The 70,991-nt window shown below is 36.6% G+C and overlaps 2 protein-coding genes across 3 annotated transcripts; both read right to left on the reverse strand.

Moving 5' to 3' along the window:
* Positions 1–8,352: 8,352 nt before the first annotated feature.
* Positions 8,353–25,341, reverse strand: LOC100378775 (excitatory amino acid transporter). Of its 2 annotated transcripts, none has more exons than XM_002737513.4 (11): positions 24,881–25,341; positions 18,236–18,408; positions 16,543–16,654; positions 15,416–15,614; positions 15,041–15,083; positions 13,863–13,980; positions 11,770–11,896; positions 10,779–11,012; positions 10,411–10,602; positions 9,841–9,975; positions 8,353–9,540 (listed from the first exon to the last, which is right to left on the reverse strand). In XM_002737513.4, the coding sequence occupies exons 2-11, from the start codon at positions 18,350–18,352 to the stop codon at positions 9,309–9,311; spliced, it is 1,509 nt and encodes a 502-aa protein (XP_002737559.1). In that variant the 5' UTR covers positions 18,353–18,408; positions 24,881–25,341; the 3' UTR covers positions 8,353–9,308. The 2 variants fall into 2 exon arrangements, with proteins under 2 accessions (XP_002737559.1, XP_085350944.1); XM_085494818.1 differs by lacking the exon at positions 24,881–25,341 and adding an exon at positions 24,467–24,644.
* Positions 25,342–26,814: 1,473 nt separating this feature from the next.
* On the reverse strand, positions 26,815–30,094 carry LOC102804860 (uncharacterized). The gene is made up of 2 exons (XM_006819883.3): positions 30,003–30,094; positions 26,815–27,557 (listed from the first exon to the last, which is right to left on the reverse strand). The coding sequence occupies exon 2, from the start codon at positions 27,538–27,540 to the stop codon at positions 26,857–26,859; it is 684 nt and encodes a 227-aa protein (XP_006819946.2). The 5' UTR covers positions 27,541–27,557; positions 30,003–30,094; the 3' UTR covers positions 26,815–26,856.
* Positions 30,095–70,991: the final 40,897 nt, after the last annotated feature.

Raw genomic sequence — 70,991 nt, forward strand, 5'->3', positions numbered from 1 at the left:
TATTTGTTTGGTGTTTGCGAACCTCGGACATTCTCTATTTCGTAGTCACAAGCGTGGGACTGACATACATTTCCACTTTACAAATAACACGATCGCAGCGAGAAATCCCATATCCACGCTTGACTTTTGACCTGAACCTTTCAACTCGCTCGACACTCCAACAGTTTTTGATGGTATGAAGAGAATCCCACTGAGAAAATATCTCACCACTAAAAACAATTGATTTTGTTTTCCCCAGCACGAAATTTTACATTTGATACGGCTTTCTCTCTAGCATGTCCTTCGGGGAAAGAAGGGTACGGGGGACAAGGTTGTCAAATAACTCGTTCGGTTTATGTAGGCAGAAACAGAGCTATTCCGAAACTCGCTATCGTGAAGCTGCAAAACTGAAAAATGTTTCATAACGTCCTTCTTCGTTCTAGGAAGTAATAAACACAATCAATCAAATCAAAAAAATAATCCATCCTAAAATGACTTGACGCATACATTGAGCAATTTTTAGCAAAGCCTCGTTTTAGTCGTATCCGATGTGGTGACACGTGTTTTGGCTGACTGGGTGTTTATTTTTATTCACATATTCGGAATTTAATACGCAGGATGTCATTTATTAATAACAGTCGCGTTAACAATGGAATAACCTTTAAACGTCTACATTACTGTCAACAAAAATGAAGTAACTCATGAAACAGTTTTGGGTTATTTTTAAGAATTGAAAATCGATATCTACGAAGTTGAATCGTACTTTCTTGACCACAATGGGCAAGTTAAACAGACAGCATTTTTTTTTCTTGACGCGCCATTCTTTCGGGTTATATAGCGCTCAAAGTCACGATCAACATGCCCAATTAATGAAAGCAAATTGCAAATTAGGAGAGGAATGCTCGAATATAACTCACCTTGTCACTTTCGATTGTGTCAAGCTACCAACATCAGAACTACAGGCGGTGTTATATTGGGGGTTACCTAGACTGGCGCAGTCGGGGCGATTAATTTGTTTTTGTAGTTTAAATAAAATAAAAAAATTCGCCAAATGGAGGTGTTAGCGCCGAATGGAGTTGATTTCGCAGTTACAGGGGATTTCGCGCTAACACCTCCATTTCGCGAATTTTTTTATTTTATTTAAACTACAAAAACAAATTAATCGCCCCGACTGCGCCAGTCTAGGGGTTACCTAGTAACTGCGAATTATTTGTCAGTCCCAACAAACTTTGTGTAACTTTGTTTTTACTTTCCTCGTTGGGGGCGCCATTTACTAAACAGTGGACGTCGTATACAGTATATGATGGCTAGGATGTATGTTTACTGATTTCGTTGATAGTGCAAGATATACATCAGATCTGCTAATATTAAACCAAGTATCGCGGTGCTATTTGTTGTTGTAACCTGGAGCTTCAAATACCCGATAGTTATATTGTTTGTTAAATATCTTAAAACATTTAATAAAACGATTAGGTTTATTAATTGCCTGTCAGCTCATTACTGAGAATTGAATGTGTGTTTGTGTTTGTGTATGTGCACCCAGTTACATAGAGGGTATATATACGGTTTTAACGATGTTTCAACAAAGCTGTCTCGATTTTCGTAACAAAATCTAATTTTATGGAAAATCAAAATAAAGCCACAATATAATAAAACTATTTAAAAACAATTACAAAAACGATCTCGCATTTGAAAAAAACTCAGACAGATGCTAATGAAATTCGAGATCTCGTTTAAAGCAAACAAAGCCACGTGACTTATTTCGCACTTTCTGAAAGGAAAAAAAACGTGGTCTTCTCGCATTCATCGAGATGCCATTGCTTCTAAGTTCTATGAGGGCAATTGTGGTGACTGATTTTTCTCTCGTCCAGCCCTCCCGATTCTATGCCTGTAATTGTGTGTTTGCTTGTTAATATCAGTAATTATAAGAAGTACTTCTGTCACAACTCGTCCGACCCGACCGTATATAAGGTTTTAAGGAAGCCCAATAATATCGCATTTGTTGATTAGATTATTAAAGGTACGATATGAACGAAAAATGTATTTTTAATATTAATGTTAAATGTGACATTTTGATATGATTTATTGTAAACTAACAATTTTGCTTCTGAAGCGCATTGTATAGTATATGTTATATATTAAAACACCTAATACGCATGCGCGGAGATTTTTATTATTGTACGTCCCAAAACATTTACTGCACGTTTTTGAGTTCTCAGGCCCGCTCCAGAAAGTAGGATCGATTTTACAACCGGTCACCCGTTTGTCCGTTTGCACCCTTAAGTATGGGTGTTGTATATTGTCCCCAAGAAATATTTCACAAAAGCACATTCCGTAGTACGGACACCATGGAGATATACTATAAACGATATTTCATTTATTCATTTTGAGTGTATGAATGTGAAACACGTTTTCTAAATTTTCTGAACAGTTTGTGAACTGTCAACGGCAATGCTCGATGTCTACAATACGGAATCAATAAGTGTGGTACAAAACTGAAGCTGGTAGTAAAATAACTGCCTAAAACTGCGTAATCCCACTGACCGGAAGTGAATACAAGTCGACTTTCCGAATGCATGGTAGTTTAGCAACCAGGGAACTTCGGGAACCCCAAACAGGTGTATTATGAAGTATTCAAAACAAAATTACCATGGGACACAGAAACCCGAAACTTATTTAACTTCCAGGCTAGCACCAGCATTCCCCGGTCGACATTTCACGCCCTGTAGACCTCCTATAACTTTCAGCTAATACACTAAATGAGAACCAGACACCGCTGGTATGTCATCTTCAAACAAGTCATCAGTGTTAACATAAACAAGGCAAACGTCGTAAAGTTTTATGTCTAGTTCAATTTGCTCGTTAATGTTCGGTCAGTAATAACCACGTGTAGCTGAAGTGGTCGCCGATTTTAGTAAGTTGCCCTCCACCGTATACATTGATCAAGTCAACTATAACCGGCATGTGTGCGAATACAGACCAGACATCTATAAACATACCTTGTATACGTGTTTTATAGGTCTCATACCACTAATTGAAACTCCATAGACGACAATGTTAACATATGACGAGATTGCTATATGAAAATGATAAACATAAAAATAAATGGGAAATCAACATTCCAGTAATCAACCACATGAAAAAACTGTTGGCCTGCTCAAACTCTTGCAAATCTCAGGTAAACAAGACATACCTACTGTATTAGAAATCACTGGAAACACAACAAGATTAGAACATCTAAATACACACAGAATAAGTAAACCCACAGGTACACAGCCGCTAAGTAATAAACAAAAGACCACATATAAGTCTCACCTTTGACGCAGGTGACGCACGCCCTCAAACAGGGCGCCCCTGACAAACATTTAAAAAAAAAAAATCATTGGATTTTGCAAGGCATTAAAATTCAAGGTCATAGGTCAGCTGCTCGGAAGGGACGGTGTCGTTACATTAAACTGGGTACTAATATCTAACGTTGTCAACTCTTATATGTGCCCTGAAATCCCATCAACACATTTGGAATTAGTGAGGGGTGATGGTCTCAGTTTCAACCCAGGGATGTGATATACAGTTAATTTATATATTTTTAACACCATAAAAGACGCGGATCGCACAAGGCGACCATCTCCATTTTGGAAATAAACTTGTGTAAGGCATGGTATGCTTGTATTTCAAATTGTACAGTAGAATTGTCTTCATATATGCCACTATGTTGGTTACTAATGTCATATAACTGTGGCATTTTCGTTGTGTTCCAAACACAATCTGGGCACGTACTCGGCGATTTTCCGTTCACTACCCTTCCTCGCGTATGGCGTGTAATGAGTGAACGGAACACCTGCAACACGAAACGAATGTTTTGATTTTGAACTAGAATATCTATTTTTTTAAGCTTAATGTCGAAATGCCAATTTTCTGATGGGAATATGGCATTGAGACACCCTTATTCCATCAAAATTGGTCACCATCAAATGTGTATAGCACATTATTAGGCGTGGAAATACCCTAAAAACACTTTAGTTTTTTTTTTATTCTCGCGCGATGTTTCGACGCCAGCACGACCGAACTTCGCACAGTTAGATGCGCGTTACTTATCAAACCACTGCACAAAAGTTCGGAAAATCATAATAACGCATGATCCCGCAGTGAACGGAAAATGGTTTATTAGTGAGATGCACCATGGAAATACCGTCATTTTGTAGGGCTTCCTTTATAAAGTATACATGGAACTGAAGATGTACATATAATTTTACCATGATCCCCTGCATCACACATTTTCTATAAGTCACGCCCTCTAGCGGCTGTGATGCGCTTCCATGAAATCAAAATGACATACACGAATGTAAATAAATGTAGCTCAAAACGACAGACGCACAAAATTTGTGTTATAGTTGTTCGTAACTTTGTATGTAGTGAATTACAAAGAACGACGTTTTTTATTGGCGGATGATTACCGGCTAACACAATGTTGACACTGGAAAGAGCGGTCCATAGACATACTAGTACTTCGTCGCTAGGTGGCGCATTATGCTGGGAACGGCGCATTATTATATACTGTAAAAAAGGGTTAATTATTCACTGGGTTTTAATTTTGCTGATTTTCGCTGACTGGGAAATGCGTTAAATAAAACACAGTGAATATGTAAAATTGAGCATGGAACACATTATCTAAATTATAAAACCGTGAATTTAAAAAAAAAACCGGTGCCTGAAATGTTAATTCAGTGAAATTAGTCATTTCACAGTATTTAAGGTGCAATGACCTACACATACAGTGACGTCACTGCATTGATGACGTACATTGTACTTACAATGTATCAGTATAATAAATCAGTATCTCCAAGCACAAACAATTTGTTTTGATTTTTGTGTGCCAGCCAGCTTCACGATCAATAAAACAAGTTTATTTATTTCCATGACTTTTCCACTGATATCTAAACAACCAATCATTGGATTTTGATGAAACTTGGTATATAGATGCTCTGAACTAATGCGCAGATGTGATTAGTTTTGGGTAAAAATCTGTGCATATTAATTACCTAATTTGCATGATTAGTATTTTTTTCACTGATATCTCAAGTACTAAACATCACATTTCAATGAAGCTTGGTACATAGATGTCATAGGACACTGCACAGACCTGATAGTTTTTAGGGTAATATCTGTACATATTAATTACCTAATTTGCATAATTAACCATTTTCCAACTTTCACACTCATATCTCAAGTACTAATCATCACATTCAAATGAAACGTTGTACATGGATTAGTTGTGGGTTAAAATCTGTTAATATTAATTCCCTAATTAGTATTATAATTCATAATTTTGTGGTTCTAATCACGTTTCAATAAAATTTAGTACACAGATGATTTGTAACATTGCGCAGACCTCATTAGTTTTACACTCAAATCTGTTTATATTAATTTTCTGATTTGCATAATTAGTTTTCAGCTTTTCCATCGAATTATTTTGAATGTGTTTCTAATACTCTCAGCACATGGGCGTTCTTTCTAAGCTTTCTTTGATCTGATTTGCGTTCTGTGATCCCATATTGTAGCGATATAATATATGCTCGAGGTCCCGTGTTAATCGGTCCGACCCTAATACAATCCGTGTGTCATAATTGTGGTATAACCACATCTATCCCATAATACACCAATTTATATATATATAATGTGTGTCTATATATACATAATATGTTACGTAACCATACAAATCCCGGCAATCTGATTGGTCTATGTAAGCAAATTGAACTTTTGAGATCATGGCTGAGCACCACAAATACATCGCTGATATAGGTGCTGGTGGTTTTACACGATATTTCATTAATAATTATTGTTAATAATTATATTAATTCGAACATTTCTTGTAGTTTTATACTGAACCTGCCACTATGTTCTTATGTAGTTCTGTGTTTTATGCTGTGTTTGGTGCATTCGTATAGTTACCATAGTTACCACATTACTCCTAAGAGTGATTCACTCTATATTCAGTCTTTGTGAGTGCAAATATGAAGATTAATGAACGTATAGTGTTTACATAAACACGAAAATATAGACTATATAGCAAATTATCTTTTTTTCTGTAATATTCTTGTGTAATCAGTAATTATGAAAATTATTTATGGATGCATAGGTGCATTTCGTAATGAATTATTCTTAATATAAATTTGTGAATTATCATGTCAAAATCATTTTTTCGGAGTTTTCTCCCCAAAAAAGGAAAGAATTTCACAATGTCAAAAACGGAATGTCTTTATCGCAGTGTTTTAACCTCAATTCACGATACTTGAATACTCTTTATAATTCACCTGAAATTACATTTTATTTGAAGATTTCGATATTTATTCGATTATTTTATTTTCCTACAGGTATTCAGTAAATAACAAATGTGTATAGGTTCGGGAAAATCGGCAATTACGGTGATTTTGGAAGAGTCTTAAAATACCATGGCGGTGCAAGCCAGAGCGAAAAGTACATGGGACAATTTTAAAATATTCGGAAATTTAAAAAAATTAGTTTTTTTGTGTCAAATCTCAATAATATACTATGGGCATACCGGCACGTAAGCATAGTCTGGAGCCATATAGTTTTAAAGTGCCTGTGAAATGGCTGCTATTTTCACGCCTAAAATTATCCATTGATACATAAATATTATTATTTTTTATGTTTCTAAGCATAAATATTTTTTTTAAGTGAAAAAATGTGTTTTCAACTCAGTCTACGGAAACTTTATTTTTGTGTATTTTAAAACGAGGCTCCTCATTAGCTTCTCATTTGCATACAGGAATTCCCCTTGTGACGTCAGAAGGGGAAGTCGCTGGGCAGCTTGCATTGCCGATACGTGTAAATAAGGCAAATTTCTTGTGCTGTTTTCTCGTCTTTGACTAAATTGCCACTTATGTACTTGTTCGTCCGAGGAAGAATGGACCATAATGAACACATAGTATCAAGTTTGTTGCATGGGGTTGAGTCAGATGCGAAATATGTCCGGTCTGGTGTAGCTAGTCACCGTGGTCGTCACCGTCACCGGAGCACGTTTGTACACTGTCGCTGGACTCCGGCATTGGACAAAATCAAATTTGACGGCTGAATCGTCTTGTTATTTAGCAGGTTACGAGACACTATTAATTTATAAAATAGAGAAATAATTTAAAAAAAAAAACGACAAAACACAGTTACTAAATAAATGACTGCCGCGTTGTAATGGGTGATTGCGTCGGGTCATGAGGGGGACAAGTGCGTGAATGGCGGCGTTTAATTGGATAACAAAAATAATTGAGAACGACTCACATACAGACAAATTCAGAGTGGATTTAGCGTGATTTTCATGATTATGACATCATATTAAAAAAATACATTGACAGCTCAAGCTCTGATTCTTATTCCGTAAATTATTACGCCGATCAAGCTGCAAGTAAAGGCAACACTTTTAGCCTGCGAAAATGAAAACAGCCTGAGGGCTGCGTAATTTCCTGTTTGTCCGACGCTTCGTTTTCGAGTCATTATCAAAATTACTGCTACCTTTTACATAACACGGGTGGTCTCTATAAAGCGATAATCAGGATCGCAAATAAAATCAAATCATTTGAAACACGTACTCTACGTCTCTCTCCCTTCTAAAATTCGTCTCAGTGATCATGGGCTGGTACGGAATCTATTTTTTCGAAAACGTTTTGTATTGTCGGCGTTTCTCGTTAAAACCTAGCTGTTTTGTCATGGACAAGGACAGTTTTTCAAAAAAAAAAAGAATCTGAGATGAAGTGGACACTGCATATGACGCTGTTAGTCCACCCAACCTTTTCCCGTTATTTTCACGGCTTTCGTCCACCGATTTCGCACCTTCGGATCGATTGGAAACGTGGAAATACTAGTACTTACACTATGACTACACGCATTACTGCAACCGCCCACAACACAAAAAGTTTGTTGTGAAAACAATTTCTAAAAATTCGCTCTCTCAAAAATAAAATAAAATAGACAAAAGAAACGCCGATTAAAAAATGTATATCGTTTAAAAGTACAGTTGTACATTGAATGACACAGTGATATAAAAGTACGGCCCAGAGGTATGGCTTCCTCTCATATTTTTGCATTTGGTGGCGCACTTTCGGCGAGAGTCGGAAATCCGGAAACAGTCGACCGTTTCAGGATAGGTGGGCGTGGCTACAGCACGGGAAATATCTCAAATTTACTTGGATACGAGTAATCATTTTCAGCAAAAAAATCAATAATTGCCTATTTCAGTGGGACACAGATCTAAAATGGGAAGCGTGTGGGTGGGCATTGCACAGGCACAACTTGTGTGAAGGGCATCGGTTCAACTGTGTTCTTAAACATCAGTTCAGTGCAACGACACAGCGAAACAAGACAAGCAATGACAACTCAATTTTAATTAACAAGAAACAAAAACGAATATTTTTACAAAAAAATAACTTCGTTCGACTTATACACACACATTTAGATTGATTTGTACGTACACAAAAGGACACAGTTGTGGTTATTTATGTCAATGGTTACTTCTTAGAAGTATATCCAGATGTTAAAAACAAAAAAACTATTCCCGAAAATATTTATTTCGTTATTCACTGGTTTAATATCTGATGAAAATAGATTGTCTACAGCGGAAACACGTAGTACATGGCATCCGATAGAGGGCGCCACAAATACACAATTTGTGGACGCCGGAACATTTTACATTATTAGCGAACACCACGGCTTGTGTACAGTTGTTAAATCATATTTCAGCGGTTCCTAACTCTATTTGTCTCATAAATAATGTGTTTGGCCGAAGAAAGTTACTACCAAACCTTTTATCTTTCAACTATTAATTGTTTTGTGTGTTGCCATATTCTATAATTAGAGTACATATCATCAGCTATGTTTTCATTGAATGAAGGAAAGTCGAATTCAACTTTTCAGAATTGTTTTTTCCTGAGAAAAGATTTACCAACAATATAGGATTATTACATCAACAACAAAAAAACCGTAACCTAAAATCATTGAATAATCAAGAAATTTATTTTGAGGATTTTAAGTTTAGATAAATAAATCAGCGTTTCCACAGGCATTTACGAAGGAACCTGCAATGGCTACCCGTACACTGCTCCTTGACGGCTAAGGTGCCGTATAGTGATACAAAAACTTCGCAACAAATGTTGAATCTACGTTTACTGTGACCATGTTTTCTAGTGGTGGAGCTATATCAGTCGCGATGTCAAAATAGGGTTAATTAATTAATATTTAAAAACTATAAAATATCGCTTCATGAAATATTTTTTTTTAAAGTCAGTACTTTGTTGATCAACATCCCCAATGTCACATGATGTTTATCCGTCTGTTTGTCCGTTCTGATCTACCAACTTGTACAACTCTGGTCTTTGGACATCATCTGAATTCGGTTGCACTACTTTCACTGTGTATTCCCCGGATTCAGCTGATATGTTGTCATTGTCATTGTCATCGTCATCGTCTCCAAAGGAAGAATTACGCATGAAGTGATTGACGATTCCTGTGCAGATGCCATGACTAGAGACGTTCACACAGGTCCGTAAAGCATCCCTGGAACAATAAGAATCAACATTCACATACACATTCCATTTTACGAATTTTTATAAATTAGCATAAATAATTAGAAATAATTTGCATATTAGTTACAATGTACATTTGTACTCAAAATGCAATATGGACCATGACAAATGTGTGCTTGTATACACGCATTAATAGTACGTACCAATAATTCAAAACACATGCGCATTCCTGCAGTTCGTTGTTTTAAGAAACCATATTGCCACGAAAGTGCTATGCTGATATAGTAGCAAACTAAAATTACGCAATAGTGATAAAGGAATATTTACTCACAAAAGCCACTCCATGGATATTAGAAGACCGACTTCCTCTGACGGAATGCCAGTAGAATTACATATAAGAACAATACCAACCAAGCTAGCACTCGGCACAGCAGGTAAACAGAATGTCAAAATCACAGTCAGTATGCTAGAAAAATATAGAGAGAAAATTGAAGTGCGCCCTCATAGAAAATCATTCTACCAACTAACCTTTCCTTTTTATGAACGGCATTGGCGGACGTTTCAATGTAATGCTTATATGCTCGTGTGCGGCAATTCGGCTATTTTTTGGTCATATTTGTGGCATAAAATCGTTGTTGTAATATTCATAGACATATGTAACCAATTTAGGCTATGTAACTCCCAAAAGCTGATTAAACAAACTTGATGGAAACTGTTCTGCCACTTTTGTTCTAGTTCGTTTGTAGTATGACGACATATGCTGATAGGTAAGATGAAGAAGGTTTGTGTCATCAGCATAACTAAAGAGTGGTGATGACGATTGCCGCTATATACTTCAAATGGCACAGACAATTTTATATTTCTCGAAAACGACATTAAGTGGGATTTCAATAAAACTCACCCTGCAAGTGCAATCTGATCAGCCCCCATATCCATTCCAGCTCGTTGGCCTAACCACAGTACACTGCATATTATAAACAGTGCCGAACCATCTCCTTTGAACATAGTAATCGGCAACGCAAAGCTGCAGACTTTGTTATGAAATTTAAGGCCATACTCGCAACATTTGAACAGCACTGGTAAAGTGGCAGCACTGAAAGAGGAGCAGACGATAGTTACTACGAATCACGTGGATTTGTTGTCGGGATTTCGCGAGAAATTTTGTTTGCCCAAATTAAATACAAATTTGCGATAAAAAGGTTGACTTGAACTAAACAACTTTCTCCAAACATCAACTTTTTTATATATATAAAAAAAAGATAGGCATACCTGCTTTTTGAGACCAGTGCCGTGAATAAAGCCCGACCAATGCGATAGTATACAATAAATGGGTTCTTTCTCGTGCTGGCAAAATAGCCCAACGGCATCCATATAAACTCGTATATTGCCAAGGAAACGATCACAGCGGCGGCGAATTTACCCAAACTTTGCCAGATTCCGTACATATCATCAACTCTCAACAAAGACGAGGCGATGAGACTTGCAGTCCCTACAGGTAACGTCCTGACAGAAAACAAATAAACTACTAGTATATTACAACATTTTCGTGCATAAACGCATTGTCAAGTTGATTTCGCCATATCGTCAATCCTCGTTCAAGCTAGCCGAGTTATAAGCACCGAAATACTATAGTCCTCACAATATCTACTAAACTTGCAGCTTGGCAGGTGAATGTTTGATTTACCACATAATCCTGAAAATTGCGACATCATTCTGTCTGCCTGTGACGTCAGCATCTCGTTCGACACGCGCGGTAACTTTTATACGAGTAAGTCAAAGGAAGATATTTGTTGTTGGATTTTGTGCTGTTTCAAATCACACTCGTCATGCAGTATGGCTGCGAAAGAGACAACTAGGAAATTTGTATGACATAGTCTGACAAAAATACCACATGATATTTAAACTCAGAATGTCACGTGCACGAAAATCCTTTATTATCACATTATTATTATTTTGCATTATTTATTTTCACTGAGTGTGTGATTGTGAAAGATGAGTTCTTGTGTATGTTTAAATTTACATGTATTTTAGGATTTAGGTAGTTTCACAGATCATCGACTAAACCAAAACAACTTCGTTGGCCTACTGTGCCGAAATTCATTGTTGATTGCGACACCGCAATTATACAGGTTGTTTTTGATATTTCTGGATTGTTAAGGATGTAACACGTAAAAATGCCAATTTTCAATTATAAATAGTATTTGAACAATACAATTTGAAAGATATTTGATGTCTACGGTGGGGATGTTGGCAAACTTACCAAATGTAAACATTGAACATTTTGAAGACCCCTACTCTTAACGCCATCATAAGATCCAATAAAGGCTTGGTAGATGTTCTGTCGGTACTCATAGCTAGACCCAACGATATGCAAAAAACCACTAAACCTGAAGTGAGAAATATTGAAAATAACATGATTACTGGTGTTATTTCCGTATGATCGATATTACAAGAGGTAATAAAATAAATAAAAAAACATAGGTAGATATTTAAAGCGGAGGAGTCGTCACCTGCGCATGCGTCAGATGGTCCGAGCGTATCATTGTACAAACAAGCGTCTACCTTTGCGTTTTTTGGGTGTGTTGTTATCGTCGCTTGGGACGGGTGTGCAGATGGCGACCCTTCCGCTTTAAAAATGATATTAGTTTCAAAGCATTTTACGTACTCTTGTGGAAAAATATGTCTTTCAGTTAAAAGGTAGTTTCTATTGTGCATTTGTGGACTATGAGAAGGCCTTCGATAGGGTACATCATTGCTCATTGTTTTACAAATTATCGAAGACCGGTCTCAAAGGCAAATTATTTAATTCCTTATATTCAATGTACCAGCATGTAAAGGCAGCTGTGAAAACTCCCTGGGGGGTAACTAACTACTTTAATATTAGTATGGGTTTGCAACAGGGCTCTGTGATTTCACCTCTTTTATTTTGTTTCTACATTAATGATCTTCATGGGGCTTTTCAACGAGGTCATGAAACTGTAGTTTACCTATGTGCTTTGAAATTGTGTTACCTATTGTATGCAGATGACCTGGCTCTGTTTAGTAGTATACCTGTTCGTTTACAACGATTATTGAATAATTTGGCAGACTATTGTTCAAAGTGGAGACTTACAGTGAACCTTAAGAAAACTAAAATTATTGTTTTTCGGAAAGGGGGTCGTTTAAAAAACAGTGAAAAATGGTTTTGGAAGGGTAAAAGCATTGAAACTGTTTCAAAATATAATTATTTGGGGGTTATACTTTCCAGTTCTGGAAAGTGGTACCAGGCACAAAAATATGTTTCTCAACAGGCTAGTAAAGCACTTTTTTGTTTGGAAAAAAAAGTTACAGAATCTGGGTGGTGTGCCGCCTGATGTTGCTTTTCGTATATTTGATTGTAAAATCCTCCCAATTCTCCTCTACGGTAGTCCTATTTGGGGCACACATTCTGATATTAATGATGTGGAGAGAGTACACAATAAATTTTGCAAATTTTTACTAAGTGTTAGTTTGGTTGCCACTAATTCCGCTGTTAGGGGAGAATTGGGTCGGCATTATCTTAGAGTGTATGTAAATGTTGAAATTATTCGTTTTTGGTTAAAACTATTACGTGATGTTTCTCCACATATTTTAAAAGAATCGTATAAATTTCAACTTAATATGGCAGGAGCAGGTACTATCTGCTGGGCTTTGACAGTTAAAAATCTTCTCTATAAATATGGTTTTGGACATATTTGGATTGTATTCCTGGAACTATTTAAACAGAGGTGCTTTGATATTTCCAGACAAGATTGGAGCTCTGAAATTAATAGAAGTCTCAAACTAGTAACTTATTGTAAGGTGAAACATGAATTAACATGTGAGAAATATCTTACAAATATTGGTCAGTCTTATGCAATATACAGAAATGCTTTATGTAGATTAAGGATCTCGTCCCATGTACTACAAATTGAAAAGGGTAGGGCCAGTGGTACTCCACGTAACCAGAGGTTGTGTCCTTTTGGCTGTAATGTAATTGAGGACGAATATCACTTTACATTAGTTTGTCCCAAATATAACTCCCTAAGGTTGAAGTTTATTGCACAGTATTACTACTCCCCACCTACAGAGATAAAGTTTATTTCATTATTTCAGAATCAAACCCCATATATACAGTTAAACCTTGGTAAATTTATATTTTATAGTTTTCTTTACTTGTTTCAGCGACCATTCCAATCTAATTTATTATGTATTTATTTGTATCTGTACATAAGGCCAATGGCCACAGTACGAAATAAAGATATTAGTTTCAAAGCATTTTACACTATGCCTTCACTGGCAATAATTTATTTCCATATCTCTAAATTTTGTACAGAGACATAAAGTTAACGTTACCTAACATGTTGGTGCCGCTAGTCATACCGACAGACTTTCCAACGACGACAGTTTTTGTTACATTTGTACCGTTGACACCTGATACAATCACGTCATCAGTCTCGTACTCTGTGTAAGCCTGCAATGAGAAATATTTATATTTTCGTTTAGCTAGGGGAGCCATAAATCTGCCTCGTTCAACAAAAGTTAAAGTTGCACTCTTTGATTATTCGGCTTAATGGTGTCTGGGGGCAATTATGTGAAATATTTAATGGCATATGTGCTAATTATCAAAAGTATCTACGGATTCGCTACCACTGGCCATAGATCACAGTAATTCGGAACGGATGCGAATCTTCGTGAATTAAGACCCATTGGAATCAATACAAATTAAATGTGCAATACGTGTTAACCAGAATTCGCGCACATTTAGATCATTAAATAGTTATACATGACCCTAAGGGATCTAGGAATATTCTCAACTGACTGCATATTTAATGTGTGTTTCAATAATAACAGGGTATATTTAATCACATTCAATTCATTCTTATTTCGGGTTATCTAATCTTAGCACATCCTGTCATCCTGGGTGTGATCTCTTCAATTCGAAGAATAGCAGACAAATGTGATTTACACTTAAGGTAGAAGCCTAGTCTAAATTGGCCATAAATTGCATGACAATGTTCATTCGTTTATTATGTACAATCATGAAGCTAATGTTCCATGGTATAATGAAATAGCATTATGTTTTGTGTTACAGTTATGCTTTTTGAGAAACGTGTTCCAATATTTCTTAAAAATTGCTATTTTTAGAACTATTGCATAGGACATGATGTTAAAGAAAAAATGGATTTTTTGACACTTTTTAAAACCCCGATTTTTTTAATAATTCAGAACAACAGAAGGTACTCCATCATTAACAATATATGATTTTTATGATGTCATCAGGCTAGATTTTGAGATATTGCATAATATTTCTGCCATAAGAACCTGTGGTAAAAGTGTTATAATAGTGTCAAAATGGCGACTTTCCACTAAAATACAACGATCAATTTCTCGAAGGTCAATACCTTTATATTTCCTTGGAGTACAATTTATTGCAAAATGAATAAATTCTGGGTTTTTAAATTTATGAGTTTAACCGTTCAATTCTGGGATTGCACCGAGTGCTCATGGGTAAAGTAAAGTAGAATAATTACCGTTTGAATACATGCGGCGACGATGTTGTCCGGGACGAGGTTCCTGCCAAAAACGAAAAATAAAAATTGATACCAAAAGAAGAAATACATTTATATGATTTCAAAACCAACACCGATATTACACTAAGTTGTTTACGACTTAATTATAACAATTCAACACAAAGTTCTGAGGTTCAGCCTGAATTGAAGATATGCGATGGGAACCGAAAATGAAAGTGTTCCTTGTCATGGAAATCCTAATACTGTTATAGCATTTAAAAATGACATAATATGAGTGTTTCCAGTTTGTTAATAGTTTTCATTACATACAATAGGTTCCACCTTAACCAGTGAAATAAAAGTTTCGTGAGCAGCAAACAATTATATGTGTTTTACCTTAACAGATCGGCAAATGTATCCTGCGTTTGGTACTTGGCAACTTCTATATCAGAAGTACCACCTTCTGTCTTTCCCGGTTGAATGATAACGGTCATTATCAATCCTGTTGCCACGGCAACCACCATGGCGGCAAATATGTATGTAAAGGTGACAGCACACATTCTTCCACTGGTACCAAGGTTAATAGAACCAACGGCTGAAATGTAACGATGAGGATGTCATGAAATAAAGCACTCCTTTCTCGGGGCGTTTTCTGAAAGTTTTTGGCCTTTTTTCACAGGTGATGACTGACAGGCGGACATTTTTACCGAGAATAGTAAATAGCGACAAACGTGTTTCAAGAGCCTTGGTTTCTATGGCACTGCACTGAAATGTGGTCGATTTTTAGTGCGAGGTATAAATGCGTGTAAACAAACATTTTGATGGAAAGGCCATTTATGTTAAATTTCCCTTGACGCAATCGTGCAATGATGCGTGCATAATCGATGAAATGAAGTTGATTGGTGATTACATCATGGATGCGATGATGTCTTTATGTTCACCAGAAGCAGATCACTCGTTGGCTTCTTTGAGATTCACAACTCTATATGGAAATGGGTTTTAGTGAAGACATGCATTGAAAAGGGAAATACACTTTGTATTAAAGCGAGAGGGTGGTCACCTGCGCACGCACTTAAATTGAGTCCCAAGCGATGATAACAACACACGCTGAGAACGCAAAGGCTCATGGGTAGACGCTTGTTTGTAAAACAATGACACGCTATGGCCCGCTATGGCCATCTGACGCACGCGGAGGTGATGACTCCCCGTGTTTTCCATTATTAGTCATTCAAAAAAGTGTGAGCGACAATCCAATAAGATACATGCCTCGTTAGTTAAAATGAATGAATCGTAGTCTATTGATTTGAATTCATGTATGGATCATGGTAAATGACGTATACAAAATTCAACATGTGTATAATTGATTGAAGGCGATCCAGCCATTAATTGTTCTAAATTATCTGGATTGTAATTAAAATATATGCAAACTAACTGCTTGGATGAATGAAAATTTTGAGTGACACGGATCGAGTCACACGAATAAAACACGACAACCAATATATATAGTAAATTAAGCAAATTACCTGTTATTACACTGGAAACAATTAACGGAATGATTAAAAGTTGTAGACCTCGTAGAAACAGCTCACCAGCCATACCTATCCATATAATAGCATCAAGAGATGGATTCAAAGGCTATAAAGGAAAGGGTAATTTTAGTAACTTTAGCTCAGTATATGCAGTCTATGTTTAGTGTTTATTCTGATGCCACGATTCAGAAAATGCATTCTGTAAATATGACCAAAGAGAACACGTTCTACCAATTAAAGGATTGGATCGATGCAATAAAGTTATAATTATTCAGCATTAATCAAAGTATACTCGTAAAAAATAATTAATTCATAACGGCAGTACGTTGTAACGTCTCGGCGTAAATTCAATATTTTTTTATTAAAAAAAAGAATCCACGTTTACATTTAAAAGTTTGGATCATATATATTATGCCAAAAAGGTCCGTGAATAATGACGGCCAAGTGAATTTCTAATTTTTTGGATTCTAACATTTTGGTTTTTGGCGTAATTTCATTATCACGAATTGGTAAGTAATCACAATTTAGATTTTAGCTGTGATTCTTTAAGTTATTTCCTACGGTGGTGACATTTAGTTTTCCACAATAGAATTTTGACATGAACGACGAAAATCAAAATCATATTTTCAGTTTTGAGACTGTTCAAATTTTATTGGCGCGCTAGGAGATACTGTCAGTTATTTGCACATCGAGTAATGCTATATATATATAAACACGTGTATTACCTAAAGCACGTCGTACATAACAACGTTATTCTAGGGAGTTCACTATGTCAGTAATTAGTGATATTATAATGTAATTTCTTAACTATTTCATTCAAATTAATTAAATTTGATTGTATCCCACCTAGATAAATTTGAAATTTAATTTCATTCTAATAATTGGTTTTTACTTTTATAATGGACATGCTCATAAACGGTGGTGCATGACTCTTCGTTGACAAAAAAATCAATAAAACTCGAAATTAATAGGTTTGGTCGGAGAAGGCCTGCTAATATGTCTCTTCCTGCCTTTAGATCAAAGAAATTCTCATTATTTTACAATTCTAAATTCTTATGACATTAAAGGGTGACTTTCAACGAAATGTTCTCTCTTAATCTTTGGCTTGGCTTCACGATGTGCGATGTGCGCAGAATCTTTTGAGCTCATAGTTGCCCTCTTAGATGGACTGCCTGCCACAGCTCTCGAGCGGAGCCCAATCTACCCAAGACATGTGCTTGTGACTGTGCAAAACAGTCGTCTCCCAAACCTAATACCGCGTGTTTGGAAGGTTGGGTAGGATGTACACGGATTTAAACTACCGAGTAAGCAGTAAGCTCCAGGAAATGATTTCAACCTCCCTTGTCCGTCTCATCTCTTTTCTGTACTAAAATACTACTTTTAGCTTTTTAATTTTCACTGAAATTTTTTTAAAAGATGTTTTGTATGGAATTTATTTTCACTGATTGTTGAAAATTTGAATGTAAAATACAGGAAAAAAGGCACATTTCACTGGATTTTATTTTCAATGAAACATCCACTGGCATTCTGCAAAAATAGCGAAAAAAACATTCCAGCTTTTTTTTTTACAGTATTCCGAATAATCCTGTCGCCTTTTTAGCATGCATTGGAAAGAGATATATAATTAAGTGTTGTACACAGTTTGTCCCGTAAGAGTCACAGTAATACCGAAAAAAAAAACACTTACCGCGACCGTGAAAGCTAATATGAAGCCCACGGCGACGCCGATCATAGTCAGTATGAGCAACAAGTTATTGATCGCCCACTCGGCCCAACAGCTCTTCGAACACTCTACCTTGACCATCTTGTTATTGCTAGTGTGGTGACGACGTCGTTGATTCTCAGGTAATTTGAATGTATCTGTAGAAACGAATGTGTTTATAGTTAGTCTCGACCGGAACTGAGGACGCATATAATATATACAGGTAATATTGCTCGACTCCAATTGGTCGACAGACGACTCGTGATAATGACACAACTTAACGCTCTACTGGTAGCAGCCAATCAGGAAGCTGTTGGTATACGAGTATGCACATTTTGATGTTCATTCATTAAATAAAAAAAAATGACATTATAATTTAAAGCGTGAGTAGAGTACAAACACCGGACATTATTATATATTCTTTTGAAATGAAGAACGCTTACGGATTTGATGTTGTAGATACAGTCAAACCTCGATTATCCGAATTACGGATTATCCGAACATGTTTCCAAAGTCCCATATCATGGAAGGTACTAACCTTCCATGCCCATATGAAATTTATTTACAGAACAGGTCCGCATTTTTTATCTCCGTTGTTTGTTAACAAAAGAGTTGAAGAATGGGGTTCTTGTCACCTCTTTGTTTTGACGTACTTGCTAAGTTACGTCTTTGTTTACCATGAAAGTGGTGTTACCGACGCACGCTCGATCATCGCGTATTTAGCACGTCCGTGTCGGACAGTCATTTGATCACAGTCGGTTCCTTTGCTCAGCGTGAATAAAATAATTCACAGGTAAAAATGATTGACGTACACAATGATTTAAAACGAGAACATTTTCTGGAATATCATCATTCACTCAACGACTTTGTCACGAGTACGATCTACGCTTATACCTACGCTATTCTACGCTATTTTACCATGTCATCTATGATAAGAAAACGTACACCACTAACCATCGAGCAGAAGAAGGAGATTCTACAACGACTAGATAAAGGAGAGAAAGCAGCAAAGCTGGCACAAGAATACAACATCGGACGAGCAACTGTTTCGGACATTAAAAAAGCACGGCCAATGATCGAGAAATTTATAAGCCACAGTGATACAGCGAGTGCTCTAAAATGAAAGTCTATGTAACCGGCAAGAGACGAACAACTCGACCAAGCTGTGTTTTTGTGGTTTTCACAACAGCGTGAGAAGAGAATTCCGATCTCTGGTCAGATGCTACAAGAAAAAGCTACAAGTTTGCACGAGCGAATCCATGCCGATGAAACGCTACCCCCGTCAGATCACACCGTATCAAGTGGATGGTTGCAACGATTCAAAGATCGGCATGGCATTAGACAACTCAGTGTCCAAGGTGAAACGATGTCTGTAGATGACGGTGTTGTCGAAGAATATCGTCAGAAACTGCAGGTCATAATACAAGAAGGAAATTATGAACTCGAACAATTGTACAACGCCGATGAGAGTGTTTTTTTTCGGCGTGCTTTGCCAGACAAAACATTAGCAGCACACAAAGAAAAACAGGCAGCCGGCCACAAAGTTCAAAAAGACCGCATCACAATTTTTCCATGCGTCAATGCTACCGGGACTCACAAATTGCCACTTGTTTGCATCGGGCGTTATGCTAATCCACGCTGTTTTAAAAACTGTGACAAGAATTCATTTCCAGTGAAATATAAATCACAAAATAAGGCTTGGATGACTTATGATTTATTTTCATCGTGGTTTCTGAACGAATTTGTACCGGCGGTGCGACCACACTTAGCCAGGATATCGACGTAATACAAATGAGTGAATAATCATTACTATTATTAGCTTGTTACAGTCTGCAGTAAGTCTACAAGTGACAGTGGGATGTGTTACTCGTCACTGGAAGACAATTGTGTCATTGATATGTAATGCTCTAAAAATAAGTCATTCTACAACTGGCGAGTTAATGTCAACTCCCGGATGAGAGCGACCATTGGGGAATTAGTAAGAACACAAATGCACGAAAGCGTCGAAAATAACCCCCGCGAAATTCCCAAAAGAATTTGTCATTGTTCAAAATAATAATAGGTATGATTAATTAGTATGAAGTTATTGTTAATAACTACGTGCGGGGGGTTTCATTTTATCGCATGGATGCGTTTTCAAATTACACAAAACTTCTGAAACTCAATAGTTGCGAATACATCGGAAGTGTTACAATATCCTCCGTCTGAGATGTGATGTGAAAACGGGGAAACTGCTACTAAAGATAACCATGTCTTGTAATATGATACGAGCCCACCTTCACGCAGAACCTCCAAACTGAACACATTTTGTTTTAAAGCGGGAGGGTCGTCCCACACCGAGGTTACGACTCTGTTAGCCTCGCTCAGCTGGTTCGTAACCAGTCTTGTGATTTGTTCTTGACAAATTCTAAACAGGCCACGACTCCAACTGTGTCGTGCATTCGGGCCAACCGTTAATTATTCATAAATGGAGTCAAGTTGTGCAGTTTTCTTGATTTATTCTGCAGATATAGGTAAAATATAGGTAAGACTTTGGCGAAATTTGAAAGAGCAACTAATATTCTTCAACCTGTTTTTTTCCAGTTTAAAAACATGAGCTGACTGGAGCCTTCATCCCTTGTCTATTTCTTACGCTAGATACCAGCCGATACCCACCCCCGCTCATATGGAATGCGTACAGTTGATTATAGTTCCTGGACTCCTTGTGGCTAAATTCACTAAAAAGACATGCTCGCGAAAAAGAATGTTTTACAGCAACTTACACTTAAAACACAACGTACATAACTGTTCTGTACTCCCACATAAACTGTTTTTCCCTTGTTGATTAACGTTCTTAATTCGTTATATAATCATGTAAACACGTCCCAACAACAAACCACGGATACGCATTTGAACTCTGACCGAAACTGAAATGTATTTGTTGTGTCAGTGGGTCGTACATGTGCACATGCACCGGTGTCAATCAACCTCAAAGAGATGCACGGCGTTTAGTAGTTCAGTACAAGTACGCAGGTGAATGATCGAACAAACGCCAGAAAAAAAAAATATTCGCTGGATTTTATTTTCTTTGAACCATCTCATCAGGGAGAATGAAGTGTTTTATTGCTGACCCCACAAAACAAAACAAAAAGTTCGTTCTGGACCCTGACCGGTTAATACGGTTAATAGTCATTATTACATGTAATGACGCCTTTCACAGTTAATATATTTGACATTTGATCAGTTTGTTCCCTTTGAACGTTCAGGGTCAATGGAATTGCAACAATACGACCTTATAAACTGTCAGGAGACTGCCATCACGACCGGGCGTTCATATAAACACTATATAAGCATTACATGAAGAAGAAAATGAAAAAGATTTCCATAAGGAAATATTAGAGAAATTGAAATTAATTAGGAGAAATGAAATAAACAGCAATAATGATGATAATAATAATATCAGACAAATTCACACAATTACAATAAACCAAGATGATGTCACAAATGCGATAAAATTTTGCAAATCTGGAAAAGCGTGTGGCCCGGATGACATAGTCAATGAATTTATCATGAATGGTGGTGAATCGCTTGTTCAGTCTTTGACAATTCTATTTCAATCATGTTTGAATAATAAGAAAATCCCAGACGAATGGAAACAAGGAGTTGTAAAACCAATCCATAAAAAAGGTGATAAAAAAGATCTAAATAATTATAGAGGCATTACTCTGAACTCAACAGTATCAAAAGTTTATGCTAAAATAATTGAAACTAAATTAAAACAATTTGTGGAAGATAATAACATATTAGGTGAGATTCAGGGTGGATTTAGAAAGGACAGACGCTGTGAAGACAATATCTTTACACTCAGGTATTGTGTCTCAGCGAAAATCTTAAAAAAATTCTACATATGTTGCTTTCCTAGATTTTTCTAAAGCTTTTGATCGAGTTTGGAGAGATGGACTTCGGGTTTCACTGTGGAATGCAGGAATTAGAGGAACATTGTGGAATATAATTAATGATATGTATGAAAATGTTTTTAACAAAGTTAACTTTAACGACATAGAAACGGATTATTTTGAAACTACAGAAGGGGTCAAACAAGGATGTGTGTTAAGTCCTTTACTATTTTCAATTTACATAAATGAATTTGCAAAAATGCTGCAGGATTCAAAATTAGGGGTAGAAATAGGTAAAAAGATAATTCCTGGACTATTTTGGGCAGATGATGTTGTCCTCATCGCAAATAATGCAGATGAATTACAAAATATGTTAGACATAGCAGCAAAATTTGCAGAGAATTGGAAATTAAGTTACAACAGCAACAAATCCCAAGTAATGTATTTTGGCAAAAAATTGCATAGAAAAGGCACACTCTGGAAATTAGGAAATCTGTTACTAGAAGAGACTAACACATATAAATACTTGGGAATAGTTATTTCTAAAACTATAAAGGACCATGCACAATTTACTGAAATTTACAAGAAGGGGATGAAATTAATAGCATATTGTAAAGCCATCATCAATCAACACAATAGTTACAATAGGTTTGAGTATGGTGATGTATTGTGGAAGAGTATAATTTTACCATCTATTAGCTATGGGTGTGGTGTATGGTTTTTAGAAAATAACGATGATAGAAAAAAGTTAAAAAGTCTGCAATATCAGTTTGGCAAATTCCTTTTTAAAGTCAACAGAAATGTTGCTTGCTCTGCTGTATTAGGGGATTTAGGATGGGCTGATTTGAGCTACACCCTTGATACTTTTCGAATTAAATATTTGAACAGATTACAAGAAATGAATAACACCAGATGGACCAAAATTGTTTTCACAGAATTGCACAAGTCGTATGTAAACAACCGTAAGCTTACTTGGAATTGGCCAACATATGTGCACAAAGTACTTGAAACTAACGGATTAGACCATGTCTATGGGTTAAACATACCTAACAATATAAACTGGCTCAAAAGCTTTTATAAAATAAGTGAACAAAATGAAGTAAAAACGTTTGCAGATCAAATATCTAATATGAAATCACTGGAACATTACAGTTGGGTTAAAAGAAATAAGGAAAAAGAAAACTATATAAATGATCCCCTCGATCATCATGGCATATCACTGTATTTTAAAGTCAGATCTAACTCACTGGATTTAGAGGGTAATAAAATAACATGGGACAAATATAAAGGGAATGGAATGTGCAAGCTATGTAATGACGACAAAGAAGATATTTATCATTTTCTATTTTTATGCAAAGCAACTTATCATTTAAGACACAAATTTTATGGAGATTTCATGTACAAAGTTCAAAACCTTGAAGTAGACCCAACACTTATTAATAACTTTCTTTCTGGAGGAATTAATTTTAAGTTTAATGTACTTTTTAGCGACATATTGTGGAAAGTCAACAATAATTTGGGGAATATTGTATCCAAGGAAGTTAGAGTATTTATTACTCAATTGTATAAGTATAGAAAAGAAAGTTTGAATTTAATGTGATTTTTCTTCTTTCCTTTTTCAAATATGTATGATTTGGTTGTTTTCTTCTCTTTGTTTGCCGCTCCAAAGGCTAATAAAATATTATTATTATTATTATTATAACACGTGTGGAGTTGTGAAGGCAAACACGCTTCATGCGATATTAGGTCGACGTATTATTATGCAAATTTAAATAAAGTGCGACTGTTTTACACGAGGGGTGGGCTGCGCTACAGAGCAAAGACACATGGTCACTGTTCATTCGTAACATCACAGATAGAGGGACTGTGATACTGTACTAACACAGTCCCTCTAACCACAGTATGAACGTAAAAGCGTCCTTGAAAATGGTAAACAAACACACTGAGATGAATGGTCTGGGCTATACGATTAACCCACGGGGACTGTCTGTGCACGTCTACGCACGTTATTACCGACATACATGCTTCGCCTTTGACGACAACAAATTCCGTAGACTCTGATAAAGAGGCATTCTGCGCCGAAACACAGTGACAGGATACACAGTTTACAGGCGAGTCTTAAACGCACGTTGCCATGTCAACGCAGAGAAATAAATATCAACTATCGTGTCAGTAATTCAGCTGAAATTGAACATGACATTGTCAACAGACCAATAGCCAATGAGTAGACCATGATTACCATGGTGAATATTATGAGGGTTCGGGCTAGGAAATAGATCGTCTCGACATAAATCAACAGTCCGCCATTTTTGTAGCAATGAAAACGGGAGTTTCTACCAACCGTATTTGATTCTTTTCATGGCAATGCATTCGAGTTCCGGGATTAACCTCCCCGGTCGAGTAGACCGCGATACCAAATTCTTCGCCAAACTTCGACTAAGTATTCCAGGTTTCAACGACAGCGTGCTGTACAGTAAACTGTACGTTTTAACATGAACGAATGTAGCGACCGACAATTTCTCACCACCTCTCGTTATTTATAGTTTTTGATTTTTGCTTAGTCATTGTTTACATCACTCGAGGGCTGTGAATAAAGCGGCCTCAAGATAACGTGTATCGCTATAGGCATCCATGTATCCATGGACGTCCACGGCGTATTACAGCGACAACAACCTGCTGTCGATAAACCACTCAGCCAAGCCTCGCATGAAGTATTTGCAAGGTGCTATGATCAGTGCACAACTATTATACTCACGTTGCCTTTACGTAATCGGTTCGCAAGGTTCAGTCCTCAGCAAGCTGTGTCTGGATCAACTCATTTACTCGACAATTCGCTACGACTCCACCATGGAAGGACACAGTCCTGCTTACTCCGTATAAGAGAGACTGGTATAACATACGAAAGTGTGCCCTGCCCAGCCTATAAACAAACCCATATTGTCAAAGGTCAACTACTATGCAAATTTCCATTCATTCTACGCATCGTGTACTCCTTTTTTTAGTTTCTATTATCAGGCACTACTTGTACCCTTGACGAGCGGACTCAGTCACTTACGCTTCACGTGTCAGTTTGAGTTCAACCATTCACGAAAGAAAGCATTGTTTTCCGGGGGGAAGGCATTATTTTCCGAGGGTGAGAAAACTGAATAGACATGGGATCAAGCAGAAAAAAATAAAATGATTCCATACAGCTTAATCATTCATTCTGAGCCAAAATATTGCTTTACAATTATACAAACTTAAAAAAATCGCCCTAATACCAGTAGAATTGTTGATAGATCGGTGTTCGGTAGAAATATCTGAAGGGAGGAATCACGTCAGCATTTCCTGAATGCATTCAATCTTGTCTTATAATTTTCGGTAAAACGCCACCTTTTTGCCAAAATCACTATTAGCGGTTTTCCGCGACAACTTCTCAGATCATTCTGGTGTCCCGGCTATTTGCGCATGCGTCCATTCTGTCAATTCGTAAAAGTAACAATGACACAGCCGAATTAAAATATGTATTTTGACCATAGAAACACCCCTGTCACTTATATAACACAATGTTCAGGATATTTAGGTTGCTAAATGAGAAACAACAGTTCGCCTTCTCTTTGATCTCCCTAGAGGTCTAAATCGGAAAAATATTACCGATATTTATACCTTTTTTGACCAGAAATAAGACCGATACTTATACCTAAAATGCCAAAAACGAGACCGATTTCAGGGGCACCTCCCCATTAGGCAAGTTCTATGTATTGCCCTCCCCCGGGAAAATTACGGCCGCAGGATACACCGCATCTCGAGTGAAAATAACTTCCATATGCAACGGAAGCCACGGGGAGGGTGTTGGGGTCTGTTATTATTACATATGTTCCATATTTGATTATTTCATAATAAAAAAATAACGTGTAACAAACCATGATGGCATTCAGGTCGGGAACCCCATTGCCTATTAATATATTCTAAGATAGAAATCGTGAGTACGAGTTTTGACTTCGGCGCAACGTGCACTAATTACTACTGGTGACTCCTGATACCTCAAGTTCCAACCACTAAAGAAATTACAAAGTTAAAGTTTAGTAACGCCTCAGTTTGTACTCGCTAATCTGCACAACATACAAGGTCGCCATCTTTGTTCATATGAACCCCATATCTTGCGCATGCGTGGCGCGACGACCATCGCCCTTCAAACAATTGACTCATAAACTTTATTTTAAGTTTCATCACTGATTACATATGAAAAAAGACAAATCAAATTGCAATCGGTGTATTGTGATTAAAAAGTAGTGTGTTTGAAGTTATTCAGGTGATAACCACGATTGCAATATTCAAGTTACAGCCACAATGCGGAGCAATGTCTGTGCAGTTGTTGTCTAAAAACATTTATTTCGATAGTCTCGATAGAGTGTTACAGAGTAATTTATCGACCACTTCAGATTAAAATATATGTTTTTAATCTCCACCCTAAACATGCAAGTTGTTGATTCTAAACAATAGAGCAACAACGTGTGAACCGAATTTGCGAACGTGAAGTCGCTATCATAACAATTCCTACTTTCAAACTATGTATGACGTGGAAACGTCAAGTGGTAAAAATCCCTTTAAACAACACTTCCATTATTGAGAGAAAATGCTTAGTAAATTGTTAACACTTGACATATGTACCTACCAATAAGCGATAAAAGAATTCAAACCAACACCATATACAAATTTTTACATTTATTTTTTAAAGATATTTCACCACTTTTATAATTGTTTTACCATTAATTGAACACATTTGGCTACTGGATGATTTGAAAACAGTTTTTTACCTTCAAACTCGAAATTATCAAACTGTATTTCATATACTGAATGAAAACCACACTTTTCGAATGCACGTTGGCTATACGGACTAGTTGCGTCAGCCATGACTATTGACAAGCCTTTCTCTTTGCAAACCTCAAGTTTACGTCTGGTTATCTCTGTTAATATCCCCATTCTGCCATAATCTACATGAGTGGTTACTTTTGCGATTTCTGCAACCAGACTTGATGGAGTTGTTGTTATTCCAGCAATAGGATCACCGTGACCATGAAGTACCCCTAATATTGCTAACATAGGCGTGTATACTTCTCTTCCCTTTAGGTCTTTGGCATAGTATATATATTCTCCTTCCTCCCCTTCAGTGCATATTACACTCGCAGCTACTCCTACCAACTTATTTGTACTTGTATCGATAGCCACAAATGACAGCCCATCACGTATGGCTCTCTGACATAGCTGGTAGTTAGCACTATACTCTACATTGTAGCTAGTATTGTCTAACGATGAAATGAGAGGTTCTCGTTGGAGCATAGCAGAAGTCAGCAACTTAGTAGCATCGTCTAGATGTATTTCCGCCAAGGAACGGTACTCTATATCCTCGATTCGATGGGAAGTCATGTTACTCATCGTCAGGAAGCATAGGCCTATATAAGATTAAACAATAAACAAAATATTCAACAATATATCACGTATTCCTCTTTGTAAGTTATAAAATAAAAAGCTTCCCGGATGGATTTATGTGCAACGCCTTATTGCGCAGCGAATTAAAGTTAATGTTAGCCAGTGATGGCTGTCTGCAGGAATGTTTATACTGTATTAGTTTGTTGAATTGAGGTTTCAAAACGAATAAGTCCACATATCTGCACTGTCATCTAAAAGAAGTCTCATCATTCTTGGAAAGTTTGCCGGGCTATTTGTCAGATCGAATTGAAGAACTTTGTACTGCATAAGACCTAGCATTATTTGACAAAGGGAATTGCCACTATCCTTTTGTATCGGGCAGTATGTAGTTTTGTTTAAAGTTTGAAGGTCATTACAAAGACACACTGTCCCATCCTGTTTCTTCACCAGGACAATCGTGAAGCATATGACACTCAGATCGTTCAATCATATCCAAATCTCACATATCATTTGCCTCGTTAACTATAATTTATTTAGCTGAAATAGAAACCTGATGACTATGAGTTGACTAAACTCCTGTACAAACTTGAATTTGAGGGATTAACAGCACAACCTGTACTGCCTTCCCGCTATGAAGGACTTTAACAGATTTTTCAATTTGAGTAGTTCTTCGAGAGATTTGTCTTGTTGTTGCACGTCAATATTGATAATTATTTTTGGCTTCTTTTTAGTACAAGTTTCTACACCGCATGATAATGTATTTTCCTTTACATATACCGTATACCTATTTTAAAGGTTATTTTAGTGACGTTGTTCAGGCACAGCTGATATTGTGACAGCATTTTCGCCATTTATTTTAGAATGTAGCGCTTTGAATTTAGAAAATATGGCCCAGGACGACCAAGGTGGAACCGGGTGTTGGTAACTGTTTTTATGTTATGAAGACAATTTACTATTCTCGTTTTCTCGTTGGGTAAAACAGTGGTGGTAATGGCAGGGTTTTTTCTCCAACCTTTGGAGTCTTCATGTCATTTCTATAATAATCCCCAATGAAAACAAATTGCGATTTGAAGAAATAATTTACAACCATGTACGTGAATCCACAAGTGTATTTTAAGTAAGCGGTATGTACACAACAGCATACAGACGAAATCATCTATTACCACTGTTCGACACGTTAAGTTCATACACAAATATTTATATTCGTTCAGAAATGTGTTTATGTATGTTTAAAGATATCACACTGACGCCACTATAGTCAATAATTCACTGCATGAATTTGTATACAGCATTAGTTTGTTGGATAGGGGTATCCAAATGAATGAATCCACACAGATTATTGCAATTGTTTTTTTAGCGTAAACACAAGGAACTGATACAGTCATTCGACGGGAGCCGTCTCATAGTAGACACGTTGGAACTTTCACATGCGTGGTGCTACGGGAGGTAAATAAAATGTAACTTAATAAATCGCACAAGATGATATAGAATAAATCGAAAACCGGTGTAATTATTTTCAATAGCATCGGATGGAATAATAGAAAATAACAACCTGAATACCTGAATGTGAAATAATCTAATTAAAATAAATTTAGAATGTTTTTGAAATTTCCAAACAAGAAATACGGTAGAAGAGAGAACTTGCTTAAAATACTCACGTGAGTCACAATAGCCATGCATAAATCAAACAAGCCAAGTATAAACCAGTGTTGTCTCTCAATTTTTTTCTAGAATAGACATTCAGTTACCTGAGAAAGCGAAAATATTGATGTCACCATATCCATTTTTAGCTTGCTTTAATATGACTACTTCAGCAGTGTCCCGCAAAGTTTACACAACAATTAGTAAATTTGTAATTCCAAATTCAGCCAATAACAACTTGTCAGCAATGCGGAGGATTTATGGCAGTGTTTGTGTGGACAGGCAACGTCTGAATGAAAAAAAAGCCTACTCAGACAACGCCGTAGGTTATTGAAAACATATAAACACTCGTGAGTTCAGGTGAAGCGCATAGCCACTCTCTATAGACGTACACTTATAAATAACAGACAAAACTGTTGAACTCACAACAACATAAAAGCGTTACGCCACTGTAGGCAACTCACTAAGAACAGCTCCAAAATGGCGTGCAATTATTGCCGACTTGCCATGACTAAGTGCTCAAAAGTACACCAAACCTACAAATTGTTTCGAATCAATCTTCACAAGAATAAATTATGTATATAATAGGGCTGTACCTTAGAGTGAGCAGGCCTTGATTCGCATCCAATGCCTGAATAAATTTAAAGGGTTCATTGTGTGATATGTTATCACCCCATATCATCTGACCAAGGTTCATTTATTCAACCATTGCCTCTTTTAACTTTACCATATCGTTCTTGTTTATCATTCCAGATATTAGAACTGAATTCATGTTTAAAGAAATCTCTTTTTCTTACAGATCATAACATGTATTGCGATTAACTTACTGGGTTTCCAATGATTTGATTACGAAGTGCTCCTCTTGCAATGCGTTCATATGCCAAGTAGAGTGATCAGCACAAAATTAAGACAGTGCGTACGTGCCAGCTTTATATAACATCTTATATAATGTAACTTAGGGGGCCTGAATGAGTGGTGAATTAACACGTTTTCGAAACGTCACAATCGGCGGTTATTACTTGGAGGAGATTTTAAATTCAGTGTAGACAGGTCCCAGGTTTGTGTATATATATTCACTTCAGGTAAATGTCAACCTTCGAATATAGAATTCAATATTTACACCGCTACACATCAATTCAAAACCTGAGACATCCACAACATATCTGAAGCGTGCAACTAAAAGGAGCTTCATGTCAGACGGCAAGTGGTAGCTTAAATTTGTCGAATGAACGGCTCCCTCTATTGACAACTAGAACTCCGCTGCACATTTAATCATTCATAAAAGTGTGCGACCCACAGTTAGGATATGTAAAAACTAAACATGCAACCGAACAGCTAGCACATGTGACTGATTAGTTAAAGTTGTTTTGACAATGTGCACACACTGTATCAATAATGCAATATATTCATTTCCGAAGCTGTTAATAAACCTATTATTATTATTATAGTACATTACGCGGTCGGAATACAACCCAAAATAGCTTTAAACAACACTTCCAACATTGAAACAAATTGCCTACTCGTCGAATGTTCAAGTAAATTTCTTTTGTTTCTTATCTGTAAAAATAATAAAATATAGCATGCCGTTCAGAGCAATATTTGATTTTAACTTTTGGTTTATAAAAATGTTCTCTAGTCGTCAGATAATTCGTCTTGTACGCAATGTTTGCATACATGACATATATAATTAGTGTTTCCACGTTTTGAAATTGAGTTCAAATTTCACAATAATTATAAATATTCTCAAATAAACTTATATCCTATTGGAAACCAATTTTTTCATGGCTTTATGGGCTGAACTGATAAACTCGAAACATTCGACTATTTTTATTAACATTTTCTTGGCGCATTTGTGCCGAGTGAACATGACACAGCCTTCGTATCAATACTCGCAGCCTTCACTATGACATAACTGCTAGAGATATAGAGATAAACTACAAAATGTGATGATACGATAGTCGTGCAGACACAGTCAAATAGTAAGATGAGCTGGAATTTTAACACTTCGAGTATAGGCCACCGCAATGTGACGTCATCTGCTTACATTTTTACAAACCAGCATGCAACAGTGTGATAATGACTGTCGTTCTATGATCAACACAGGCTCGCGATCTGCTGCAATAATATTGACTATAAGTTGTTTGATTAACACATACATGTACATTTAATAGCAACACAAAAACAGCAGTGAACAAAGACTTAGTGTAAACGACCATTTCTTGACAACCAGTTACTTTGTGTAGACAGTAGACTGATGCGACGGTCTATTACTTGAACAGCGCCCTCTTTTCATTGATCTCTAATGTTTTAAAAGGTTTGCAATGAAATAAGTGATCTGCGAAACAATGATGTCAAATGAGATAAACAAATTATAAATTAATGTAGACTCCTTCAGTGTAATCTTACCAACTAATCTATTCTACAACTATTTATCATTTCTCCATCCTCGCAAACAGATGAAAATCACCATAACTAGAATTTCTATGAAGTGTCTGGTTTTGAAACGATTGATACAGTTATAGTTAACAGGCAACTAGGTCAGCGTTACTAGTGTTGGCAATACCAGATAGTTGAATCGGCAACATCTTCTAGACTATCAAATTCGTGATGATGTTTTTCCTATTAGATTGTACAGCGACATTTAATACGGCAATGCAGGAAGTGAAACATCACCAATAACTAAGATTGTTCATATTGTTGATTATTGTAAAATTGCTGCAGCCACTAATTAACTTTGATAACGATATCATATATAAGTATCTTTTGTCAGATCATTCAATTATGAATCTGCACGTCATTTATGGCAAAGGTTTACATACAAGTACTATTACAGGACTAAAACTATTATTTCGGTGTACAGAATTATTTGTTTATTTTACTCCATGGATGTTTAATTACCAACATACGTCGGATCACTTTTGATTGAACTGGGAATATTCGCTCACATACCCTGCTATATGCAATGATGGGTTTATGCGTCATAAAACGTGAGCAAAACCCTGAGTGATTGACGCATAACTTACCAAACGGGTTCATTGTCATTACAAGGCGTACTTGAACGAGATAGTTTTATTAACATTTTAATACAACAACCCGTATTTGACTCTTTCTCAATTAATTTCTGCCGGTGGCTTGGCAATTTAAAGGACATATTCAAAATGTTGTTTTCATTTGTCCATACCCTATATTACTGTGATTCAGTCGTTTATTGAAGAATAACTTGAGGCTAGCGTCCTAGTTTTTATTACACCTATTATTACTCTACCTCCTGCTAAACCTCAAAACGTATTACATATGTCTTTATTTTTTTAACTCACATGCAATTAGAGCTTCTGGGATTAACACGTCTCTGTGTATGTCTGTTACACCATTACGCACAGAACCGATAGTCGGATTCTAAAAATATTTGGTACATTTATGTTCAGAGATAAACCACATACAATTTTAGTTTAGGATTGAATTTGTGTGTTCATACTAATTACCTAGTTAGCATGTATTAGTGTACCAGTACAAGTCATTAAATTGAAATAAAACTTGTTACATAGATGCTCTTGGATAGTCCATATTCCTACCTAGTTACATTGGGAATGAAATCTATGATTATTAATTACATAATTTGCATCGGCATATGTATAACTAATGTCTCGAGCACTGCTGAAAACAACCAGTAACATAGTAAAGACATTACTAACGTATCACATTGCCATATATATGTGACCTCATTAATGTGCATTATTGTATCTCAAGCCATTTTGCAGATGGGACAATTCAACCAGTGCGATATTGAAGATATATGATCAACATATCAGATGACCATTACATGACTATAGTCTACATATATTTTGTTCGACATAAAATTGGTATATAATAACTGCTTTGCAATAAATCTTAGCTAGTTTTTTGTCCACCCCTCAGATGACTTGACAATAGTGTACAAATATTTTGTATAATATAAAATTGGTATATGATAACTAGGGTGCAATTGATTGTGGCTACTTTATAGCACCCATCAGATTTCTAGACAATAACCCATTGCACGTATTACGTCGTATTTTTTTTTATTGAATGTTTACACTCATTTGCATGTATGCATGTCTACTAGCCTATTGATTGATTGAATCGATTGCTTGGACCATGTAACCTCCACGTGGGGGTGGTAAGAGTTACCCTCTCATTTGTACGCTTGCCATCAACTTGCTGTTGTCATTTCTATGTGTGTGTATTGTAACCTATATAGTAAATGTCATCCTTCACTTAGATCATCAGTATGTAGTTGGTACCCTCCACTTAGGATCATTATGCTATGTTTTCTATGTTTATATGCGTTAATAAGTATGATTGGAGTACAAAACATGATGACACAAAACTTCAAAATGTACTTGTGTGTTTTACCAAGTTCAGTTTAAGCCACATCAATCAATACGTATAACTTGAGTTATTTAATGTCACTGAGCTTATTAAAGATGCACATTACTGGTATATATTGCACTTTGATGGCGGTGCAATAGAAACTGAGGGTGCAATATGACCTAGATACAATTTCCCAGTATGCAATATGACCACGGGGAATGCTACACAAGTACATGACGCTGATATTGTACGACCATTATAACAGTGCTCAACATAGTATCGAACCAGTGTTAATCAGTTTCACAAATGCACAAAGCAGCATTGTAATAGTAGCTTTTAATTATAAATAAATAGCATCGTAACATCTGATGTAGAAGACTTGTTGATAAACCGATTTACAGGACTGCTATATATACTGTGGTAGGATCATTCGGACGTTGTCACGCCTTTGACACTGGAGAGTCTGACTATATTCAGTGTAGCAAGAGGAGTATCCTTGAATCCAGCTTTGGATCCACGGCTTTTTCAGAGCCAGATTTATTAACATTCGGTTATTGACGGCGTACCTAAACACCACCATTGGTCCTGCTATAGTAGAACGGGTGGACACGTATAATAGACTGATACGCTGATGCGTATACCAGCAGTAAACTGACCTTTATTCCCCGTAAATCCAGGACGGCGTTTGCGTGGGCAGCCGACGACTGCATGAAACATAACGACCACTCTGACAACGCCGTGGATACAGGGGTCATTGCAAATATGAACACACTTATTTACTGTCACCGTAAAGCATTAAATAACACCTCGCATTATTCAACCCCACTTCGTATGCATGGTCAATTATTTCAATCATTGTCTCGTTCAACTTTACCTTATTTTTCTTGTTTTGTTGTTCAAGGTTTTAGGACTGAATTCATGTTTTCTCTCCTCCTTCAAGATTGTAAAATGTATCAACTGAATTTTCAATATTTTCATTAAAGAATGTTCCTATTTTAATGCGTTTATATGACAAGTACATTTATCAGTGGAGAAATTGGATAGCGCATACGTGCCAGCTTTTTTAAATACTTTTTCAAAACGTCACAACCGGCGGTTATTACTTCGAAGAGATTTTAACTCCAGCCAAGACAGGTTTGTGTATATATATTCACTTCAGGTAAAAGTAAACCTTTATATATGAAATATTTACACCGCTACACATCAATGCAAAACCTGAGACATTCACAGAATATTTGAAGCGTGTAGCTAGAAAGAGCTCCTTGTCAGTAAGGCAAGTGGTAGATTAACTTTGTTGAATGAATGGCGCCCTCTATTGTACATTTAACCGTTTACAAAACCAAAGAGGTGGCGTGAGACCCGCAGTGGGGGTATACAAGAACTGCATATACATCCAAACAACTGACACATGTGACTAATTAGTAACAGTTGTTTTGACAATGTGTACTCATTGTATCAATGATGCAGTGTATACATTTCTGCAAGTGTTCAAGAAATTATTATTGTATTACACCAGCGAAGTTTGCCTTACACACTCATTATATATCAAAAGAAAGTTCAGTATTTTACCTTTCGGAATTTGTATGATGTGGAAACGTAAAATGGTCTGAATATTCCCAAAAATACCTTTAAATAACACTTCCCTCTTTGAGACAAATTGCCAACTCGTCGAATGTTGAAGTATTTTTTTTTAGTTTCTTATCTTTAATAAAATATAGCATGCCGTTCAGATAAATGGAGTAATATTTGATTTTTAACTTTTAGTTTATTATAGAATGCTTATTTCATTGAGTGTGTTGTGCTATACTGGGTTTTATTAAACACAAAAAGACGAATAGAATAATAGCTGAATTCTCTGAAAGCCATGTGCAATTAATGACGCTGGGTCATCACAGAAAGAAACAGCGACTGTTTATAGATAATGAAAAGTGCATTTTAAAACAAACAAAAACACGTAAGCATCAAGCGCAAAGCGCAACACTTGTACCCAGTGAATGTGACACAGCCAACATTATCTTCTGCATGCAGTATGCATTGACTTCTGCCATACCTCATGATTCCCACCCTCCATTAAAGAAAACCTACACAAAAGTAGTGCCACGAATTTTAACACTATTTTTGAGTGGCGTCCTAATAGCAAAGCCTTTTTATCTGTTTTGCCTCATGAAGTATAGAGAAAAGGTTTGAGTCTTGCTGAGTGTATATTGACACCCCTAAATGTAATAACTGACTATAGCATTACGTTTCTCGTGAGATATTTCTCTATGTAATTATAATGCTACGCAGCCAAACGAGTTTCCCTTCACTTATCTATTCAGTTATTGCTATGGAATTCACATACCAAATTTGAACAGCGCAGATTTGAACCTGGTAAGTTGATGTCGATTTCCTGCACATATATGTGAACAGAAATCTTTGACGGCATACCGAAGTATTGGCCAAACGTTATGTGTTCTTTTAGTATAATTCCTTATTATTTCCACTGTTGCGAACATTAGACATACACAATGTGACATCAGTATCACCTATATGCTTTTGACTTGAATATTTGATACGTTGTATTGAGTGAAAGGATATATTTGTTGCAATTGAAGCTCTCACACCCAACTAGGTTTCATGGCCATAATGTACACAGTCACATACACAATAACCTCCCTCCAAATTCAGGCTAGGTGAAGCCATGAGTGGGTGAGTCGAATTCGCGCTCAAAATCGAAAGTAACGACGTGTGACACCACCCAACAGACTAATACAATAATAAATACATCAGGGTTAGGGAGGTGATCAAAATCAAACCGCGCAATATGCAAATTTATGCAAGAATATTCATAAGCTGACAGTTCAGTGCGGCGCCTCCTTTTCACATCTGGGGAAGTAAGCTTAGCAATGAGGGGAGACATTGAATAAAAAAGGTGAACAATTTGAGTAACAACACAATAGTACATTACACCAACAATACTTCATGCTTTTAAAAATATGTCTGTCACGATCAAGCTTAACACAGCTATGGTTTGCATGAAGGAGTACAGCTACAGTTCTGTTGCACACTAGTACAATAAATTTTTAATTTTAAAACTAAATGAAGACCAGCAAGCAAGTATGTTATAAATCAGTTGATTAATTTAATCGCTCATATGTATTGACACACGACATTGACATGATTCTGTCACTGATGGCTAAAAAATTCCCTCTATTAATATATATATATAGTTCAAATTTAACGCAAGATGGAGGCAAATAAGTTCAAAATCCGGGCGTGTCCCAGATTTCAAATTTTGGAGGTAAACAATGGTTGATTCACAACATTAAGATGCATTCTGGGGGGTAGTGTATAATGAGCTTTTCTAGCATATAATAGACCTGGAATCTTTGAATTCAAAATTTAATTTATATCATATTCTCTGTGATTTATATAAATTTTTATCTCTTGTGCCTATCCTTGATTATTATTTGCACTTGTAACATATAATATGACCGCAAAGCACGTGCAAATATTTCGTTAAATTAGTAGCACCAATTTTCAACAAAAGAAGTACAAGACTTTTCTACGAGCGAACAAATAAAAAGCATATAGTTTGAGCAAATTAAACACAACATATTTCAATGGTGAAAAGTATGTATCAAATAACATATCGTACTAGCTGCGAATCTAGCAAAGCAAGGTTACTCAATAAATCGAACGATTCTAACTATGACACTATGTAGATTAGATCTTTATTACTTGAAATTAATTACAACATGAAACAAATCAAGTTGATGTGTGATTGATGAGTAATGCATTCTTACTCATTCCAGACACCATATATAAAACTACTGAGATGTCAGTGGTTTGTGATGGTTAGTTCTCTATTTTGTATAAAACAGTAAACTATAGGTGTCATTGGCAAAGCAACATTGTGTTTGCATTTTTAAGAATCAACTTTTGTTGTTGTGACACTATCATCGAAAATCGTTTCATTTGATTGCCTTGCACTTATCAAGTGAGAGCTCCAGTGTTCAATAACCATGTTTTTGTCAATGTTATTCACAGCTTCGTGGTTTAATTCTGACCACCATTTTAAAAAGATATTGTTCAGCACTTTATAAATTTTTTACCATTAATTTAACACATCTGCCTATTGGGTGATTTGAAAACTGATTTTTGCCTTCAAACTCGAACTTATCAAACTGTATTTCATATACCGAATGAAAACCACACTTTTCGAATGCACGCTGGCTATACGGACTACTTGCGTCAGTTATGACTATTGACAAGCATTTCTCTTTGCAAACATCTAGTTTATGTCGGGTTATCTCTGTTAATATCCCCATTCTGCCATAATCTACATGAGTGGCTACTTTTGCGATTACCGCAACCAGACTTGAGGGAATTGCTGTTACTCCAGCAAGGGGGTCACCATGATCATGTAGTTCCCGTAATATATTTATCATAGGCTTGTATAAGTATCTTCCCTCTAAGTCTTTGGGATGGTAAATACACTCTTCATCTTCCCCTTCAGCGCATATTACACTTGTGGCAACTCCTACCAGCCCATTCGTACTTGTATCAATAGCCACAAATGACAGTCCATCACGTATGGCTCTCTGACATAGCTGGTAGTTGGCACTGTACTCAACCTCATAGCTAGTATTCTTCATTGTTGAAATGAAAGGTTCCCTCTGAACCATCGCAGAAGTCAGTAACTTAGCAGCATCATTCAGATACATTTCAGCTAAGAAACGGTACTCTATGTGCTCCATTCGATGGAAGGACATCCTCAGGAAGCATAGGCCTATATAATGTTAACCAATAAACAAATATTAACATATCACATATCCCACTTTGTAAGTTATAAAATCAAAAGCCTATCCCATGTGATTCACCCGAAACTCAAAACACAAAAGTGAAAAAATATTTGGATCCATGGTGTTTGTTTATACACCGATTATACCACCTTCTTACTCAGTCATGATGCCATGCATAAAATGTTACTTCTTTTTTTTATATGAAATAAAAATTCAATTTTGCCTTAGTCTTATCGGGAGCGATTATGTGGGATCACTCGATCGCTTCGGTAAAAACGCATACCCGCCATGATGTTTGTGATGCATTAGTTGACCGACATGTGTCCTTTGACCCGATGGGTCAATGTCACACGCAACGTAATATTACCGTAATTGGTATAGTACAGGTGTGATGGTTCAAATACCAAAATGGCAACAGTAATAAAAAGACTTCCCTGGCGGCGATGATAAAATACCAACACGGAGCCAACAGATGAGGTTTCAACTGGTACTGGCATTATTATACTCTGCAAACATCAAGTACAATAATGCGGTAAAACTCCACTACTCCAATAACTAGAAACTCCAATACAATTCAACGAGATCTCCGATCTGATCTCAGTGCTGAACAACTCCCCTATATATATACCCACACTGTCTATAAATAGACCATTACATCAGCATACATAATGAGTCTGGAACTTACTACAAATTTCTAGAATTTTCCATTACCTATTCAACCAGTTTCTAAAAATTCCACTCAGACACAGTACGGTTCTAGAACATTCTCAGTCACACGGACGTGGTAAACAAGTCGTATGCGACAGTCAAGAATGCCATTAACCAATCAGAATGCCGCATTGTATTTTTGATCATAACAATTACATTGCGTTAAAACGATGTCGTAGCACGATATGTTGGTATGAAAACTTCATGATAGTTTTAAATTTTAAGAGGTGATTAGCAATTTTTAAAAGGAAAAAGAAACCTTCATTAAAGAGTTTTTACATGATTCGCGATGATAACCAATCACGCAATAAACACGTTGCTTTTTCATGAATACAGCGTAAACTGATCGTGATCTTTGCTTTGACTATGTATTATCGAGGTGGAATTGATTTTGCAAGAATTTTAGCTTTCAATTTAAACTACTGTGTCTATCATCAGAAAGTATTTACTTACAAACAAAGAGGTGCTAATTGTACAAAAATTGACTAGTATTGTTTATAAGCCACTGCCATTTCGTGCGACTAGGTTTATTTTTACAAATTGTCATCTACCACTGACAGGATGTGTGTGGGTCGGTGTGTAATTATAATAACAATCGGACAATTCTCCAGGTCGGAAGCGTTTCCATGGTTGTCGTTAATTTTGAGTGCCGGTCGTGGCCGACCATCGCAACATATATGAACATATGCAAGAGTCTGACATTCAGAACGTATATCTGGTTAAATGTCTCAAAAATTAGCACAGGTACAAAAAACAACGTTTTTTGAGTGTAACGGTAGGACACAAAGATCCGACAGCAAGACGAAGTAAGACTCCAATTTAAAGTGACCCTGCTGTGACCGAACTATTTAATGGAGCGGTTGGAATGTAAAAAACACTTTTGTGGCAGTGTGTGGGTTGAGCCACACTCTGCCATTACAGTATATGTAAAGCCAGTTATTAGAATATTTATCTTAGGGTCTACTGACCAAATGAAAAAATCGGAAAAAATGTAAATTCCCTGAAATATAACAAATTCAATGGGGCTGTTCTAAATGGTGGGTGGGCAGTTTGAATAATAATCAAGCTTAAACATCCAGAAATTATCAGCTAATGCCAATATCTGAAATATGGGTTTACTTTTAAAATTGAGAATGTGTTTACTGTAGTTGTACATGTGTGTTATTGAAACAACACATTGAATAAAACAATTCAAACCAACACTATTTTTACCTTTATTTTTAAAAGATGTGAATATCTCCATTTTGCTATTATTTACATGAGTGGCTACTTTTGGGATTTTCGCAACCTGACTTGATGGAGTTGTTGTTATTCCTGCAATTGGATCACTATTATCATTATTGTTAGCATAGGCCCGTATACTTCCCTTCCCTTTAGGTCATTGGCATAGTAAATACATTCTCTTTCCTCCCCTTTAGCGCATATTACACCGGCAGCGTGTACGTTATCGACAGCCACAAATAACAGCCCATCATGAATATTTTAATAAACATTCTACTTCAGAAGTGTCCCGCAAAGTTACCAAATGGTTAGTATATTTGTAATTACAAGTTAACCTAATAATAATAGCAAATCAACAGTGACAGACTAGTTTTATAAGCGCCAATATCCTACATTTGAATATGGTCGGTGCATGACAGATAAGCAACACGAGGAAATGCCTTGTATGGCATGGCTATCTAGGTAGCAACACAGAGGTCACTAATCATTAAGATTATCCATATTGAGTTGAATATTGACGCAATTCGCAGAAACCTACAAATGACAGTCATCACGTACGGCACCGTACGTCTTATGTTTTGACAAATTAGTTTATTTTCAATTTTGAGATTTAAGATTGAAGTTTAAAATATCCCATGAAATGAAAGCAATTTCGTAATATATACGTGTGTTGTAGGTGTACGGACTAAATTTTATTAAAAACCCATATCTAAACAAGGTCCGGTGCATGACAGATAAGCCACACGAGGAAATGCGTTGTATGGCATGGCTATCCAGGTAGCAACACCGACCCCACTAATCATTATAATTATATTGTGTTGAATATTGACGCAATTCGCTTAAATTATCGTTTACGGAACCCACAAATGACAGTCATCACACACGGCACGTACGTCTTATGTTTACATGTTTTCCAACCCAAAATTAGAAAATGTATCAAGTGTTACAGTTATACTCAGCAGGCAACAAGACGCAATGATACCGGGACCCGCCGTAGGCGGCAGTATTTTCATGCGAGGTCAATTTTGGATCACCAGGTCATTCCTAAACGCGCAATTAGGACTGAGTCGAGAATCAATTTTGGGTGCCAGAAATCAACCAAAGACGCTTATTTGGGTATAATTTACGCTGTCAAGACAAAGTTCAGGTAATAAAATAAGATTGACGACGTTTTCTGAAGAGAAAAAAGTGAATTATTTGTTGAAAAAAGCGGAGAAAAATTGTGACGTCGACTCTACGCATGCAATGCAGCGTCATGGAAATTGTCTACAGTACACGTACACGCTTCTTTCGATGACGTAGATTATTTTGCCAGCGAGCCTAGGACGCCGTACAGACATTGTACTAAAGGTAAGAGCTCTTGCCTTTTTCCACAAATTTTAATATTGCTTTACCTCTAAAACTCAACACACCATGCTATGATCATTCACTGTTTTGAACTAAACGACTCATCGCTAATAAAGCCGATTTTCAGGATTTATTGGCACATGATGTCATGAATCAGGGAATCTAATGACCAAAAAAAATCTCCAAATATTGCATTGTACAATATAGCATTGGCAAAATGATGACTTCGGATGTAGCAATGCCTGGGGGCATGGATAAGATTTATAGTCTTTGCCCATTAATGTAATGTTATAGTGTATATGAAATATGTGATCATGATTAATCTTCATGATCATTTGTGACTACGCTATTGATTATTCGACATAGGCTACCACACACTGTATAATATTGAGCAAAAAGTTATGCAAGAAATTGCATTTCATTCACCACATTGGCATTGCTGCCTGTATTCATTCTTACTTTTTCATGACCATTGCTTGGCCCACTACAATTTTCTTGTGATTTAAGACGATTGTTGTCATATGCACGAAACAGCAAGAGCTGCACTGTGTACATCAGAGTGCTTTTATCGTGCTTGTGTTGTTGCTATTTTAGGTAAATGGCCACAGCAGAAAAGTACATAACTGTCATTTATTAGGCAGAAACTGAAAGCGGCCAATTCCTTGTGCTAATGTTTACATACACATGTACATCAGTGAAAGTTTTGCTGTCACCAGCTACCATTTTTGTAATGGTGCCACCGATCAACAGTTCATGCCACTCACCTAAACTTTAAACAAGGACATGTGTTGTCCTTTGTTATTAAGGCCGAATTTTATTTTTATGGAAATGAGTTACCTTTTTCTAAAATGAACAAAAGTTGATATTAATAACATAATGTGAAAAAAAAGTTGTTTAAAATGATTGTATTCAATATAGACTGAACATATTGGGGAAAAAATAAATCTAAAATAATCAAATCCCTGCCTAACTACCCAATATTGTTTACCCTAATACTGGAAACACCAAATTTGTTTTTCATTGGCCTCATAATGGTTTGAGATCTTTTTAACATGGTCCACATAAATAATGAGGGATGAACTGGTATTCTGTACAAACAGGTCCATGCATTTACATTCTACGTTTCTGGTTTGATGTTGACTCATTTACAGCCCTGTCATTGGGGATACCATGATTTTACTCCTTATATCATGTGTGTGGGCTGTCTTATGTAAACCAACAATGCTGTCTTTGCACATGGTCAATTCACACTGGTTATATGTCAGATGGCACATTGCCTTTGCCATCGCCATGCGATAAATTCATTACTTTTACGGGTTCTACCAGTCTGATGGGATTGATATCATCAATGATATTCCTATGAAGTACAATTACATTTCATATAGTCTCTTTGGACCTATTTTATTTTCTCTTCACTCTGAATGGTCAGTTGGATGAACATACAATAGCCTATAAGTAAGGAGGGATATTTGTACAACACCCTGTTACTTTGCATGATATGGGTCTATAATACTGTCTTGTAAAATGTTGTAAACGGTTAACTACTGGTTTTTTACAGTTTATTGTTGCAGCACATATACTTATTGAAAGGATATAGTATTTTCGACAATATGACTACTACCAAACTCGTTGTCGGTGGTGATACCTATCATTTGGATCTTCCCTCAACACTTGTGCGCTTTTGCACCATGAGTCGTTTCATGCACATCATACCAAATTAACCGTGACACTCTGTTTACAACACTAATTTACCTCATTATAAAGTAAATGTGCATAACCTGTGTTTATTTTCACTGAGAGTATGCTTGAATGCATGGTGGTGCTTTCAGCATCCTCTCACTAGTTATTTACAATGTGCCTCAAGATTTAATTATGGAAAGTCCAATCATTTCCAAAGCATTATCTATTTCAACAATGTTCTTCCTATTGAACATTCCTCTACTCAACACCTTACTCAAATCATTCATTACAATTATATAATCCTTACCACTTACTCGTTTTTTTTTATTTTCTTCCAGGCGAGATAATTCAACTATCACCTGTATCTTTTATTGGTTCAACTTTTTACTTTATTCTTACTTGAATGTTTATTGTTGGTTAAATAAAAAATAAAAACGTTATTATTCCCTTGTTCATTACAGACGATTATTTTATTCATACTATTTTTACATGGTTGTCTTCCAACTAGTCATGCTAGTGATGTCTAATAGCAACTGGCCAAATTACAATCGAGTGGTGGGTGGGTCACAGTCAAGTACAAATAAGCCATTCACTGCCAAAGAACAAATATGCTAGTACTCACTTTAACCTCCCCCTTGATTCAAATGACATAACCAAAAGACTTAAGACATCACCTACTTCCTATAACACACAACATAATAATCACATAATTGTTCTTACATGTATACATTGTCACAGCAAAATCAATTCCATAAATTTACCAATGGATCAAGCAAATCATTTGCCCATATTAACTATAGCCTATTTTGTAATCCATCTAATATATTTGTTTTGTGTTTCAATTACATAACGTTAGTACAAAAATGTCAGCTTCTATTATTTGGACCCTCGGGAAAACACAATCCCAAGGTCACGTTTATATGGTGCTGGTCCCGCTAACTCTGGGTCAACTTTTCTAGTGTTGCCAATGCCAGCATAGTTGAATTGGAAAAATCAACCGTGATGATGTTGTTTCCTATTCGGTTTTAAAAACATGACAAATTAGTTTATTTTAAATTGTGAGCTTTAGGAATTAAATTAAAATATCCCTTGAAATGAAAGCAATTTCGTAATATATACGTGTGTTGTAGGTGCACGGACTAAATTTTATTACGATAATAATATAAAAAGAACCAATTGTTAAAAATGCAGGCATGGATCAAAGTAGTCATGCATACATCAAATGAGACATGCGGGAACCAGTGTGTCTTTAAACTTGTTCTAAAATAGACCTGTGCAAATGAAAATATTAATAAACATTGCATGTCACCGTACCGATTTTTTGCTTGCCTTAATATGCCTACTTCAGGAGTGTTCCGTAAAGTTACACAATGATAAGTATATTTGTAATTACAAGTTATCTCAATAGTAAATTGTCAGCAAATCAACAGTTTTATAAAAAGACAACAGCACTAAAATCCCATATCTAACCAAGGTCCGGTGCATGACAGATAAGCCACACGAGGAAATGCGTTGTATGGCATGGCTATCCAGACAGCAACACCGACCCCACTAATTATTACGATTCTGTATATACTTAAATTGTCGTTAGTTATTGATGGTATACGCACAGGAATTCCACGTATTCTTTCAATGGCGGTGTTTGAATGGACAGCCAAAGATTCCGGTCACTGTCACCACACCCGACCTTACCCATACTCACCTCGTCTTGCCTTGCCTTCAACAGGCTATAATTGACAGGCATCTCCCAAACATATAAACACGCAATATGGTAGTTGTAGTTGGACTCACAACAACAACAACAACAACAACAAAGCGTCACGCCACTGTAGACAATATGGCGATTTTCTACAACACAGCAGCCATCCACAAAAACACAGAGCTCCAAATAACGTATAATGAATGACCAGGTTTTCAAAAGTACACCAAACCTAAAAACTGCATCGAATGCGTCTACAGAAGAATAATGTATGCTTATAATGAGGCCATGCCTTAGAAAGAAAACAGTGTTTGATTCGCCACCATGGGCAGCATTATGCGTGTGCATTAATTTGAATCTAATGTCTAAATACATTTACTACAGTAAACTCAATAGGTATGAAATATTGATTTTTTCTACAAATTATAATAAATATTTCGATCAACTTACAGAATTTTCAATGTTTTGATTACGGAATGCTCCTCTTGTAATGCGTTTATATGCCAAGTAGTATGATCAGTAGAGAAATTTGACAGTACGTAGTATCAGCTTTATTGACTGCCTATCACGTAACAATGATATAATATCATGTAACTTAGGGGGCCTGAATGCGTGGTGAATCAACACTTATTCAAAACGTCACAATCGGTTATTATTACATGTGGGTGATTTTAACTTCAGCATAGTTTTAATGTCACAATAATAACGTTTTCTAACTTGCCACGGGGTAGGCAAGCAGCCTACCACAGATGTGATAATATGCAAGCCTTCACCACGGATTGTGGGTTCCTTAACACCCTACTGATTATAATATCAAAATAAGCCAGCTGATTGGTTGGTTGTCCCCTGTATAAATTATTATCGTACCAGACCCGCTCACACACAACAGAATGCACAGTAATGTCGTAAAGGATGGTTTAATTGTACAACCAGTTTATGATATCAATAGTACACAGAGAGATATGAATTCACTGTACAATAAAAACAATTAACGCACATGTCAGGGCAGAATAAGGCTGTGGCGTCTCGTAGGTAACCCATAAACTCAACCCATAACCGGGATGATTTCCAATGGGCAAAGCCTTCTTCACGTATTGAACGACGTCGCTGCTTAACTGTGCAGATAGGCGCGCGAAACTTTGAAGCAGGAAACGGCCGGTTATAAAATACCATAAAACTAATACTATTACAATTTCAAAGCACCTGCAAATAAAAATATATCACACAAAAACTACCAAAATATTATTCAAAACACAGCCAATGGTTCCTAGCCTAATGTGTGTGTAACAAGCTTGATAATTACCGACTTCTGTCGGGCTACAGTAGAAACGTTGCTACATGTAGATTCAGTTCGATACCCAGGCCTGGCTTCTCGTAGAATACTTTGTAGAACTCGTGTCGAACACAGAAGGCCCGTAGAGCTGCACCCAGAAAAGGAGTCTAGTCTTCCACTGTCTCTACGCAATGTCCGTCGACTAGGCGAGTAACCTGCACACCACGTGGATCATTACGGGAACAACACACTAATAACCCAGAGTTAGCGGGACCAGCGCAATACAAACGTGACCTTGATAATAGGATTGTGTTCAAATAATAGAAGCTGACATTTTTGGACTAACATTATGTAATTGAAACACAAAATATAAGTATTAGAGGGATTACAAAATAGGCTATAGTTAATATGGGCCGATAATTTGCTGGAGCTGTTGTTAAATTTATGTAATTGATTTTGCTGTGACAATGTATACATGTATGAACAATTATGTGAATATGGTGTTGTGTGTTATAGGAAGTAGGTAATGTCTTAAGTCTTTTGGTTATGTCATTTGAATCAAGAGGGGGAGGTTAAAGTACTTGATCGGAAAGAATGATTATATTTGTTCTTTGGCAGTGAATGGCTTATTTGTACTTGACTGTGACCCACCCACCACTCGATTGTAATTTGGCCAGCTGCTATTAGAAATCACTCAACATGACTAGTTGGAAGACAACCATGTAAAAATAGTGTGAATAGAATAAACGTCTGTAATGACAAAGAAAAAATAAAGTTTTTATTTTTTATCTTAACCATCAATATACAACAAGTTTACAAAAAAAATCGAGTAAGAATAAAGTAAAAAGTTGAACCAATAGGAGATACAGGTGATGGTTGAATTATCTCGCCTGGAAGAAAATAAAAAAACAAGTGGTAAGGATTATATATTGTAATGAATGATTTGAGTAAGGTGTTGAGTAGAGGAATGTTCAATAGGAAGAACAATGTTTAAATGATTGGACTTTCCATAAATGAAATCTTGAGGCACATTGTAAATAACTAGTGAGAGGATGCTGAAAGCACTACTGTGCATTCAAGCATCCTCTCAATGAAAACACAGGTTATGCACATTTACGTTATAATGAGGTAAATTAGTGTTGTAAACGGAGTGTCATGATTAAATCTGGTATGATGTGCATGGAACGACTCATGGTGCAAAAGCAGATAAGTGTTGACGGAAGACCCAAATGATAGGTATCACCACCGACCAATTTGGTAGTAGTCATATTGCCGAAAATACTATATCTTGTTGTTTTCAATAAGTGTATGTGCAGCAACAATAAACTGTACAAAACCAGTAGTTAACTGTTTACAAGACAGTATTATAGACCCATATCATGCAAAGTTACAGGGTGTTGTACAAATATACCCCCTTACTTTTAGGCTATTGTATGTTCATCCAACTGTCCATTCAGAATGAATAAGAAATAAAGTAGGTGCAAAGAGACTATATGGAATGTAATTGTACTTCATAGAGTTATCAATGATGATATCAATTCCATCAGACTGATAGAACCGGTAAAAGTAATGAATTTATCGCATGGCAATGGTAATGTGTCATCTGACATATAACCGAAGTGAATTGACCATGTGCAAAAACAGCATTGTTGGTTTGCATAAGACATGCCCACACACATGCTATAAGGAGTAAAATCCTGGTATCACCAATGACAGGGCTGTAAATGAGTCATGGACCTGTTTGTACAGAATCCCAGTTCATCCCTCATTATTTATGTGGATCATATTAAAAAGATCTCAAACCATTATGAGGCCAATGAAAAACAAATTTGGTGTTTCCAGTATTAGGGTAAACAATATTGGGTAGTTAGGCAGGGATTTTATTATTTTAGATTTATTTTTTCCCCAACATGTTCAGTCTATATCAAATACAATCATTTTAAACAATTTTTTTACATGATATTACTATCAAATTTTGTTTATTTTAGAAAAAGGTAACTCATTTTAATAAAAATAAAATTAATAACAAATGACAACACATGTCCTTGTTTAAGGTTGAGGTGAGTGGCATGAACTGTTGATCGGTGGCACCATTTCAAAATGGCAGCTGGCAACAGAAAAACATTCACTGATGTACATGTGTATGTAGTGAGCCCAAGGAATTGGCCCCTATCAGTTTCTGCCTAATAAATGACAGTTATGTACATTTCTGCTGTGGCCATTTACCTACAATAGCAACAACACAAGCATGATAAAAGCACTCTGATGTACACATTGCAGCTCTTGCTGTTTTTTGCATGTGACAAAAATCCGCCTAAATCACAAGAAACTTGTAGTGAGCCAAACAATGATCGTGAAAAAGTAAGAATGAATACAGCCAGCCATGCCAATGTGGTGAATCAAATGCAATTTCTTGCATGACTTTCTGCTCAATATTATACAGTGTGTGGTAGCCTATGCCGAATAATCAATGGTGTGGTCACAAATAATCATGAAGATTAATCATGATCACATACTTCATAGACACTATAACATTACATTAATGGGCAAAGACTATAAATCATATCCATGGCCCTAGACATGGCTACATCCGAGGTCATCATTTTGCCAATGCCATTCTTGCATGTCATTATTGCTGGTTGCATAGACTAGACTATTAATGTACAAGTATTTACACATATCGGCTTTAATTGGTTTTAGATGCTATTTTATTGAGATGCATCGCGACAACTGTGGCCGTGAAGGACCGGTAGGTTAGGTAATTATTACTAGTCGCACCGTGCAAACACATCATGTGAGTTCACAGGCCATAGGCCTAGTAAATCGCTGTCATCATTTATATACGAAGCAATATTTATTTTTGGTTATTAGTTTCTCTGATTCATGACATCATGTGCGAATAAATCTTGAAAATTGGTTTTGCTAAGCGATGAGTCGTTTAGTACAAAACACTGAATGATCATAGCATGGTGTGCAGAGTTTTAGAGGTAAAGCAATTGTTAAGAATATATTAAAATTTGTGGAAAAGGGCAAAGGCTCTTACCTTTATAGTACAATGTCTGTACGGCGTCCAGGGCGGGCTGGCAAAATAATCACGTCATCGAAAGATGCGTGTACGTGTACTGTATACAATTTCCATGACGCTGCATTGCATGCGTAGAGTCAACGTCACGATTTCTGCGTATCAATTTTTCTCCGCTTTTTTCAACAAATAATTCACTTTTTTCTCATGGGAAAATGTCGTTAATCTTATTTTATTAGCCTGAACTTTGTCTTGACAGCGCAAATTATACGCAAATAAACGTCTTTGGATGATTTCTGGCACCCAAAATTGATTCTAGACTCAGTCCTAATTACGCGTTTAGGAATGACCTGGTGATCCAAAATTGACCTCGAATGAAAATACTGCCGCCTACGGCGGGTCCCGGTATCATTGCGTCTAGCCACAAAAAACACGAGTTGCTGAGGCAGTTACTCGGGTGCGATAAAATGTCGATGTCATGTGGAATTTGTTTACTTTTTTTGGATATGGGTCGTAAAAAGTTAGATAAGCTAGGTTAGAAGGCAATGCCTGTGACGAAGTACTCATAAATACTTTCTTACGCGTGGAGCTATTTTTTTGTTTTCCACGATGTGTTCTTTATATACTCTATAATTATGACAATAAACATATACTGTTGAAAATGTTATTTAGTTTAGAGCTCCGTGGAATTGTCTCTATTGTCATATTTTAACATGGGTATTCAATGTGGAATGACCTCTTCACTTCGCTCTTACGCGTAGGGATATGCAAATGTAACCTTTATGCAGTTTTAATCTTATAAAAACAACTGGTGTCCAGTTGAATTTTCAGTTACGGCATTTCGTCGAACTTTATAGAAGCATACATGATTTGTTAATTTTTCCCGTAATTGTATCAGTATGGCCACTTTTACATATGAACGGGGAGCCATCATCGAGGCAGTTGATGTAGCGAGTCGATGGGCAGTCGCCAAAGTACGAAAAATTCACGCAGACAGTAACACGGAAGTGACTTTTCCAGGGTGGTCGAAACGTTGTTATGTGTCTCTCCCGCCTGATATGGTGCGCCAGAAAACTCCTGTAACTGAGAGAAAGTAAAACACTTGTTCTCTTTTCCGTTTATATTGTTCTAAGACTTATTTTAAATGACCACGAAAAATGTGTATGATTTCTGTACGATCGTGATATAGTAACACAAACGCGCACTCCACGTGATTTTGTAAACTGGCAGGTCAATCGATGTCTAAAAGTAGTTCCAGTCAGTCCACATTTGTTTACACATTATGTGGCATAAGATAACAATCTTTATAACTAATTAAATAAGACAAATGTTCTGATCATAAACTGATAACCGAGTGGGGAAATGGGGTACAGTTTTTTAATGGGTTGTTCCCGTAATGTGGACTTATTCTCTCCATTCACTCACATCACAAGACTGGCTTTGGCTGCTGCTGCCTCGTTACATAGCATCCACCTTGACCTTTTATAATGTCCCCCTCCTAGCATCATTGTCATGACAACTAAACGTAGTTGAAATCCGCTTACACAATTCACTCAGCGCCATCATTCTTAGTAAACACTTAGAGATTATATATGTGTAAATGTGTATATGCAAAGATTATGTTTTGTTAGACCTTCTGAATCGGGATGGAAGGGGTGATTTCTCCAGGGTGATTTTCACTGTTCCGTAAACTTGTTATTTTGTTTACATGTTGTTTATGATGTATTTATTTATGATGCATTTATTTTTGACTATGATGATACTATATAACTATTTATATAAAACCCCATACACAGAATGTGATTAACATTGCAGTCATTTTTTTGAACATTAGTTGCTCAACTACACTGCGGGGCAAGTACTTGTCACCGAGATATCGTGCAACCATTAAAACAGTGGGTTAATACACACTCAAGATAATTGTAATTAATTATAAATACACAATGTAGCTGCTAATTGTAAATACAATATGAATGCTACAGCTGATGAGGAAACACTGATATGTAAATTTACAGGACTGCTATATCATGTGGATGTTGTGTTTTTTACAATGGAGACTGACCATACTTATGTTTGCAATGGTGTATCTCTAAATTTAGCTCTGAATCCATGTCGTTTGAAGTGGGGTGTTCGTCATTCGATTGTCAGATGCCAACTCAAACACGTAATCATGGTTCCTGCTACAACAAAACATAAATGAGTAACTACCATAACCTCGATTTGCATGAATTGTCGATAACAGGGAATCACATCTAGTTATTGTTCGTATACGCATATGTATTCCAAGTATCAATTGCGATATCTGAGTGAGCAGTCAACGACTTGATGTAAAATAACCAGAAAACAACGGGAAAACAGAACCAACATGGCGGGGATGCAAAAAAGGGAGAACAAAGCATGCATGGAATTGTGTTAAAGTGAACACGAGAGGGCGTAAACACGATTTGTATATACAATAAACACAGATTGTGGTGTTACTACTTATTGTCTTTTACGCTAACAATTTGTTGAAATGTTAACAGAAAAACATGACACTTTACCTGAGTTGCTCACCCAAGAACTTGCGGATATTGCACCATTGGCCATCGACACAAGTGCAGGTGTAGTGATGGTTTTGACTTTAGGGTCTTTTGATATTCCGTGGATTGATTGTGGCCAAACGTGTCATATGTTGGTCTGAAATATGCTTATGGTCACTAAAAGAAAGTTGATAATTGGTAAACTGGTCACCACATCTCATGTGCCGATTATTTTCTAGGATAGATGCGAAAATTAACATGACTGATCAATAAGGAGACGAATAGTGGTGTAATAGTGTCATAAAGTGGATCCTGGCAGAGTAACTCACTTTGAACTTTCTGTATTGCTTTATCTGCGACAGGATTTTTGTTGCAATTCATCATGTGGCTGAAGAAGAAGGCTGTCATTAGATAGGGCTACAAAACCTGTCGTATAACAGCTGTGGGGACTCAGATCTATGCAAAGTTGTAGAAGGGCATTGTGCAACTATGCAACTTTTACTGGGTTCGTCGTCTATTAGGCAGCTGCGGTTTATGACGGGTCACATTCTGTGTTGAGGACAAATAGTCGTTCACGTTTGATTACAACTGCTGCATTAAACTGCAAACATACTCTGATGGATCAGAGGTTGATTACTCAACAGCAATGCGAGGTACTTAGTTAAGTGATGCACACTGGTAACAATAGATTGACACGTGTTGAATTGTCTTGTTCATGTTTAATGAAAAAAATAACGATGGATGACCTGCTTCATTTAGTTACAAGATGCGTGACTGAGACAAATATGGATTGCTGTCAGGAGGTCATCTTACACTTGTTAGTTGGACCGAAGTGCCTTGTGCCGATAGCGATGGAAAGACTCTCAACTTCACATGGAAGCTATGTTGCTTGACGTCCTCTAAACTAGGCACTGAAAAAGCCTGTGAGGCGGAGCTTGTCACCACGTGGACCCAACAGTGTTTTTTTTATTGATGGCTTCATCAGTGAAAATCCATATCTGATTATGCGTCTTGAGAGTGTGATTGTACGATTCGATAATAACGCTGCCTGGGCTACAAGATGCACACCCTCATACGACTAGATAGCTAGGACTTTATATGCAATAAATGAACGTAGGTTGCATTCTTTTTCAAGTGCATTACATAATGACAACGTAGAAATACAGTATAACTTGCACGAATGATTGCCTGTTTCCATTCTAGGGCAAGAATTGTGACTGTTGCAGGGCAGATAATAGTTTTGAGTAAGTCATTGCTTTTTAGTTTGCACAGGAGACGTATTCGCACCGCAGTACAGATCAAGTTTAGTGATGCTACCATCATCGAGAAGGTCACCGAGTAAGCCACACATTAATTCTTCTAACACTGTCTCAGAACCTGGTACATGTACATTCACTTGGCGAACAAAAACGAAGAATCTCTTTAAATTCATCAAACTGTTTGCTGTAGCTGTTGCGTGAAATGACAGGGGAGAATATGGCCATTTGTCCCAACATTAGCTCTGGTGTTCAGACAGGCAGTTTACCTTTTGCCGTCCTGAATGTTTTCTCCATCATCAGTGAAACCTCTCAGTGGTGTTTAGGTTTGGATTGCTTTGTCCACTCTACACCCACACGAGAAGCTGTGCAAAATTGGAATCTAATGACAGTGTGTAGATCAGGTTCTGACACCAGCTTTCGAAAAAATTGAGGTAGCGAGACTATTTTTTGTTTTAAACATTAGGATTTTAATATTTATTTATTAAATGACAAAATGCACTATAAACTTTCATATGATAAGTCAACATAACAAAGAATGTCATGTACGTTGGTTAACATGTAGATTTTGTGAAGGAAGCAAGGCAGCCTCAGTAGTGTTTACCAACATAAACAACACAGGTTCAACCTGTGTGCCTGTAATGTTTATTCGCTACCACTCGTTATGTTGATATTTGCATGCATTTTGTTCCAGTGAGCGCAAATAATTAATAGGAAATGGTGTTCTTCCATAGTGAGACAGAGTTCAGTCAAAAACACTAATGCAAAAATATGACCTTCATGATTCATGATTGATATTTTTCGTTGCCTACTACGGCATGAAAGGTCTGACATATTAGAAGTTCTAATCACACACACACACACCCGGCTGTAAGTATTGCAAAGTCCTGAGAAGTATGAATAATATTATTCTCACTCTGAAATCATACTACTATCTATAGTCATAGACTTGTACGTCCATGCTCAGCCCTGAACAATCGATGCAATTTTACAGAACTAATCAAAGTTCTGGGAGCCTCTATTGGACACCTGATTGTGCTGTGACTCCTCGAGCCTTGGATTTACGTTGCAGACTGATTGATTGTTTCGTGGCCTTAATTGAATTAACTGCTACCCATCTGCATTTGGGGGTCTTGCACTATTTCGCCATCTCATGTAATCCAGGAAGTTAGGATGTGTTATCAGTAGCTATCTGATACACAATGAGTGTTTACAGACACTTGAGTGGTTGGTCGCTGTAATGTTGTTATCTGATATGTAAACATCGTATCTGTTCGTGCCATCTGGCTTATGAGTCATGGTCATTGCTATAAATAAAGCACTTGCACTTTAGCACTGAGCCGGGTTGTATCGAGTCTTACTTGCTCCCTATTTTCCACGCATTGCTATACGGGGTGTCAATATGTTGACATTGGCGACGACGGATTCAGGAACTCCAAAAGCATCCCTCACTATGAACCATTCCAAGTCCATGAGGAACCAAGTACCTGTGGAAAAAAGTGGGAGGAATGGTTGGAAGGATGTCAAATCCTCACTGTCGCATGCGACATCACGAGTACTAAGAGACAATGAGCTCTACTTATCCACTAAAGAAGTATGGCATGAAATCAAAGCACTCCCAGACACCGGCAAAAAAGTCGAAAAGAAAATTTCAGAAATGGAAGCCGCCGACATAATAAAAAAAGTCGACGAAGCAACACCATGGATATCGCCAATTGTTGTCGTTCCTGAACCAAAGAATCCAGACGATATACGGATATGTATTGACATGAGACTCGCAAACGAAGCCGTCAAACGTGAGCGACACATCATGCCGATGACTAATGAAATCATTAGTGTGGAACAACTCCACAGTGTTTTTAAACCTTATCTGAATCAAGGTTATCATCAGCTCGAGCTACACCGGCATCGAGGGCTGTATTCCAACGACTACGCGAAAAAAAACTTACTCTAAACAAACGAAAATGTGAATTCAACAATCGAATCTCATAATCTACGGTCATCGATTTTCAGCAGAAGGTATGTCACCAGACCCAGAGAAAGTCGTGGCTGTCTAGAATGCCGAAGTCCCAACAAACGCAACTGAGGTAAGCAGTTTACTCGGTATGGTAACATATTTCTCTGATTCGATTCATACCCGACCTAGCGACTATTACGCAACCCCTCGAATTAGTAAAAGACGCAGTATGGGAATGGTCGAGCACTCATCGTAATGCGCTCAACACGATCAAAGATTGATTAACATGCAATTCATTCATGCCATACTTTGATTCGAATAGAGACACTGAAATCGTAGTAGACGCAAGCCCTGTTGGTCGAAGAGCAATGCTCACTCAGAAAAATGGTGAAGACACACGTGAGCAGATCACTTACTCCAGTCAACAGAGATATTCTCAGACAGAACGATAAGCGTTAGCTGTTGTATGGGCTTGTGAGCATTATCATTTATACGTATATGGCAAACCTGTAACCATAGTAACTGATCACAAACCGCTAGAACGTCTCTACAACAATTCAAATGCTAAACCGCCAGCCACTATTTTAGGAACATAGGACGCAATGACAGGAGATAATGAAACACTATGCTACAAGACTATTTATTCAAGATCGTATATAGGCCGGGAAAAGACAACTCAGCTGATTACATGTCGAGTTAACCAAACACGAAAGGCACGCTAACCTTGGATGAAATCAAAGAAGAAACGAAATCTGATCCTACACTGCAAGCCGTAACCATGGCGATTAAAACTGGTAGATGGTACGGCCACACAAATTCTTCAGACATCGATTCTACAGACATTGACAGAATTTCTTTCGAAATGCTGCGAAAAGAAAGAGAATCTCTAACACTGGTGTCAAATCAAGATCTAATTTTACGCGGATCACGAATTATCATTCCGAAATAGTTACAAGAGCGGACAGTTAGTCTTGCCACGAAGGACACCAGGGTGTAGGCAAAACGAAAAGATTACTGAGAGAAAAAGTTTATTTTCCCAACATTGACAAGCTGGAGGAAAATAAAATCAAAACCTGTTTAGCCTGTCAGGCCGCCACACCATGGAATAGGCGCGAACTGTCACAAATGACGCCACTTCCCGACCACGCATGGCAACACGTGTCGATGGACTTCTGTGGGTCGTTCCCCAGCGGAGATTATTTACTCGTGATAACAGATAACTATTCCAGATTTGTTGTTGTTGAAATAATACGATCTACTTCATCGCGAATCGTAATTCCGATACTCGGCAAAGTATTCTCGGAATACGGTATCCCTGAAATCGCAACATCAGTCAATGGACCACCGTTCCAGGGCCACGATTTCAGAGTCTTCGCAAGACATCTTGGTTTTAAACACCGTAAAGTTACTCCTCTATGGCCACAGGCAAACGGAAAAGCGGAACGAATGACGAGAACGCTAGGAAAAGCCATTCGCACAGCGCAAGTTGAGGCACAGGGAGTTGGACAAACTTATGTATTTTAATAAATTATTAAATAATAAATTGTTATATAACTTTTCTTTTACCCCTCCTGGTCTTTTACTCCCCTTTGTTTGTACCACTCTTTCCTTTATCACAACTTTGTTACGCGCTAATGTTATATGCAAATTTTAACGCGCGATGTAGACACGCCCTATTATAGTAAAATATCCCAAGGGTTGAAACGCGCCAGGACTGTGGCATGAGCACAACCGTAAAACCGGTGGGCATTTAATTTATTCATGAGATGCATTAATAAACAAGAAATGCTGCGCGCGAATTTTTTTTAAAATCCGGCGAGTGTAATCTCCGACGCGACGCAACTTCAATGAATCAGTGAATCAGCTTTACGGTTGTGCTCCAGCCATGTCGCTCGATCGCAATGAGTTTTAATTTGACAAATATTCAAGTGCAAATGCAATTGTGTCACTTTCTAATGCCATCCATGTCATTACAGATGCCATATATGTAAAGAAAACGAACTTTGAAAGGTTCGAATGCGTGATTTTATGCCACAGTCCTGGCGCGTTTCAACCCTTGGGATATTTTACTATAATAGGGCGTGTCTACATCGCGTGTTAAAATATGCATATAACATTAGCGCGTAACAAAGTTGTGATAAAGGAAAGAGTGGTATAAACAAGGATCAGTGATTACTTGAAATCGATACCAGGAAGGGGGGGGGGGTAAAAGAAAAGTTATATAACAATTTATTATTTAATAATTTATTAAAATACATAAGTTTGTCCAACTCCCTGTGGTTGAAGGGAAGTCTTGCAAACACGAAATGTACACGTTTCTGAGAAAATATCGTGCTACACCACACAGCACTACTGGTGTATGCCCAGCTACAGAGGTATTTCAACGTCCAATACACATACCAATACTACTAAGAAGCGGCGAAAGATACAACTTCGGGATAAAGCTGCAAAACAAAAGATGAAGAAATACGCAGATAAGAGCCGAAATGCGAAAAAGTCGTAATTAAGAGTCGGTGATTCCGTTCTCGTTAAAAACACGAAGAGAGGAAAACTGGAAACGCCGTTTCTTGCCAAGCCATATGAGGTCACATTACAGAAAAGAAGTTTGATAACAGCTAAACGCGGTGCACACAATATTACGCGCAATTCGTCATTCTTCAAATTAATACCTGAAGTTGAAATTGATCACCGCATCAGCAATCAAGATACTGCCAACTCTGAGGATGAAGCGGAAATTTCTCCTGTGCCAATGTTATCCCCCGGGACACCACGATCGCACATGGCTGATGATAAACCTCCAACACCAGAAAGAAGATACCCGACAAGACAGCGCAATCCCCCCAAATACTTGGGATGGGAAAAATGAAATAAAGTGACAGTCAGATAGGATAGATAATTAGCATCATAGGAAGTACTTAAGTCATTGTGATGGAGCTGAATAAGCCTCCAGACTTAGTATACCGAGTTTTGGAACAATGCAGACTCTAGATACTGAAATGCGAAACGTGTTGAACTTTTTATTAATATAAAGAGAGATGTAATGTTGTTATCTGATATGTAAACATCGTATCTGTTCGTGCCATCTGGCGCATGAGTCATTGTCATTCTATAAATAAAGCACTTACACTTTAGCGCTGAATCGGGTTGTATCGGGTCTTACTTGCTCCCTATTATCCACGCATTGCTATACCGGGTGTCAATACGTTACTGTCTCCGCCCCTGTTTGTTTCTATATTCACAAATTAGTCATTTGCATATAAATGTGTCAGTCACAAGGTCACACAGCCACTAAAAAATCATTAATTTTGGTTTTCTCATCATTATAGCTATCCCATACCTTTATTTTGTTGGTTTCCGATAGCCTTGTACATTGGATGTCCCTACACATGTCAAAACAGACCTTGATGTGAAAACAACCCGCTTGTGCCGATAAACAAGCTTGACAATCTTTGCTGTGACTCCATCGACGTTTTCTAGGAGTTTATGATTTTCAAAACACAAGGTAATTAACAAAAAATAACGTATATTTATTGTCGTCGAATTAACACCAAATTTTCACAGCTTTAAGGTGACAATGAGAAGAACTTGAATGCGTCCAGACAAACTATTTCGTGTTGTGGTTTGGGTTGGGGCAATGCGACTAAAACAGAAAAGCACACTACTTTTTTAAAACGCGTTGCTTGAATAAAACTGACAAGACACATTCAATTTACCAGAATATTGAACAACTAGGAAAAGTGAAAAATAAAAACACCAGCATAAATGCATAATTATTATTTTTACAGAAAAAGCAATTTTTTTACCTTTGATTGAGTAACGCGTCGTGGAATGCAGATACGGGCACGAAAAACACACTTTTGAAAAGCTTGAAGTGGTTTTTTTTTGTAGCCATTTTGTCACAATTAGAAAATGAAAACAAGTGTGCAATAATAGTCTCGCTACCTTAATTGTGATGATTAATAATATTTAATGTAAAGCAATGTCTGATGATATATTGACTGACTTGCAGTATGTGTAGAAAGACAGTACCAGACTTATGGCTGACCGTTATACCTTGCAATGACGTCACAGTAGGTTCTTGTGAGCAAATTAGCATAAATTATCTTAATGACCATAATGGCAGTTTGAATAACTGTGACATTACAATAGACTCGTGTGAATAAATTATCATAATGATCATAAAATGAAGTTAGAATAAATATGCAGTTTGTAGGTTTGGGGGTATTTTCAAACACCATTAGTTACACGCTATTATGAGCTGTATTTTTGTGGATGGTTGTTGTTGTGTAGTGAGTTGACATTCTGCCTATAGTGGCGCGATACTTTGATGTTGCAATATTGACCATGAATATCGTATATATGCAGACTAAAAATCTATTGTTGATTCACGATATTTTATTTATTTTGGTATTTGGTTGTTGTCCATCCAAACAACGTAATAGATCGTTCAATAGCAAAATGCATTTATTTATGGGTGCCTCAAGGGCGTATCTGCGGTTTGTGTGGGAACGCATTGTTGTGTTGCGGGTACGTGCTGAGGGGGGGGGGCACCTATTTATTGAACTTTCTTTTGATATATAACTATTAGTGGCTTTCTCGGTGGGTTGCTTTCGCAGTGAATAGGGCTTTGTTATTGAGAATTAATGTTATTAGGATTTGTGCAGTTGGTTTGCCAGAAGTTCCCAAATAAGACCCACGCTCTGATACTGTTTCCAGCAGTTTTGAAGTAAAAGAACTAATGTTTCGTTGCATCTCCTATTTAATTGGCCGTTAAAGGGCTGGAGGAGACAACTTAACAAATACTGTCCGCCAATTACTGAGATACAAAGGGTGACAGCCGTCTGACTCAATGTGTTTTTAGGGTGTCCAGTCGTGACTTCACGTACTTTTTGGCCTTTGCTCTATAAAATTCACTAAAATGACTTGAATCCATGCGGACATGGAAGCAGTGATGTTTTTCAATAAAACTTAATACAAACCCATGTGTGTATATGTGCTATTTATCCGCTTTCAACGCATGAACCCCCCATTACAAACCCCGATATGTTGTGTTTTTTGTTTGGATCCCGACACCCACAATTTGGCGAGGGTTCACTTTATCACTAATGTGTTGCAACACAACAAAATAAAATTAAGAAATTGCAATATAAAATATTCCATCACCGAAAATGATGGCTGTATTTCACGGTTAGTTTTAGTTACGAGAATATTTGTTCACAATTTTATAAACTGGCTTGGCAATCCCCACCACCAGTCATAATGTCACAGAATTTTAACTAATCCAAAATCACTCTCGATAATTTTGTTTAGTAAGTGTGTGTACTACAGTTGCATTTGATGTTTTTATCATTTTAATGGTGTGCATATTTTACCGGTAATACATAACGGCACACTTTACAAAAATGACCAATGATATATTAATCATAGCATCCAATATACAACCTGAACAAAAGAAATTATTATTTTTCTTGCTTTTCCTTGATGATAACGTGTAACTTCATGCGGAAATCCTAATAAATGAGATTGAAAATAAAGGGTTTGTCACTTGTCTGGGGCTGAAAGTTTTTATTGTTTTAAATTATTCATTTTCATTTTGCTTAGTTGTCCGAAGGTGAATGTTGTCAAGTTAGAGAGTGTGTTTATCGAACGGCGACGGTCGTGTAATACAATAATAAGTTTATTGAATACCTACAGAAATGTATACATGTCATTATTGATACAGTGAGTACAGATGGTAAAAACAACTTTCACTAATTAGCCACATGTGCCAGTTGCTCAGTTGTATATTCAGTTTTACTAACTGCGGGTCAAAAAATACCCCTTTGTAAACAGTAAAATGTGCATTGGTTTTAAGTTGTCAATAGAGGGCGCCATTTATTTGACAAAGTTAAGCTACCACTTGCCTCACTTCTAATATGGAGCTCTTTTTGGCTGTACGCTTCAGATATTCTGTAGATGTCTCAGGTTTTGCATATGCATTCTTTTGGTGTGGCGGTATAAATATTTCAGCCCATATATGAAGTGAACTTTTAACAGAAGTGAATATAAGCACGAACCTGAAACGTGTCAAGGCTGAAGTTCAAATCTCTCCCAAGTTATGACCGCCGATTGTGACGTTAAAAAAGTATTAATTCACCACTCATTCAGGCCCCCAACATTACGTTATATTAGAGGGTCTATAAAGCTGGCAGGCACACACTATTCTAATTTTGTACTGATCACTCTACTTGGCATATACATGCATTACAAGAGGAGCATTCCGTAATCAAATCATTGGAAACTCAGTAAGTTGATCGCAATACATGTTATAATCAGTTCTAATATCTGGAATGGTAAACAAGAACGATAAGATAAAGGTGAATGAGACAATGGTTGAATAAATGGTCCTTGGCCAGGTAAGATGAGGTAATACGATATCACACAATCAACCCTTTGTGATTCGGTGATTATATAAAGTGTTCACAAAGCATGTCTTAGCATGATTCCATACAGCTTACTGTGGTAAATTTATTCAGGCATTGGGTACAAACATTACATTGTCTGTGGCGAATCAAGTCCTGCTCACTCTAAAGTATGATCCTATTATATACATAACTTATTCTTGTGTAGATTAATTCTATGCAGTTTGTAGGATTGGTGTACTTTTGAGCACCTGGTCATGGTAAGTCTACAATACTTACACGTCATTTGGAGCTGTTTTTTATGAGTTGCCACACTGTCTACAGTAGCATGACGCCTTGCTGTTGTTGTGAGGTCTACTCATATGTTTTGTTTTATATGTCCGTGATATGGCTGTCATTTATTCTGGGGTCTGTAATTTAATACGTCATATAGTCTTACGTGTCCACCCCGTTCTACTATAGCAGGATCAATGGTGGTTTTATATACGCCGTCAATAACCGAAAAAGCCGTGGAACCAGGGCTAGATTCAGAATGATCCTTCCACAGTATATATAGCAGTCATTTAAATTGGCATATTAGTATGTCTTCATCGGTTGTTGCGGTGCTATTTATTTACAATCTACTATTACAATGTTGCACTTTGCATTTGTGACACTGATTAACACTGGTCCGGTTCTATGTTGAGTGTTGATTAACTTTATCCGCGATAGTTTCTATATCATATTGCACCCTCAGTTTTTATTGCGCCGCCATCACAGTGTGATATATGACAGAAATATGCATCTTTAATAAGCAAAATAACATTTTAAATAGAACATTTAAAATAAAAGTTATATCTATATACTTGACGAGGCTTAAACTGAACTTGGTAAAACACACAATTACATTTTGCAGTTTTGTATGAGCATGAATTCTATCCCAATCATACTTATTAACAAGCATAAACATAGAAAACAAAGACTACTGTCAGGAAATCTGAGGGTTGCTAGAAAGTAGCCACAATCAATTCACCCCAGTTAGCACATATCAATTCAAATCATACACAATATTTGTAGACTATGATCAAGTAATCTAAGGGGGGAACTAGTTAGGATATATTGCACCACAGTTAGCATATACCAATTTTATATCATACAAAATATTTGTAGATTATGGCCGAGTAATGCCCATCTCTATGTTCTTGTTAGATGCCTTCAATATTGCATTCGTTGAATTATCGTATCTGCGAAAGGGCTTGATATAAAGTTGTGCACATAGATTTCAATCTAGATGTGATCAGGAAAAATGACTATCCAAGAGCATCTAAGTACCAAGTTTTATTTAAATTTGGTAGCTGGTAGTGGAGATACACCTATAAATTGACTAATCTATGTAAATTAGGTAATTAGTATGCACACACAAATTCGACCCTAATCTAAACATGTAAGTGGCTTATCTCAGAGCATCCAGGTACCAAGTATGATTGAATACTACTGTCGGTTCATAAGAAAATGGTGTAATAGACATACACACAGTCGTTTTAATCAAAGTGATTCCAATTGTGTGGGAATCGAACATAAACAGTAATTTATAAATGTCACATGAATGAGGTTTTGAGTTTTAAGAGGGAGGCAATAAAATCGGGGGAAGCAATAACACAGATCTGTATTGCTCTCGGGATGCAAGTGGTACTATTGCAGGAGGTAATGTAATAACCTGGTGTAATAATATGAGGTTATCACGACGATTCCGAAAAGTATGCACGAAGATAGTACAACAGGAGTATCGACATACTAATACCATTTGAATAGCTCTAAGACAGGTTGGTAAAGCTTTCTTTGCTAGATTATTGCCATAAACTTTAAAACATACAAATTACATGTATCGCGATTATTTTCAATTTTCTCTGCATAAAATCTTTTTCACGACACTATTCCCATACAGTGATGCACACCTCAGCGTTGAATCAAAGTGATCCTCCGTATGTTGGTAAGAGGAAAAAATCATCACGAATTTGATAGTCTAAATGGGTTGTCGATTCAAATGAGCTGGTATTAGCAACACTAGTAAAGCTGATCTAGTTGCCTGTTAACTACAACTGTACCAATCGCCATTTCAAAACCAGATACTTGATAGAAATTCTAATTATAGTGTAAAAAGTATAGAATACATCAAGAAATAGTTGGTAAAATAACATAGGAGTCTATCCCAAAGACCTCGAAGGAAGAGGGGTATACGCGCCTGGGTTAGCAATATCACGGTGACCCTATTGCTGGAATAACAACAACTCCATCAAGTCTGGTTGTAGAAATCGCAAAAGTAGCCACTCATGTAGATTATGGCAGAATGGGGATACTCCCAGAGATAACCAGACGTAAACTTGAGGTTTGCAAAGAGAGATGCTTGCCAATTATCTTGGCTGATGCAACTAGTCTGTATAGACAGCGTGCATTCGGAAAGTGAGGTTTTCATTCGGTATATGAAATACAGTTTGATAATTTCATGTTTGAAGGCAAAAAACAGTTTTCAAATCACCCAATAGGGAGACGTGTTAAATTAATGGTAAACAAATTATAAAGTGGTGAAACATTTTTTGAAAATGGTGGTCAGAATTAAATATGTTGGTTTTAAATTTACTGTGAATCAATGTGTCCATCACTTGATAGAGACTATTTTGCTTTTGTTGTCCCTTTGTTATACTCAATATTATCTTATTTGTCTCTTAATGGTGGTTAAACGTATGTATGAATATGAAAACCAACATATTTATATTACTTGCAGCTTAAAAGAAATGTATGTTGTTTTCGCATAGCCACAAAACTTTGAATAACATTGACAAAAACATGGTTATTTCATTTGATCAGTGCAAGGCAATCAAGTGAAACGATTTTCGATGATAGTGTCACAACAGGAAAAGTTGATTCCCTAAAATGCAACACAATGTTGCTTTGCCAATGACACCTAGTTTACTGTTTAATAACAAAATTGTGAACTAACCATCACAAACATCACAGTGGTTGTACATATGGTGTCTGGAATGAGTAATCATGCCTTACTCTTCAATCACACATCAACATGATTTGTTTCATTTTGTAATCAATTTCAAGTAATAAAGATCTAATCTACATAGTGTCATCGGTCTATTTATTGAGTAACCTTGCTTTGCTAGATTTGCAGCTAGTACGATATGTTATTTGATACATGCTTTTCAGTATTGAAATAATTTGTGTTTAATTTGTCAAACTATATGCTTTTTATTTGTTCACTCGTAGAAAAGTCTATCTTGTACTTCTTTTGTTGAAAATTGGTGCTACTGATATAACGAAATATTTGCAGGTGCTTTGCGGTCATATTATATGTTGCAAGTGCAAATAATAATCAAGGTGAAGCACAAGAGATATGAATTTATATAAATTACATAAAATATGATATAAATTAAATTTTGAATTCAAAGATTCCAGGTCTATTATATGCTAGAAAAGCTCATTACTCACTACTCCCCAGAATGCATCTTAATGATGTGAGTCGACCATTGTTCACCTCTAAAATTTGAAATCTTATTTAGTCTGGGACAAGCCCGGATTTTGAGCTTCTTTGCCTTCATCTTTAATCAACTGATTGATAGCATACTTGCTTGCTGGTCTTCATTTAGTTTTAAAATTAAAAGTTTATTGTACTCGTGTGCAACAGAACTGTAGCTGTACTCCTTCATGCAAACCATAGCTGTATTAAGCTTGATCGTGACAGACATATTTGTAAAAGCATGAAGTAATGTTGGTGTAATGTGCTATTTTGTTGTTACTCAAATTGTTCACTTTTCTTATTCAAAGGAAATCGACACTAACTTGCTAGTTTCAAATCTGCGCTGTTCAAATTTGCTATGTGAAATCCATATCAATAACTGAATAGATAAGTGAAGGGAAACTCGTTTGGCTACATAGCATTATAATTACATGGAGAAATATCTCACAGGAAACGTAATGCTATCTAAAAGAGAGAAACACGTGTTTCGGACTGTCGAATTACAAATAGGGTTGGTTATTACATTTAGGGGTGTCAATATACCCTCGGCAAGACTCAAACATTTTCTGTATACTTCATGATGCAAAACAGATAAAAAAGCTTTGCTATTAGGACATCACTTAAGAACTAGTGCTAACATTTGTGGACCTACTTTTGAGAAAGTTTTCTTTAATGGAAGGTGGGAATCACGAGGTATAGCAGAAAACATTGCAGCATGCAGAAGATAATGTTGACTGTGTCACATTCACTGGGTACAAGTGTTGCGCTTGGTGCTGATGTGTTTTTGGTTTTAAAATGCACTTTCCATTATCTGTAGACAGTCGCTGTTTCTTTCTGTGATGACCCAGCGTCATTAATTGGAGATGGCTTTCAGAGAATTCAGCTATTATTCTATTCGTCTTTTATAAAACCAAATACACCACAACACACCCAATGAAATAAGCATTCTATAATAAACTATGAAACATTGTATCATGCAATATTATTGTAACACTTCTATAAATATATATAAAGTATATTACCTCTTAATAAAATCTGTAATATCTACAACAATAACACGGCTCGAGTATATTTTAAGTATATATCTTTGCAGATAAACTGAGATGGCCTTGTGTAATTTGTTAGAATTGCCCGGAGCTGTCACAATAATTTTAGTCAGTTTGGTTGTGCCGCCATGTTGGTGATACAATTTATTGAAGAAATAATTAATTTGCATGTTCTACACAAACTTAAAAGGCATCAAAGTTATTCCAGTACTGTTAAACTAACAATATATTAATAATATATTGGCAAAACAATGTTAATAAAAATAGTCGTATGTTTTGCCAACAGTGAAAAATTGGTTTCTAATAGGATATAATTTTGGTTTATTTGAGAATATTTGTAATTATTGTGAAATTTTAACCCTATTTCAAAAGGTGGAAACACAGATTATCTATTTCACGAATTATCGACGAATTATCTGATGAATAGAAAACTTTTTTAAACACCAAAAGTTAAAAATCAAATATTGCTCTATTTATGCTATATTTTATTATTTTTACAGTTAAGAAACAAAAGAAATTTACGAGTGGGCAATTTGTCTTAATGAATGAAGTGTTGTTTAAAGATATTCGGGGAATATTCCGACCACTTGACGTTTCCACATCATACAAATTCTGAAAGGTAAAATACTGAACTTTCTTTTGATATATAGTGGGTGTGTAAGGCAGACTTCGCTGGTGTAAAACAATAATAATTTCTTGAACACTTGTATACACTGCTACACGCTTCAAATATTCTGTGGATGTCTCAGGTTCTGCATTGATATGTAAAAGTGTAAATATTTCATATATGAAGGTTTACTTTTACCTGAAATGAATATATATATACACAAACCTGGTACCTGTCTAGGCTAGTTAAAATCTCTTCGAAGTAATGACAGCTGGTTGTAATCTTTTGAAAAAGTGTTTTAAAAAGCTGGCACGTATGCGCTATCCAATTTCTCCTGATAAATATAAATGTACTTGTCATATAAACGAATTACAAGATTCAGTTGATACATATTACAATCTGGAAGAAGAAGAGATAACATGAATTCAGTCCTAAAACCTTGAATAGCAAAACAAGAAAGATAAGGTAAAATTGACAATGATTGAATAAATTGACCTTGACTAGCTCATATGGGGTGATAACGAAGCAAACAATCTACCACACGTGATTCGATGATTATAGATAAAGTGTTCACAAATAAATTACTGAGATAAATTTATTTAGGCATTAGATTCAAGTCCTGCACACTCTAAGGTATGGCCATACTATATGCATAAGTTTATGTAGATTCATTCGATACAGTTTGTGCGTTTGTGTGTACTTTTGAGCACCTAGTCATGGTAAGTCAGCAATAATTACACGCCATTTTGGAGCTGTTCTTAGTGAGTTGCCTACAGTGGCGTAACGCGTTGATGTTGTTGTGGGTTTAACTCCCTTTTTGTCTGTTATTTATATTTGTTTTCTCCAGCATCAAAAACTCGATCCGGGGTGGAGAGTACATGCATTTTAATAGGTCACATTGACCATGCATACGAAGTGGGGTTGAATAATGCGAGGTGTTATTTAATGCTTTACCGTGACAGTAAATCAGTGTTTTTATATGCGCAATGACCCCTGTATCCACGGCGTTGTCAAAGTGGTCGTTATGTTTCATGCAGCCGTCGGCTGCCGACGCAAACGCCGTCCTGGATCTACGGGGAATCAAGGTCAGTTTATTGCTGGTATAGGCATTAGTATGTCATTCTATTATACGTGTTCACCCGTTCTACTATAGCAGGATCAATAGTGGTGTTTAGAAAAGCCGTCAATAACCGAATGTAAGTAATGCTGGCTCCGAAAAAGCCGTGGATCCAAGGCTGGATTCAAGGATACTCCTCTTGCTACACTGAATACAGTCAGACTCTCCAGTGTCAAAGGCGTGACAACGACCGAATGATCCTACCACAGTATATATAGCAGGCCTGTAAATCGGTATATCAGCAAGTCTTCTACATCAGATGTTACGATGCTATTTATTTACAATTAAAAGCTACTATTACAATGCTGCTTTGCGCATTTGTGAAACTGATTAACACTGGTCCGGTACTATGTTGAGCACTGTTATAATTGTCATACAATATCAGCATCATGTACTTGTGTAGCATTTCCCGTGGTCCTATTGCATACTGGGAAATTGTGTCTAGGTCATATTGCACCCTCAGTTTCAAAGTGTAATATACACTAGAAATGTGCATCTTTAATAAGCTCAATGGCATTTTAAATAACTCAAGTTATATGTATTGGTTGATTGATGTGGCTTAAACTGAACTTGGTAAAACACACAAGTACATTTTGAAGTTTTGTTTCACCATTTGTTGTACCCCAATCATACTTATTAACGAATATAAACATAGAAAACATAGCATAATGATCCTAAGTGGAGGGTACCAACTACATACTGATGATCTAAGTGAAGGGTGACATTTACTATATAGGTTACAATACACACACATAGGAATGACAACAGCAAGTTGATGGCAAGCGTACAAATGAGAGGGTAACTCTTACCACCCCCATGTGGAGGTTACATGGTCAAAGCAATCGATTCAGTCAATCAATAGGTTAGGAGACATGCATACATGCAAATGAGGCTAAACATCCAATAAAAGGGCAATACAATGACGTCATACATGCAATAGGTTATTGTCTAGAAATCTGATGGATGCTATAAAGTAGCCACAATCAATTGAACCCTAGTTATCATATACCAATTTTATGTCAAACAAAATATGTGTAGACTATAGTCATGTAATGGTCATCTGATATGTTGATCATATATCTTCATTATTGCACTGGTTGAATCTGCAAAAGGGCGTGAGATAAAATAATGCACATTAATGAGGTAATATATATATGGCCATGTGATACGTTAGTAATGTTTTCTTTATATACTATTGGCTGTTTTCTTCATCTTCAGCAGTGCTCGGGACATTAATTTTGCATATGTTGCTTATGTATATAGTTACGGTCATAAATTAAAAAAACAATCAAACAGGTTGTATTATTAAAATATTGCAACTATTTCGTTTTTAGCCAATCACGCCTTGTAATGACAATGAACCCGTTTGGTAAATTATGCGTCAATCACTCAGGGTTTTGTACTCAGTTTACAATACATAAACTACTAAACACATCATTGCATATAGCAGGGTATGTCGGCGAATATTCCCAGTTGAATTAAAAGTGATCCGTCGAATGTTGGTAATTAAATATCCATTGAGTAAAATAAAGTAATTCTGTACACCGAAATAATAGTTTCAGTCCTGTGTTAGTACTTGTATGTAAAGTGCGTATATTCATGCATACATTTGCCATAAATTACATTCAGATTCATAATTGAATGATCTGACAAAAGATACTTATATATGATATCGTTATGACTTATCAAAGTTAATAAGTGGCTGCAGCAATTTTTAAATTATCTTAGTTATTTTCGTTCCCTGGATAGCCATATCAAATTACGCTGTACAATCTAATAGGAAAACTATTATCACGAATTTGATAGTCTAACAGATATTGGCAACACTAGTAAAGCTGACCTAGGTGCCTGCTAACTATAACTGTACTGATCGCCATTTCAAAACCAGATACTTGATAGAAATTCGAATTATGGTCTGAAGATATTCATCTGTTTGCGAGGATGGAGAAATGATAAATAGTTGTAGAATAGATTAGTTGGCAAGATTACACTGAAGGAGTCTACACTAATTTATAATTTGTTTCTCTCATCTGACATCATTGTTTCGCAGATCACTTATTACATTGCAAACATTTTAAAACATTATAGATCAATAAAAAGAGGGCGCTGTTGAATTAATATACCGTCGCACTAGTCTACTGTCTACACAAAGTAACTGGTTGTCAAGAACCGGTCGTTTACACTAAGTCTTTGTTCACTGCTGTTTTTGTGTTGCTATTAAATGTACATGTATGTGTTAATCAAACAACTTATAGTCAATATTATTGCAGCAGATCGCGAGCCTGTGTTGATCAGCGAGCGACAATCATTATAACACTGTTGCATTCTGGTTTGTAAAAATGTAAACAAATGACGTCACAGTGCATCGGCCTATACTTGAAGTGGTGAAATGAATGGAATAAATTTCATCTCTCTGTTCCGTTATTTCAATTTTTGGTGACTTTGTAAGGTGATCATGTATGTTGAGTTACATATTTGTTTTTATTCATGTAAAGTTTGCAGATAAGTACTTTACTCATAATATCACGATATGTTTTTTTGCTTTATGTGATTTAATCAATGTTGTTTGTAAATGTGTACAAATCAATTCTCGCAGATGAACTGGATGCATCTTCAGGGGTTCAACAAAATATGTTCAATTCATCATAGTACATTGCCAGTAATGGCTGATCACATGACTTATCTATTTAGCCAAAAAACATCCACACTCCTGGATTGCAACTGTGCATTGCCAATACCGGTGATAAACTATGCAGTGATGCTGAAACAATGTAACGGGAATAAACATTGCTGTTAGGATACCGACTTCACGTTCGCACATTCGGTTCACACGCCGTTGCACGTTTGTTTAGAATCAACAACTTGCATGTTTAGGGTGGAGATTAAAAAACATATATTACAGGAATTTGATAAATATATTGTTTACTTATTTATTTTGTAGTGGCAACTTCGCAAAGCTTTAACTGTGAGACACATCCTTGGTAATGACATGATCGCACCAACGACTGCAGCGATTGGCCGATCGCATGTTTACTCCGCCACACATTAGAGACTTTTAGGATAGAGGGTTTGTAACCGTTTGTAAGAAGGGAGATATAAGGAGAGAAATGGGAAGAATAAAGCTGGACTGTCTGTAATAAACAAATGTGTATTCCCTTGGGTCAAATCTGGTATCTATATGTGTATGTGTCATCAGCCAAGCGAGACGAAGTTCCCAGATTCCCGAATAGGAAGCCCCTGTTCATAACAATGCTATAAATTACTTGACAAAGACATGATAATCACGAACAAAAACCATTGATCTTTCTTTATATATTTTTTTCCTAT

Source organism: Saccoglossus kowalevskii, chromosome 21 (genome assembly GCF_978046115.1).
Source record: "Saccoglossus kowalevskii chromosome 21, keSacKowa6.1, whole genome shotgun sequence".
Classification (NCBI taxonomy): domain Eukaryota; kingdom Metazoa; phylum Hemichordata; class Enteropneusta; family Harrimaniidae; genus Saccoglossus; species Saccoglossus kowalevskii.

Coding starts and splice junctions, on each gene's coding strand:
- LOC102804860 (XM_006819883.3), bottom strand. CDS start 27,540: ATGAGTAACATGACTTCCCATCGAATCGAGGATATAGAGTACCGTTCC.
- LOC100378775 (XM_085494818.1), bottom strand. Junction 15,084..15,415: donor ACATTTGCCGATCTGTTAAG/GTAAAACACATA, acceptor CGTTTTTGGCAG/GAACCTCGTCCCGGACAACA. Junction 13,981..15,040: donor TCGCCGCATGTATTCAAACG/GTAATTATTCTA, acceptor TTCTCATTGCAG/GCTTACACAGAGTACGAGAC.